This window comes from Chiloscyllium punctatum, chromosome 2 (assembly GCF_047496795.1).
Source record: "Chiloscyllium punctatum isolate Juve2018m chromosome 2, sChiPun1.3, whole genome shotgun sequence".
Classification (NCBI taxonomy): domain Eukaryota; kingdom Metazoa; phylum Chordata; class Chondrichthyes; order Orectolobiformes; family Hemiscylliidae; genus Chiloscyllium; species Chiloscyllium punctatum.
Genome location: NC_092740.1, coordinates 4,416,227 through 4,488,315, shown reverse-complemented (window position 1 = coordinate 4,488,315; position 72,089 = coordinate 4,416,227). Strand labels below are relative to the sequence as shown.

Genomic DNA, 72,089 nt, shown 5'->3' with positions numbered 1-72,089 from the left:
CTCTTCCTTTTCAAAGCTACAACATAGTAAATCAAACAGATGCCCAGAATTTGGGCTAAGACCAATATAGGGCACAAACCACCTCACAAAAACCAACGAGCAATATTTGTTCTGCCTCAACAGCAGAATTGCATCCAGTTTTGAACACTGCATGTTAGGAAAAAAATTGAATCATAGAATCATAGACTCTTGTCAGTGCAGAAAGAGGCCATTTGGCCCATTGAGTCTGCACCAACTGTCTGAATGTCAGGTAAAATGATGGTGGAATAGGGCTTCTGAGTCTGGGGAGGTCCACTTTCTTTTGTGTTGTTTCTCGTCTAATTTATTTTTTACTTACCTCTTAGTAAAGAACTCAGTCACAGCGTTAGCATCGGCGGGTGATGGATGAGCCCAGCCTCGCAGACTCATGGTGACAGCAAAGGAAGTGAATTTGGGAATCCATCCGAGTGTGTATCCAGTACAGCTTCATGGAGGCAGCAGCGGAGGGTGTTCTGGGCCCAGTATGAGACCCAGAGGCATCGACAGAAGCCATATTGGCAAGGGTAAGCCTGAAGCAGACTCATGGTGGTGGTGAAGTTGAGTTTGTGCTGGTGCGGTACCCGGCAGCATAGGCAGTGCCTGCATTGTTGTGATCCAGCGAGGCCTCACAATGGGGAGGACCTCAGTGAAGGCGAGATGGTTCTGAAGGATGGGAGACTTTTATTCCAGCAGTGGCCATGGCGGAGCACTTAACCAGAAGGAATGGAATGTTTGTTTTCTTTATTTTTCTGACTTTACATTCTATATTTTGTTTTCTTTTTCGCGTGTTTTAAGATGATACCAGAGAGTGATGCCACTATACAACACTTTTCACAATATTTTAGAACAAAGAACAGTACAGGCCCTTCGGCCCTCGATGTTGTGCCAGCCTTTTATCCCACTCTAAGATCAAATTAACCTACATATCCTTCATTTTACTATTAGTCATTTCCACCCTGGGAAAAAAGTCTCTGGCTATCCACTCTATCTATGCCGCTCATCATCTTGTACACCTCTATCAAGTCACTTCTCATCCTTCTTCACTCCAATAGAAAAGCCCTATCTCCCTTAACCTTTCTTCATAAGACACACCCTCCAGTCCAGGCAGCATCCTGGGAAATCTCCTCTGCAGCCTCTCTAAAGCTTCCACATCTTTCCTACAATGAGGCAACCAGAACTGAACACAATATTCCAAATGTGCTATAACCAGGGCTCTATAGAACTACAGCATAACCTCTCAGATCTTATCAACATATACATGAAAATAAATAAATCAAATCAAACCCAAACTGAAGAACATTCCATCCAGCCCCAGCAACCCCACCCTCATTGCTAAGCCATTTAATCAACAATTGTCTGGATATTATAGAAAATTTTATTTTACCATGGCCAGTCTACCTGACCTGGAAATCTTTAGACTGTGGGAGGAAACCGGAGCACCCAGAGGAAACCGACGCAGACAATGGGGGAATTTCAAAACTCAAGATAGATGGTTGCCCAAGTCTGGCATTGAACCCAAGTCCCTGGTGCTATGAGGCAACAGTGCTAAGAAAGGCATTAAAAAGTGTCAAAAAGATTTATAAGAATGATTCCAATGATCCACTTCAATTATGAAAATATTTTGGACAGGTTAGGGGTGTTTACCTTGGAGAAGTGAAGTTTGAGAGGAGATTTGATTGAGATGCTCAAAGTCATGAAGAGGCCTATGCAGAGTAGATGAGAAGGAACTGTTTCCATCGAAGAAGGATTCAGAACCTTGTGGCACAGATTTGAAGCAGTTGATGAAAAAAAAATCACAAACCAAATGGTTAAGATCTGGAATGTACCATATGAGAGTGTTGGAGGGGGGCAGGTTCACTTGAAGAGTAAGGGTCTGGAATGTACTGTCTGAGAGTGTGGGGAGAGGGGGAGGTTCGCTCAAGGGGTTAGGGTCTGGAATGTACTGTCTGAGATTGTGGGGGGAGGCAAATTCACTCGAGGGGTTAGGGTCTGGGATGTACTGTCTGAGAGTGTGGGGGAGGCAGGTTCACTCGAGGGGTTTGGATCTGGGATATACTGTCTGAGAGTGTGGGGGAAACTTGAGAACCTAAAGATTTTAAAGTGAATTGGATCTTTATCTAAAAGGAAAACATTTGCAGGACAATAGAAAAATGATGAAAGGAGCAGTAATATTTCCATCAGGGACCAGCTCAGACATGGTGGTTTGAATGGCCTCAGTCTGTGCTATAACCATTCTATTGGTGTGTTAAGGATGCGTGCCCATGTCCCAAGGGAAAGCTGCAATCATGTCAAAGAGTGGCCATGGGTCAGGGTATTTAGGGATGGAGAACTGCATTGACAGTGGGTCATAGAGTCATCGAGATGTACAGCACAGAAATACGCCGTTCAGTCCAACCCATTCATGCTGAGAGATATTCTAACCTAATCTAGTCCCATTTGCCAGCATTGGCCCATATTCAAATGCCCATTAATTCCTATTCATATACCCATTCAGATGCCTTTTAAATGCCTTTTAAATGTACCAGCCTCCACCACTTCCTCTGGCAGCTCATTCCATATACACATCACCCTCTGAGTGAAAGAAATTGCCCCTTAGGTCCCTTTTAAATCTTTCCCCTCTCACCTTAAAGCTCTGCCCTCTAGTTCTGGACTCCCCCACTCTGGGGCAAAAACCTTGTCTATTTGCCAATTTGTCCTATCCATGCCCCTCATGATTTTGTAAACTTCCTTAAGGTCACCCCAGCCCAGCCTCCGACGCTCCAGGGAAAACAGCCCCAGCCTATTCAGCCTCTTCCGATAGTTCAAACCCTCCAAACCTGGCAACATCCTTGTAAATCTTTTATGAAGTCTTTCAAGTTTCACAACATCTTTCCTGGAGGAGGAAGACCAGAATTGAACCAGTATTCCATAAGTGGCCTAACCAATGTTCTGTACAGCTGCAACATGACTTCACAACTCAATGCACTGACTAATAAAGACAAGCATACCAGATTACAATGTTAAATACCCCTACTTCTGTGGCCCCACAAGAAAAGCATTTTTATATTCCCTTTTGCTTGCAGCGTCCATTGGAGAAATAGATATTGAAGAAATGTATGTCATTAGTGTATGGTGAAGTATGTTGGTATATAGGGAATGTAGGATGAAGCAATAAAGATGAGCAATTGTCCTCACTGTCGATTGTCTATTGTATATTATTGTGGATGATCAGCCATGATCATAGTGAATGGTGATGATGGCTCGAAGGGCTGACTGGCCTACTCCTGCACCTATTGTCTGTTGTCTATTGCTGCTGTGCCCTATCAAACGCACTCTCTTGCTCACAAGAAACTGCTTTGAATTCAAACCTAAACTGAACCAGGCAAAAATAAACAGAAAATCGTGCATTTCAGATGGAGCAAGGTCACGTTGTGGGGGAGACTTAATGCATCACATATGGACCCTTCTTGAACTTGCCATATGTTTCCAACACATTCTGATTCTTAAATGCAAATTTCCAACATCTGAAATATTTTGCTTTTTTTAATCCTATACAAAGATTCATTTAAATGTTGCATTTTTGTGCACATTCAGAAAATGTTGCTGCGTGGTTTTAATTATGCTAATTTCCAGTACAAATTATCCATTGATTGTAGCAGTGTGTGAAACTGATGTGTTGAAATGTGTGGTGCTGGAAAAGCGCAGCAGGCCAGGCAGCATCCGAGGAGCAGGAGAATCGACGGTTCGGGCACTGTGAAACTGATAATCCAAGATGCTTACACACTGACCTTAAAAGGAGGCAAGTGACAGTTACTAACAATAGGGCACTGGAACATACTAGCCATCATTGTTAGTGCTGGACATTGTGTTTGGAAGGGTGGCAATTAGTATTGATAACAAAAGATACCACAAAGTTATTCTGAATATTTACTTGCAGTGGTGCAACATGGTAAAATGGCAAAAATATATTGAGGAGGTAAAGCAAAGGGTTTTGAGAAAGTGTTAATTCAGTGTGGAGGGAGAAAGAAATAGAAGTCCCTGGAACTGAGCTTTTATGTTCTTGGTAAATGTTGATTCATATTGGCCTGTTTCATCGTCACCAACTTACTCATGAATGTATGTTCCCTCCTTTATTATCGTGGTCATCCTGGAGTGTGAGTGACATCCTGGTGCCCTAGAATGCAAACCAGATGTGATTGATCATATGTACCCATGTATCCATATGATCCATATTGATCATATGTACCCATTTTAATGTATCTTGATTATGACTGTTTTGTTATTGTTCTGAATTCAGATCAAAAATTCGTAAATGTGTTCCTTTTTTTCTGGATCCTGACTAAGATTCTGATATTTAATTGCCTTCACTAATTCAGTTTGAGACTTTCAATTAAATGCTTTGTTTTGGGGAAGGAAGAGCTGTTCTCTATTTTCTGTATCATTTTCCAAAGTGTGTCTTGTTGGAGTGAAGTGAATAAGTCTGCTGGGAGACTGTTGGAAATGAGGGAGTTTAAGTCAGGTTTTGTGTAGATTGCTCACATAAAATTGAGACAAGCCAGAATTTAAACAAACTCTCAAACCAATTCCACTCATCAGATTCCCATTTCATTTTTGATAAATTCAAAGTAGACAATTCATTCATTTATTTTTAAAATAATATCTGTACTTTGTGTTGGTTTATAATCCTTGGTTTTAGAACCACAAACAAGCATCAAGAAACTGTTTTTATGACAAAACTACCCCATGTTTATTCTATTTTTAAGAATCCTTTTTTTGTAAAATGTTTAGAGTTGTTTCTGTTTGCTTTCTGCAATTGGCATTAATAGCCATTTTTATATCTGAGCTGAGCAATTGTGTCCAACAATGTGTCAAAATTTCAAGTTTTTTTTTGTTTAGCTTGGTTCTTCTATTTCCACAATGGAATGTTTGAATGATTAGAAAGGCCATTTGATAGGGTCCGATGTAGCTCAGAGACTAACTTCTTGGACAACTGTGGCATTTCGCTGAGCAAAGGCTGAAACGGTTTCAGATTCGACCCATGATGGGGGATGATTGATCTGAGAGTTCTCGGCCTTTTCTCGTTGGAACGGCGAAGGATGAGGGGTGACTTGATAGAGGTTTATAAGATGATCAGAGGAATAGATAGAGTAGACAGTCAGAAACTTTTTCCCCGGGTACAACAGAGTGTTACAAGGGGACATAAATTTAAGGTGAAGGGTGGAAGGTATAGGGGAGATGTCAGGGGTGGGTTCTTCACCCAGAGAGTGGTGGGGGCATGGAATGCGCTGCCCGTGGGAGTGGTAGAGTCAGATTCATTGGCGACCTTTAAGCGGCATTTAGATAGGTACATGGATGGGTGCTTAATCTAGGATAGAAGTTCGGCACAACATCGTGGGCCGAAGGGCCTGTTCTGTGCTGTATTGTTCTATGTTCTATGTTCTATGATCTGAAACAGCATTATGTTGGAAGCACGACAATGAGGGAGTTGGCAAATGATTAAAAGAAGGATGAGCTGCAGCCCCCGGCTGTGACAGTGCGTGGGGCAGGGATTCCCGGCTGCGACAGTGCCCGGAGTAGGGACTCCCGGCTGTGGTAGTGCGTTGAGCAGGGACTCCCGGCTGTGACAGTGCCCCGAGTAGGGACTCCCGGCTGTGCCAGTGTGTGGAGCAGGGACTCCTGGCTGAGACAGTGCCCCGAGTAGGGACTCCCGGCTGTGCCAGTGTGTGGAGCAGGGACTCCTGGCTGAGACAGTGCCCTGAGTAGGGACTCCCGGCTGTGCCAGTGTGTGGAGCAGGGACTCCTGGCTGAGACAGTGCCCCGAGTAGGGACTCCTGGCTGTGACAGTGCCTGGAGCTGGGACTCCCGGCTGAGACAGTGCCTGGAGCTGGGACTCCTGGCTGAGACAGTGCCTGGAGCTGGGACTCCCGGCTGAGACAGTGCCTGGAGCTGGGACTCCTGGCTGAGACAGTGCCTGGAGCTGGGACTCCTGGCTGAGACAGTGCCTGGAGCTGGGACTCCCGGCTGAGACAGTGCCTGGAGCTGGGACTCCTGGCTGAGACAGTGCCCCGAGTAGGGACTCCCGGCTGTGACAGTGCCTGGAGCTGGGACTCCCGGCTGTGGCAGTGCCTGGAGCTGGGACTCCCGGCTGAGACAGTGCCTGGAGCTGGGACTCCTGGCTGTGACATTGCCCAGAGCAGGGACTCCCGGCTGCGGCAGTGCCCGGAGAAGGGACTCCCGGCTGTGACAGTGCGTGGAGCAGGGACTCCTGGCTCTGGCAGTGCCTGGAACAGGGACTCCCGGCTGTGACAGTGCGTGGAGCAGGGACTCCTGGCTCTGGCAGTGCCTGGAACAGGGACTCCCGGCTGTGGCAGTGCCCAGAGTTGGGACACCCGGCTGTGACAGTGCGTGGAGCAGGGACTCCTGGCTCTGGCAGTGCCTGGAACAGGGACTCCCGGCTGTGGCAGTGCCCAGAGTTGGGACACCCGGCTGTGACAGTGCGTGGAGCAGGGACTCTCGGCTGTGACAGTGCCTGGAACAGGGACTCCCGGCTGTGACACTGCGGGGTGTGGGGACTCCCGTCTCTGACAATGCCCAAAGCTGGGACTCCCGGCTGTGGCAGTTCCCCGTGCAGGGTCTCCCGGCTGTAACAGTACGTGGATCAGGATCTCCCGGCTGTGACAGTGCGTGGATCAGGATCTCCCGGCTGTGACAGTGCGTGGTGCAGGGACTCCTGGCTGTGATAGTGCGTGGTGCAGGGACTCCTGGCTGTGATAGTGCGCAGAGTCGGGACACCTGGCTATGAAACTGCGTGGTGCTGGGATTCCCAGCTGTGACAGTGCCCGGTGCAGGGACTCCCGGCTGTGACAGTGCCCGGATCAGGGACTCCCGGCTGTGACAGTGCCCGGATCAGGGACTCCCGGCTGTGACAGTGCCCGGAGCAGGGACTCCCGGCTGTGACACTGCGTGGAGCAGGGACTCCCGGCTGTGACACTGCGTGGAGCAGGGACTCCCGGCTGTGACAGTGCGTGGAGCAGGGACTCCCGGCTGTGACAGTGCGTGGAGCAGGGACTCCCGGCTGTGACAGTGCCCGGATCAGGGACTCCCGGCTGTGACAGTGCGTGGAGCAGGGACTCTGGCTGTGACAGTGCCCGGAGCAGGGACTCCCGGCTGTGACAGTGTGTGGAGCAGGGACTCCCGGCTGTGACAGTGCGTGGAGCAGGGATTCCCGGCTGTGACAGTGCGTGGAGCAGGGATTCCCGGCTGTGACTGTGCGTGGAGCAGGGACTCCCGGCTGTGACACTGCGTGGAGCAGGGACTCCCGGCTGTGACAGTGCGTGGAGCAGGGACTCTGGCTGTGACAGTGCCCGGTGCAGGGACTCTGGCTGTGACAGTGCGTGGAGCAGGGACTCTGGCTGTGACAGTGCGTGGAGCAGGGACTCCCGGCTGTGACTGTGCCCGGTGCAGGGACTCTGGCTGTGACAGTGCGTGGAGCAGGGACTCCCGGCTGTGACTGTGCGTGGAGCAGGGACTCTGGCTGTGACAGTGCATGGAGCAGGGACTCTGGCTGTGACAGTGCCCGGATCAGGGACTGTGGCTGTGACAGTGCGTGGAGCAGGGACTCCCGGCTGTGACTGTGCGTGGAGCATGGACTCCCGGCTGTTACTGTGCGTGGAGCAGGGACTCCCGGCTGTGACTGTGCGTGGAGCAGGGACTCCCGGCTGTGACAGTGCATGGAGCAGGGACTCCCGGCTGTGACTGTGTGTGGAGCAGGGACTCTGGCTGTGACAGTGCCCGGTGCAGGGACTCTGGCTGTGACAGTGCCCGGTGCAGGGACTCTGGCTGTGACAGTGCCCGGTGCAGGGACTCTGGCTGTGACTGTGTGTGGAGCAGGGACTCCCAGCTTTGGTTGTGTCTGGTGGTCTAGCAATAATCCTGTGCTGGCTAGGACACATACTGTTGTAGGACACTCTCTTGAACACAGTCTCTGAACATTTGCCTCTTGCTGCCCTATCGACTACCTATATCCCAGTGCTGGGTAATTAAATTGCCGCATTATAACCACTCTATAACTTGTCATTTTTTCTCAAATTTCTCTACAGATATTATCGCCTACATTTGTTCCACTAGTTGGTTGTGGATAGACCACACCGAACAATGGAGTTGTGCCCTTTTTGTTCCTTAGTTTTACCCATGGTAAACTGTTCTTGAACCCTCTGAGACATTCTCCTTCTCCAGCATGATGCTACCATTAAATCAGGGGCATCACAGTGGCTCAGTGGAGTGTTGCACGGTGATCAGTGGTGAGCACTGCTGCCTTACAGCACCAGGGACCCTGGTTCGACTCCAGCCTTGGGCGAATGTCTGTGTGGAGTTTGCACATTCTCCCCGTGTCTGCGTGGGTTTTCTCTGGGTGCTCTGGTTTCCTCCCACAATCTAAAAATGTGCAGGCTAGTTGGATTGGCCAGGCTAAATTTCCCATTGTGTCCAGGGATGTGTAGGTTCGTCATGGGAAATGTAGGGGGTGGGTCTGTTTGGGATACTTTTCAGAGGGTTGGTGTGGACTCAATGGGCCAAATAGTCTGCTTCCACACTGTAGGGACAGTGGGATGGCTGGTCAGAAGAATGGACAAAATATAAAAGACTGTAACAAATGATCAAAAACATTAGGAGAGAAAATTGGAAGTAAGAAAGAAAGCTGGCCAGAAATACAAACACATGGTAATATCTTCAAACCAAAGAGTTTAAAAAGTGAACATATCCTATAGAAACTGAGACTGGAGAATTAATAATGCACAATAAAGAAACAGACAATGTATTTTGCTTTGGTCTTCATAATAGTCCTTTTTGAAAAGCACAAAGAAGGTATCTTAAATACACTCAGTGACTTGACCTCCACAACTTTCTGAGGCAATGGGTTCCACAGATTCATCACCCTCCAGCTGAAGACATTCCTCCCACCTCAGGTCTAATGAGTTGGCTCTTCACTCTGAGGCTATGCCCTTCGATCCTCATCTCTCCTACCAATGGAAACCTCTTCATCGTGTCCACTCAATACAGGCCTCTCAGTATTCTGTACATTTCAATCAGATTCCCCCTCCTCTTTCTAATCTCCATCTAGTACAGACCCAGAGTCCTCAAGCACACCTCACAAGACAAGCTTTTCATCCCCAGGATTAGTCTTGTAAACCTCCCCGGGCCCCCTGCAATGTCAGCACATCCTTCCTTAGATACAGGACTAAAAACTGCTCACAACATTCCAAATGTGGTCTGAACAGAGACTTATACAGCAGTACATCTCTGCTCTTGTATTCTAGTCCTCTTGAAATGAACGCTAACATTGCATTTAACTTCCTAACTGCCAATTAGTTAGTAAGCTTCGAGAGCTGGAAACACCACAAGTTAGGAGTAAGCAAGGAGATAGGGAATAGACAAGAGAAAAAGGCAATTAGTACAGGAACCCCCAGAGGTCCTGCTCACTAAGTGGTTTTCCATTTCTGGATCTCAGTGAGGAGGCTAGATCATTGAGGCAGTGCAGCATCAGCAAGCCTGTGGCACAGTAACTGGTCGTGCTGTACAGGAGGAGAGGATGGAGAGTGGAATGACAGCATTGATCAGCGATTTTTTATTAAGGGGGATAGGTAAGTGGTTGAGCGACTGTCCATGTGACTCCAGGTTGATTTGCTGGCTTCTTGGTGCTCAGTTACATTTCGGAGAGTTAGTGGTATAATGGTATTGTCACTGGGCTAATAATCCAGAAATGTGGTGCTGGAAAAGCACAGCAGGTCAGGCAGCATCCGAGGAGCAGGAGAGTCAATGTTTGGGGCATAAGCCCTTCATCACATTCCTGATGAAGAGCTTATGCTTGAAACATCGAATCTCCTGCTCCACAGATGCTGCCTGACCTGCTGTGCTTTTCCAGCACTATACTTTTCGACTCTGATCTCCAGCATCTACAGCCCTCACTTTCACCTAATAATCCAGAACCCAAGGCTAATATACTGGGGAAATGGGTTCAAATCTCATCGTAGCAAATGGTGCAATTTGAATCAATGAAAAACATTTGGCATTAAAAGCTTTTCAAATGGTAACCAGGTCAATTATTGTAAAAGTCCATCTGGCTCACTAATATCTTTTAAGGAAGGAAATCTGTCAAACTTGCCTGTTCTGGCCTACATGTAACTCCAAACCCACAGTCATGTGGGGGACACTTAACTGTCCCCTGGGAAATTAGCTGGCCAAACCAGTGACGCTGACATAGAGTCATAGAGATGGGCAGCACAGATCAGACTGTTTTGTCCAACTTATCTAACTTGACCAGATATCCAAAATTAATCTCGTCCCTTATCCTTCTAAACCCTTCCTATTCATATACCCAATCAGGTGCATTTTAAATGTTGCAATTGTACCAGCCTCCACCATGTCCTCTGGCAGCTCACTCCATATGCACCACCCTCTACATGAAAAGGTTGCCCCATATCCCTTTTAAATGTTTCCCTTCTCACCCATGAACAAATAAAAATAGTCATAGAATGACTGCAGGACATTCATCTGAGGGAAAGCTTACAGCCAGAAGTCATGGCCCTAATGATGTAGGTAAGGGTGCAGGATTCTTGTAAACAGAATTTAGGGAGCCCAGTAGAAAATTAGCCAGCTGTAGTAATCCACATCAATACCAAGTCCAGTTGAGTACAGAAATAGAAAAATAAGACAGTTCACAAGGAAAATAAATAAAATATGAGTGCATGACTGCAGTGGCAAGAAAAACATACAAATCAGAAGCAGAAATAAGCCATTCAGCTCATCAGGTCTGCTCCTCTATTCAATAAAACCATGGTCAATCTGATGGCAAACTCACTTCCCGTGCTAACATTTTATCCTCTTTCTTAACAAAAATCTGTCCGTCTTTAAAAGTATTTGAGTGCCTGAGTCCTAGAGTCAAGTGCCTGGAGGTCATGCTAGAGTGGTAAAAGAAATGCCTACGGAGTTAATTGATGCATTGGTTTTCATTTTCCAAAATTTCCTTTATTCGGGAATGGTTCCATTAAATTGGAAAGTAATGAATGTAACTTGTTTATTCAAAAAGGCAGGGTGACTGAAAATAGGAAACTGTTGGCCAGTCAGCTTTACATCTGTCATAGCAGAGATATTAGAAATAATTATTAAAGACATTGTAGCAGCACGTTTAGGTAAGTCCAAGGTAATCAGGCACAGTCACCATGGTTTTGTGAAAGGGAAACTGGACGATTGACTGGTGCTCTTTGAGTAAGTTTTGTACAACTGCTTTTGATAAGGTGCCACATCAAAGATGATTGCAGAAAATAAAAGCTTGTGGTGTTTGAGGTAACCTGTTGACATTGTTGGGATATTGAGGTAAAGGGCTTTTGCCTGAAACGTTGATTCCGAAGCTCCTTGGATGCTGCCTGAACTCCTGTGCTCTTCCAACACCACTAATCCAGAATCTATTGTTGGAATATTGCCTCACGAACAGGAAGCAGACAGTAGGAACAAGTGAGCATTTTTCAAGTTGGCAGGATGTCATGGCTGGCGTGCCACGGGGGACAGTGCTGAGGCCTCAACTCATTACAATTTGTACAAATGACTTGAATGAAGGGACAGATCATAAACTCGCCAAATTTACTGATGACATAAAGATACGTGTGCCAACTTATACAATGTTTCACTTTTTTTTTCATGTAAAAGTGCAGGTGACAATAAATTTCTGTTCTATTCTATAAGTAGAAAAGAGTTTTGAAAAGGACATAAGGAAGCTACCGAAGGATATATATGGGGAAGTGAGTGAGCAAAGATCTGGCAAATGGTGTATAATGAGGAAAAATGTGAAATCATCCATTTTGGCAAGAAGAATAAAGCAGATTATATAAATGGTGATAGATTGGAGAAATCTGAGTTTTGAGGGACTGAAATGAAGTACCTAATAAGATCTTATTGGTTGAGCTTAGAAACAAAAAAAGAAGCCACATTACTTGGTGTGTACTATCAACCCCTAAACAGTGGGAGAGAATCAGGCAGGAAATTATCCTTAGGAATGGAAGGAAGATGAAGCAAAAAAAAAGAGCTTATGACAATCTTAAAAAAAATTAATCATTTCAGAAACCTAGACAAGGAACATCCATCCCCTCTACCACTGACGCTCAGTAGCAGCAGTGTGTACTATCAACAAGATGCACTGCAGAAGTTCACCAAGGCTCCTCAGGCAGCACCTTCTAAACCCACGACCACTTCCATCTAGAAGGACAAGGGCAGCAGATACATGGGAACACCACCCCCTGCAAGTTCCTCTCCAAACCGCTCACCATCCTGACTTGGAAATATATCGCCATTTCTTCAGTGTTGCTGGGTCAGAATCCTGGAATTCGTCTCCTAATGGTATTGTAGATTTTCTACTCCCTAAGGACAGCAGCAATTCAAGAAGGCAGCTCACTACCAACTTTTCCAGTACAGTTAGGCGTGGGAAATAAGTATTAGCCCAGCCAGGAATCACTCGTTTCCCTTGAATGAATTTTTAAAGATATGACAGGACTACAGAGCATAGATCTAATCTGTGGTTATGGCATTAGTTTGTGACAGCATAGCACTAATTAAGTGATAGTGTTGTATCAGTCCAGTGATGGTGTTGTAATATCCAATGAAAGAAATGGATCCAGAGAGTGGTTTTCTGCTGGGGAATTTGATTGTTGGAAAAGTGTTGGGGAGCTACAGTTGGGATCTGGTGACCTTTCTGCTCCCCCAGGGTTTCCCCTGCTCAGATTAAGTTAGTGACAGTGAAGCCTGTGGGTAGCATCAGTGAGAGGATCCTTCATCCTGGAGAACAGCTCATTATTAGCCACTCTGAGGGGCACAAGATGTGATGAGCCTTCCCAGAAATAGGCTCCTCTCTAGCCAGCATCAGAGACCTCCATTTGACAGACTGCAGGCTTCTCTGACACTGTGACACAGATTGATGTGTGACCTATGTCAGTGAGGCACGTGAATTTATTCATCTTAACATCCTCATCTTAGCTCCACACATGGTTAAAAGTTGCATGGGGGGGGGGGGGGGGGGGGGAGATCTAAGATGGTGTCGATCTGAGATCACACTGCAGAGCTTCACATCGCAGCAGAAGCAGGACGGTCCTTGAACCCACCCAACCCAGGTCATCAGGATTTCTTGGGGTGTTGGAAAGATTGTGGAGCCCCAAGAAACATTTAAAAATTGACTTACCTGTATTTTCAGCTGTCCAGAAATGCCTAAAAAAGGGAGGAGGAGTATCTGAGGCCGGGCCTGCAGCTCAGCCTGCAGCAACCTCGGACCCAATTACTCTCCAGGACCTGGTGAACCAGCTCTCGAAATCTCGTGAGATGCTGCAGAAATTTGCAGGAGTTTGCACATTCTCCCCGTGTCTGCGTGGGTTTCCTCTGGGTGCTCCGGTTTCCTCCCACAGTCCAAAAATGTGCAGGTTAGGTGAATTGGCCATGCTAAATTGCCCGTAGTGTTAAGTGAAGGGGTAAATGTAGGAGTATGTGTTTGGGTGGTATACGCTTCGGTGGGTCGGTGTGGACTTGTTGGGCCGAAGGGCCTGTTTCCACACTGTAAGTAATCTAATCTAAATAGATTGAAGAGAAGCATGAGCAGCAGCTGGGAGACCTGGAGAAGAAAACAGATGGGGTGGAGCACAGGGTCACAGTGGTGGAAGCTGATGCCAGTTCATCCAAGGAAGAGATCCAAGCCCTGAAGATGCAGGTTGGTAATTTGCGTGACCAAGTGGATGGTCTTGAAAACAGGGGCAGGAGAAAAAACATTCGGATCATCGGTCTGCCTGAGGGTAAGGAAGGTGAGCGGCCTGCGGAATTTGTTGAAGATTGGCTTCCGAAATTCCTTGACTTGGAGATTGGCATGAGAGGATTGAAGATAGAGAGGGCTCACCGGGTCGCAGCACGGAGCTCGGGTCGAAGTCAATGCCCTCGTCCTTTCCTGGTGCGGTTCCATCATTCTCGGGATAAGGAGAGAGTAATGGAGGCTTCCAGACTCCAGGGGAAGGATCGAAAGGCCCTAATTTATGAGGGGTCTAAGATCATGTTTCTTTAGGACTTTTCAGCGGTGGTGATCCAGAAATGAAAATCGTATGATGGTGTCAAGAGAAGATTGAAGGAGCTTGGGATTCAGTACTCCCTGAGATTAGATTAGATTACTTACAGTGTGGAAACAGGCCCTTCGGCCCAACAAGTCCACACCGACCCGCCGAAGCGTAACCCACCCATTCCCGTACATTTACCCCTTTTACCTAACACTACGGGCAATTTAGCATGGCCAATTCACCTGATGTGCACGTCTTTGGACTGTGGGAGGAAACCGGAGCACCCGAAGGAAACCCAAGCAGACACAGGGAGAATGTGCAAACTCCACACAGTCAGTCGCCTGAGTCGGGAATTGAACCTGGGTCTCTAGCGCTGTGAGGCAGCAGTGCTAACCACTGTGCCACTGTGTCACCCCCGGGAGATATCCGGCAGTGCTTTGGATCACCTTAGATGGATCCATGCATCTCTTTGACACATCGCAGAAGGCAAGAGACTTTGTGGACAAACTAACCGAATTTAAATAATTGTAGTATGTATAAATATTGTTGCTTGGGTATGCGTTTATCATTCTGTAAAAGACATAGAGGAAAGCCGGTTGGAGCTTTGGTTTTTTTCCTTTTTTTTCCCTCTATTGATTATAATTTGGTTCACCTACGTGAGTGATTGGGTTTGTGGGGACCCTGTTTCAATATGGCTAGATATCGAAGCCTCCCAGGCAAGGTGCCCCCTTCCCAGTTTGCTTTTTATGGACAAAGTGAGGAGAGTTAGGGAATATTACCATAACCCAATAGTTATCAATACTGTTAAAGCATGGAGGGCAATTCGGCAGAGGGAAGGTAATATTGGCAAAACATCTTTGTTTACACCTTTAGTGGGTATGCCGGGTTTTCAACCGGGTATGATAGATTCAGGATTTAAACGTTGGGCAGCTAGGGGTGTATCTTGCATGGGTGAGTTATTTGAAGGAGATGTGATGATGTCCTTCGATCAGTTAGTATGGAACGACGAGTTACCTAACAGAGACCTCTTTCGTTTTTTTCAAGTTAGGGATTTTAATCAAAAAAAGACCGCACTTTTGACTGATCCCTACAAATCTGACATAGAGAGCGGAGTGCTAAGGGTGAAGAGTACATTCTTTGTCAGTACTTTATATCACCAATTAGGGAGGGGTGCCACATCAGATGAGTCTAATCGACTCTGCAAGATGTGGGAAAGAGCTGGGTGTTGAAGTCTTCTCAGAGGCATGGGAGGATATTTGGGAGAATGCAAGGAAGATATCAATTTGCAGTAGGACCCATGCTTTACAGTTGAAGATTCTCCACAGAGTCCACTTAGCCCCAGACTGTCAAAATTTAAACCAGGGGTATCTTCAGCATGTCCCAAATGCAAGGTCTGTACGGGTACTCTTACCCATTGTCTTTGGTCTTGTGACAGGCTTCAAACATATTGGAGTGCTGTGGCGAGCCCAATGGAGAGGATTTTAGGTGTAGGGGTGGAGAAGGACCCTATTTCGCTCCTTTTGGGCCTACCCATTGTATTTCCTGCAGACTCACATAAGAAAAATCTTTTCAATATTCTTACGTTCTGTGCAAGGAAGAATATCTTGCTAGGTTGGATATCTGAAAATCCCCAGGTCTGTCGGGTTTGTGGAAGATTGTTACAGAGCATATTTCCCTGGATTTTCTCACAAATATGGTACACCACAAAACTGAGAATTTTTACAAGACATGGCAACCTTTTTTGAAATACCTGGACACAGGTTTATCTGCCACACTAACAAGGGCTTTTATATATCTGTAACAATTGTGTTTCACGAGTCCAATATCCAGGGAGGAGGAACTGTGTATGTATGAGTATTTTGTTTGGCTGGGCTGAGTTATTACTATTTATTTGTTTGTTGTTAGGTATTTATTTATTTCGTTAAATAGCTAGTTTAGGTTTTTTTAAAATTTTATATTTCTCTATCTATGTTTATACATTTGTACAGGCGGGTGGGCTGGGGAATATTTTTTATTATTTGGGTTTAGTTTTGCACTGTTTTGAATTGCATTGTTTTGTATTTGTTGTAATATTTTAAAATCTATTTTTTCTTAATAAAAATATATTATTAAAAAAAAGTTGCATGGGTCATGATGAGTTTGAACCTGCCTCCCATTACTCTGTTGCTCAGCCTCACAATGAATAACTTGAATTAAATCACAGGATTTTTAAATCCATCTAAGCTACAATGAACATTGAGATTGTGTGAGGTATTTTTTTTCCCCTGTGCATTAACAGGTAGTACAGCTAAATCATCAAGTTCCTGTCTTCACTTGATTTTTCAGAATGATTTATCTGTTTACACTATAGACAGGCCAACACACCAGGATTGTTTATATCCAATCATGTCATTGCTCTTTAATGTGTTAGCCATTATCAATCACAGGACTTTAGACTCACTGGACTCCACCTGAACGCAGACAGGGAGAAAATGGTGGCCTCAGGCTGACTATTGTTACCAGCAGCTAAACAAGAAGGTTCAGAGATTCTCCAGCTGAGGCACAGTGATCCAGGCCATTGGCAGTTTCTCTGAGCTGACCTAATGCCCTTTAGGGAGGGATATCTGCTGGCCTACATGTGACTGCAGACCCACACCAATGTCACTGACTCTGAACTGCCCTCTGAAAAGCACAAGCAAACTGATCAGTTCAAGGGCAATTAGAGATTGGTAACTTGGATGAGCATTCTGAATGGATGCCTTGACAGTGATGCCCACATGCCATGAAGGATTAAAGTAAAGAAGATCACTGATAACTTTATCCTGACTGTTTTCTCATTCATTCATGGGACATGGGTGTCGCTGACTGCACCAGCATTCCTTACCCATCCCTTATTGCCCCTTGTGAAGGTGGGGGTGAGCTGCCTTCTTGACCCGCTGCAGTCCATGTGCTGTAGGTGCTGACCAACCTTGACCCTTAGGGAGGGAATTCCAGGATTCTGACCCAGCGACACTGAAAGAACAGCGATATATTTCCAAGTCAGGATGGTGAGTGGCTTGAAGGGGAACTTGCAAGGGGGTGGTGTTCCCATGTATCTACTTGTCTTTCTGGATGGAAGTGGTTGTGGGTTTGAAGTTTTGGTGAATTGACTATTGGCTGTTGCTTCAACCAGGAACACAGGAGGTCGGGACAGTTTGACTCCATATGAAGTTTCTTTCTACCTTCAAAGGAGAGGAGAATGGATCCACTCAGGTCCTAGGAGAAAGTGAGGACTACAGATGCTGGCAATCAGAGTCGAGAGTGTGATGCTGGAAAAGCACAGCAGGTCAGACAGCATCCGAGGAGCAGGAGAATCAACGTTTCAGGCAGGAGCCCTTCATCAGAAATGAGGCTTGTGAGCCGAGGCGATAAAGAGATAAACTGGAGGGGGATGGAGCCGGGGTGGGGGTGGAGGGCGATGTTAGCTGAGAGAGTGCAATAGGTAGATGGCGGGGGGATAATGGTGATAGGTCGGAGAGGAGGGTGGAGCAGATAGATGGAAAGGAAGATGGACAGGTAGGACAGGTCATGAGGGCAGTGCCGAGTTGGAAGATTGGAACTGGGATAAGGTAGGGGTAGGGGAAATGAGGAAACTGGTGATATCCACATTGATGCCCTGGGGTTGGAGGGTCATGAGGGGCATTCTTCCTCCAGGCGTCGGTTGGTAAGGGAGTGGTGATGGAGGAGGCCCAGGACCTGCATGTCCTTGGCAGAGTGAGAGGGGAACTTGAAGTGTTCTGTCACAGGATGGTGGGGTTGGTTGGTGCAGGTGTCCTAAAGATGTTCCCTGAAGTGCTCTGCAAGTAGGCGTCCTGTCTCCCGAATGTAGAGGAGACCACATCGAGAGCAGCAATTACAGTAAATGATATGTGTGGAAGTGCAGGTAAAACTCTGATGGATGTGGAAGGCTCCTTTGGGGTGTTGGACAGAAGTGAGGGAGGAGGTGTGGACGCAGGTTTTGCAATTCCAGCAGTGGCAGGGGAAGGTGCCAGGAGGAGAGAATGGGTTGCTGGAGGGAGTGGACTTGACAAGGGAGTTGTAGAGGGAATGGTTTTTACGGAAAGCAGATGGGGTGGGGAGGAAAAAATATCTCCGGTGGTGGGGTCCATTTGTAAGTGGCGGAAATGGCGGATGCAATCTATACAGAGGTTGGTGGGGTGGAAGGTGAGGACCATGGGGTTTCTGTCCTTGTTGCAGGTTGGAGGGGTGGAGTTCAAGGGTGGAGGTATGGGATGTAGAGAATATGTGCTGGACAGCATCATCGACCATGTGGAAGGGGAAATTGCCATCTTTGAAGAAGGGGGCCATCTGGTGTGGTCTTTGGTAGAACTGGTTTTCCTGGGAGCAGAGGCAGAGGAATTGAGAATAAGAGATAGCATTTTTATAGGAGGCAGCTGGAAGGAAGTTAGTCCAAGTAGCTGTGGGAGTCGGTGGGTTTGTAGAAGATGTCTGTATTGAGTAGATCACAGTGGATGGAGATGGAGAGGTCCAGGAAGGGGAGGGAGGTATTTGAGATGGTCCAGGTGAACTTAAGGTCAGGGTGGAATGTGTCGGTGAAGTTGATGAACTATTTAATGTCCTCATGGGAGCCTTCCACGTGCATCAGAGTTTTACCTGCACTTCCACATATATCATTTATTGTATCCGTTGTTCCCGATGTGGTCTCCTCTACTTTGGAGAGACAGGACACCTACTCACAGAGTGCTTCAGAGAACATCTCCGGGACACCCACACCAACCAACCCCACCACCGCGTGGCTGGACATTTCAAATCCCCCTCCCACTCCACCAAGGACATACAGGTCCTGGGCCTTCTCCATCGCCACACCCTAACCACCTGACGCTTGGAGGAAGAATGCCTCATCTTCTGCCTTGGGACCCCCCATCTACATGGCATCAATGTGGATTTCACTAGTATCCTCATTTCCCCTCCCCTCACCTTATCCCAGATCCAACCATCCAATTTGACACCGCCCTCATGACCTGTCTTATCTGTCCATCTTCCTTCCCACGTATCCACTCCACCCTCCTCTCCGACCTATCACCATTACCCCCACCTCCATCTACATATCGCACTCTTAGCTACATTCTCCCCAGCCCATCGCCTTCCATTTATCTCTCCACCCCCTCGGCTCATACGCCTCAGTCCTGTTAAAGGGCTCTTGCCTGAAACGATTCTCCTGCCCTTGGATGCTGCCTAACCTGCTGTGCCACTCAGGCTTGCAGCAGCATAGGATTAGCATTTAAACTCCTGAGACATAGGTAATCAGAAAGAACAGATTAGATAGAAATCAGAATTATCTTTAGTTTTTCCTACATTTTGCAGATTTACAAATTGCAGACTTTTTTTGAAATTCCAGTTATTTTCACTCTGTCTTGTTGACATTTGAAAAGCTGACACATGAACATTTTCTTGGAAGGGAGGAAGGTTCAGTGTGTGCTTTTCCTGTTTAAGCAACAGTTGAGCCAACTTGAAATTTGGTCACAGGGCTTGGGGGCCAGCTCAGGCTGGAACTGCAACTGGAGTGGTGCCAAAGTGCTGTGTGAAATTGTCTCCATCAGCACTTCTGCTGTCAGCTGACATCGTCTCTTCAAACTGTTTTGTTCTTTTAAATGTTTGCCCTTGATTAAACGCCAGAAATGAAACGTGTTTAGCTCAATGTTAACTCTAAGATGCCCAGAAAATGTGTTATGCAAAGACTAGTTTTACAATAATTAAAAATACGAAACATGAAATGTTACCACCACAAAAACAAGGTTCTTGCCTAATTTTGTGCTGTTGGAGGGAGACCTGCTAAGATCGAGCTGGCTTGGAAGAAAGCTTGCTTTCAATAAGTGTCCATCTGATCTCTACCATTTCTTAAAAGAAAACTCTCTACATCTGTTCAGGGTGAAACTTATTTGTCCTTTTGAAAAAGTGATTGAAAAGAAAATCTCAAGGTTGTATTTCCTGAGCAAGTTGTGTTCTCCCTCAGCTAATGAATCACTACTCCTCCATGGTGAATCACTACTCCTCCATGGTGAATCACTACTCCTCCATGGTGAACCACTACTCCTCCATGGTGAATCACTACTCCTCCATGGTGAATCACTACTCCTCCATGGTGAACCACTACTCCTCCATGGTGAATCACTACTCCTCCATGGTGAATCACTACTCCTCCATGGTGAATCACTACTCCTCCATGGTGAATCACTACTCCTCCATGGTGAACCACTACTCCTCCATGGTGAATCACTACTCCTCCATGGTGAATCACTACTCCTCCATGGTGAACCACTACTCCTCCATGGTGAATCACTACTCCTCCATGGTGAATCACTACTCCTCCATGGTGAATCACTACTCCTCCATGGTGAACCACTACTCCTCCATGGTGAATCACTACTCCTCCATGGTGAATCACTACTCCTCCATGGTGAATCACTACTCCTCCATGGTGAACCACTACTCCTCCATGGTGAATCACTACTCCTCCATGGTGAACCACTACTCCTCCATGGTGAATCACTACTCCTCCATGGTGAATCACTACTCCTCCATGGTGAACCACTACTCCTCCATGGTGAACCACTACTCCTCCATGGTGAATCACTACTCCTCCATGGTGAACCACTACTCCTCCATGGTGAATCACTACTCCTCCATGGTGAATCACTACTCCTCCATGGTGAACCACTACTCCTCCATGGTGAACCACTACTCCTCCATGGTGAATCACTACTCCTCCATGGTGAACCACTACTCCTCCATGGTGAACCACTACTCCTCCATGGTGAATCACTACTCCTCCATGGTGAATCACTACTCCTCCATGGTGAACCACTACTCCTCCATGGTGAATCACTACTCCTCCATGGTGAACCACTACTCCTCCATGGTGAACCACTACTCCTCCATGGTGAATCACTACTCCTCCATGGTGAATCACTACTCCTCCATGGTGAACCACTACTCCTCCATGGTGAATCACTACTCCTCCATGGTGAATCACTACTCCTCCATGGTGAACCACTACTCCTCCATGCCATATAAATGCCCGTCAATGACCAATTGTAAGAAATGATTATCTAACCATTACCTGTTAATATTCAGTTTGTTACCGTAACTATCATCATCTTGGAGATTATAATTTCCTACAAACTGAACAGGACTAGCCATATAAATACAATGGCTACAAGAACAGGTCAGAGGTTCGGAATGCAGCGGCAAGTAATTCACCTCTTGACTGCTTAAAATTAGTAAGTAGATTAGTCCTTTGGAAGTGCTGCCTGCTAGCATTGTTGATAATACCTTGAGAAGGGAATTGAACACAAAAATAAGGAGGTAATGTTTCACTTAGACCAGGCACTGGTGGGATCACATCTGGAGTACAGAATTGGTCTCCTTATTTAAAGAAGGTTGTGAATGCAATGGAAGCAGTTCAGAGAAGGGTTGCCAAACCAAACCTGGATATGATTAGGTTGTCTTATGAGGAACGATTGAGCAGGCTGAGCTTGTATCTGCTGGAGTTTGGAAGAGCAAGAGGTGATTTGATTGTTGCATGAGATCCTAAGGGATCTTGAGAGGGCACATGTGGAAATGATGTTTCCTGTTGTTGAAAAATCTAGAACTAAGGGTTATACTGTCAAAAATAAGGTGTTGTCCATTTAAGATAGAGATGAGAAATAATTTTTTCTCACTAGTATCTGTACAAGGCACTAATCAGACCATAACTATAATACTGTGAACAGCTTTGGGCCTGTTATCTAAGGAGAGATATGGTGGCTTTGGAGACAGTCCAGAAAAATTTCACTCAGCTGATACCAGATATGGAGGGACCATCTTATGAAGAGAGGTTGAGTAGATTCAGCCTGCACTTACTGGAGTCTAAAAGAATGAGAGGTAACCCATTGAAACAACAAGGATTTGACAGGGTCGATGCAGGCAGGTTTTTTCTTTTTGTGGGAAAGTCTGGGACCAGAGGATGTGGTCTCAGAATTGGGGGTTGGACTTTTAAGACAGAGATGAGGAGGAATTTCTTCCCTCAGTAGCTAGTGAACCTGTGTAATTTTTTACTGCAGAGAGCTATTGAGGCTGGGTCAATCAGTATATTCAAGGCTCGGATAGACTGATTTTAATCTGTAATGGAATCAAGGGTATGAGGAAAAGACAGGAAAGTGGAGTTGAGGATTATCAGATCAGCCATGATCTCATTGAATGGTGAAGCAGACTCGATGGGCTTAATGGCTGATTTCTGCTTCTACATTTTATGGTCTTATTGAGTATTTGGAACTCCCTTCCTGTAAAGGCAGCAGAAGCAGAGTCATAGAGATGTACAGCACAGAAACAGACCCTTTGGTCCAACTCATCCATGCCCACTAGATATCCCAACCCAATCTAGTCCCATGTTCCAGCACTTGGCCCATATTCCTCCAAACCCTTCCTATTCACATACCCGTCTGGATACATTTTAAATATTGTTATTGTATCAGCCTCCACCACTTGCTCATTCCATACATATACTGCCCTTTGCGTGAAAAAATTGCCTCTTAGGTGCCTTTTATATCTTTCCCCTCTCACCCTAAACCTATGCCCTCTCATTCTGGACTGCCGACCCTGGGGAAAAGACCTTGTCTATTTACACTATCCATGCCCCTCATGGTTTTATAAACCTCTATAAGGTTAACCCTTAGCCTCCGACATGCCTGGGAAAACAGCCCCAGCCTAGTCAGCTTCTCCCTAAAGCTCAAATCCTCCAACCATGGCAACATCCTTGCAAAGCTTTTCTAAGCCCTTTCAAGAGGGAGACCAGAATTGCACGCAATATTCCAACAGTGGCCTAATCAATGTCCTGTACAGCCACAACTTGACCTCCCAACTCCTATAAACAATGCTCTGTCCAATACAGGAAAACATACCAAACGTCTTCTTCACTATGAACTATGAACCTGCACTCCAACGTCTCTTTGTTTAGCAACAATCCTCAGGACTTTGCCATTAAGTGTTGTGCCTTTCCAAAATGCAGCACCTCACATTTATCTAAACTCAACTCCATCTGCCACTCCTTGGACCACTGGTCTATCTGATCAAGATCCCATTGTACTCTGAGGTAACCTTCTACTACATCTCCAATTTTGGTGTCATTTGCAAACTTACTAACTATACCTCCTATGTTGACATTCAAGTTATTTACATAAATGACAAAAATCATGGACCCAGCACAGGTACACCACTGGTCACAGGCCTCGAGTCTGAAAAGCAACCCTCCACCACCACCTTCTGTCTTCTACCTTTGAGCCAGTTCTGTATCCAAATGGCTAGTTTAGATTAGATTACTTACAGTGTGGAAACAGGCCCTTTGGCCCAACAAGTCCACACCGACCCGCCGAAGCACAACCCACCCAGAACCATTCCCCTACTTTTACCCCTGTCCCTAACACTATGGCCAATTTAGCATGGCCAATTCACCTAACCTGCACATTTTTGGACTGTGGGAGGAAACTGGAGCAAACCCACGCAGACACAGGGAGAATGAGCAAACTCCACACAGTCGCCTGAGGCGGGAATTGAACTCGGGTCTCTGGCGCTGTGAGGCAGCAGTGCTAACCACTGTGCCACTGTGCCGCCCATTCTCCCTGTACTTCATGTGATCTAACCTTGCTAACCAGTCCACAATGAGGAACCTTGTCAAATGCCTACTTGAAGTCCATATAGACCATATCCACTGCTCTGCCCTCAGCAATCCTCTTTTTACTTCTTCAAAAAAGCTCAATCGAATTTGTGAGACATGATTTCCCACTCACAAAGCCATATTGATTATCCCTAATCAGCACTTGCCTTTCCAAATGCTTGTAAATCCTGTCCCTCAGGATGTCACCATCTATTTCCCTACATTCTATATCTTCCATGTCCTTCTCCACAGTAAATACGGATGCAAAATACTCGTTTAGTATCTCCCCCATCTCCTGCAGTTTCACATATAGACTTCCTTGCTGATCTTTGAGGGGCCCTATTCTATCCCTGGTTACCCTTTTGTCCTCAATATATTTATAATATTGGCTTCATTCGGAGGGTCACTGAAAATCTTATCCAGTATGGTGACGAAACATTTGAAAATGAACCTTCCAGCTCAATGAGCAAACCTACATCCAGAACTTCAACCTGAGCTACAAATCTTCTCAAAACTTGCTAATATTTATAAAATCCCTTTGGATTCTCGTTAACCCAATTTGCCATGGATATTTTAAAGGCAGAGATCAATGCTTCATGAGCAAAGGGAGGGTGAAAGGTTATTGAGTGTTGGCAGGAATTTTAAATAGTTAGGTTAACCTTGATCTAACTGATTGGGGGTGGTAGGGCAGTGGGGTTGGGGGGAATACTGGCTGATTAGCTTCGTTTTGTCTGTAATTTCGGGGTTCAAAAGTTTGTAACATGTTTGAGGCAGGGAGTGAAGGGATATGAGGAGTGAGTGGGTAAGTGGAGATGAAGCTGAAGATGAGCAATGAGCTTAATCATATTGATTGGTAAAGCAGGTTCGATGGGCTGAATGGTCTACTCCTGCTCCCATTTCCTATGTTTATATGAAGGTTTAATTCCTGGGAATGTCACTTTATGAGGAATGATTTAGCAGATTGGGTCTATATTCATTGAAGGTTAGACAAATGAGAGGTGATCTTAGTCAAACAGTCAAAATTATGAGGAGTTTAACAGAATAGATGCTGAGAAGATGTTTCCCCATGAACGGAGTCAAACTAGAAATAGTGAACACCATTTTAAAATAACGTGTTGGCAATTTAAGGCAGAGGTGAGGAGGAAATTCTTCTTTCAGTGGTTCATAAATCTTAGGAAATCGAGATTCTGGATTAGTGGTGCTGGAAGAGCACAGCAGTTCAGGCAGCATCCAAGTAGCTTCAAAATCGACGTTTCGGGCAAAAGCCCGACGTTTGCCCGAAACGTCGATTTCAAAGCTACTTGGATGCTGCCTGAACTGCTGTCCTCTTCTAGCACCACTAATCCAGAATCTGGTTTCCAGCATCTGCAGTCATTGTTTTTAACTTAGGAAATCGAGACCCCAGGGAGCAGTGAAGGCTAGGTCATTCAATTTAATCAAGATTTAAGGTCAGTAGATTTTTGAACTGTAGGGAAGTGAAGCATTATTAAAGCCCTGCTAGTCTGTGGAGTTGAGCCAAGATCAAATTATCCATAAGGTTAAAAAGCACACAACAGCAGGTTATAGTCCAACAGGTTTATTTGTTGTGGTTCTGTTCGCCGAGCTGGGAATTTGTCTTGCAAACGTTTCATCCCCTGTCTAGGTGACATACTCAGTGCTTGGGAGCCTCCTGTGAAGCGCTTCTGTGATGTTTCCTCTGGCATTTATAGTGGCCTGTCTCTGCCGCTTCCGGTTGTCAGTTCCAGCTCTCCGCTGCAGTGGCCGGTATATTGGTCGGTATATGAGTCTCATCCACAGACTCTATCAACAAACACATCGACTTGGACCCAATATACCGGCCACGGCAGCGGACAGCTGGAACTGACAACCGGAAGCGGCAGAGACAGGCCACTATAAATGCTGGAGGAAACATCACAGAAACGCTTCACAGGAGGCTCCCAAGCACTGAGGATGTCACCTAGACAGGGGACGAAACGTTTGCAAGACAAATTCCCAGCTCGGCGAACAGAACCACAACAACGAGCACCCGAGCTACAAATCTTCTCCCAAACTTTGAACACGTTTATTTAGAAGCACTAGCTTTTGGAGTGATGCTCCTTCATCAGGTAGCTGTGGGACAGGACCAAAAGACACAGAATTTGTCCATGATCATAATGAGCAGCCAGGCTCGAGGGGCTGGATTGTCACTCTTACAACAGCAAGCTAGGAGCTTAAAGAACATTATTTAAATTTGTTGACCTGGCTGGTTGGGTGAATGCACAAATAAAACACACAGTTTATGGTGCAATATTCTTGATTTTCTATCAGTACTTGGCAGACAAATGCATATGTGATCAGGCGACAGATCAGCAAATGACCAAGTAATCTCCTCAAGGTTACAAAGATTGAGAAATCTCTGTATGAGATTGTGCTCATTCAGTATAATAGGAACAGTCACTATTACTCCCTGATGATGCGAAAATCACCTGCGAGCATTTCTCCCTGTCCAAAGTCACTGATAGCGACCTGAATGATTTCATTGACTCAAATATAATCTCCTCACCCTGAGCTTTGACACGTGGAAGGCATCTGAAAGCACTGGAGCAATCCCATCAACACTGCCTGCCCAAGACCCTGTGAATCCACTGGGAAGAAAGACACACCAACACCTACATCCTCCACCAGGTATTCTACACCCAGTGAGACCGCCAATGATGATGATGAGTCTCTGCCCAGCTCATTATGAAATCACGCATTATCTGAAGGAGAAAAAATTAACATCATCTACTGAATGGAGTCAAACTGATCCAGTGAGTGAGTGGGGACTGAAAAATAATTCTTATCAAGGTCCCTCACACATGGGTAGATTAGAACGTAGAACATACAACATAGAACATTACAGCGCAGTACAGGCCCTTCAGCCCTCGATGTTGCGCCGACCCGCCATACCAATCTGAACCCCATCTAACCTAAACTATTCCATTTTCATCCATATGTTTATCCAATGATCATTCAAATGCCCATAAAATTGGTGCGTGTACTACTGTCGCAGGCAGGGCATTCCACGTCCCTACTACTCTCTGAGTAAAGAAATGACCTCTGAAATCTGTCCTATATCTATCACCCCTCAATTTAAAGCTATGACACCTCGTGCTACCCATCACCATCAGAGGAAAAAGGATCTCACTGTCCACCCTATCTAACTCTCTTACATGTCTCAATTAAGTCACCTCTGAACCTTTTTCTGTCTAATGAAAACAGTCTCAGGTCATTCAACCTTTCCTTGTAAGACTTTCCCTCCATTCCAAGGCAACATCCTAGTAAATCTCATCTGAACCCATTCCAAAGCTTCCACATCCTTCTTATAATGTGGTAACGAGGACCCAAAGGCACAGCCTTAGAGTAAGGGGAAGACCTTTTAGAATGGAGATGAGGAGAAACGTCTTCAGCCAGAGAGTAGAGAATCTATGGAATTCCTTGCCACATAAGGCTGTGGAGGCCGGGTCATTGAGTATATTTAAGACTGAGATCGATAGGTTCCTGAGAATCAAGGGGATCAAGGGTTACTGGGGGAAAGGGCGAGAATGGGATTGAGAAACTTATCAGCCAGGATTGAACGGCAGAGCAGACTCAGTGGGCTGAATGGCCTAATTTCTGCTCCTATGTCTTATGGCCTTATTCACCACCGTCTGAAGAAATTCTTCTGCATTTCAGTTCTAAAGGGTCACCTCTTCACTCTGAGGCTATGCCCTTGGATCCTAGTCTCTCTTACCAGTGAAAACATTTTGTCTATGTCCACTCCCACCAAGTCTCTCAGTTTTCTGTAAGTTTCTTTCAGATTCACCCCCATCCTTCTAATCTCCATCGAGTACAGATCCAGAGTTCTCAACGGCTCCTCATATGACAAGCCCTTCCTGGAATCATAGAATCCCTACAATGCGGAAGCAAGCCATTCGGCCCATTGGGTCTACACCGACCCTCCAAAGAGCATCCACCCAGATCGACCCTCCTCACCAAATCCCTATAACCTTGTATTTTCCACAGCTAATACAAACTAAAAAATAGTAATAACTCAGCTCGGCTGAACAAAATGCTCATACGTTCACAGTTCCTCCTCCCTGGATATTGGACTTATAAAACACAATCATTACGGCTATATAAAAGTCCTTGTTAGTGTGGCAGATAAACCTGTGTCAAGGTATTCCAAAAAGGGCTGCCATGTTTTATAAAAATTCTCAGTTTTGTGGTGTACCATATTTGTGAGAAAATCCAGGGGAATATGCTCCATAACAGTCTTCCACCAACCTGACAGGCCTGGGGATTTTCAGGAATCCAACCTAGCAAGATATTCTTTCTTGCACAGAACGTGAGAATATTGATAAGCTTTTTTCGTATGCGTGTCTGCAGGAAATACAGTGGGTAGACCCAAAAGGAGAGAGATAGGGTCCTTCTCCACCCTTACACCTAAAATCCTCTCCATTGCACCCACCACAGCGCTCCAATATGTTTGAAGCCTGTCACAAGACCAGAGACAATGGGTAAGAGTACCCGTACAGACCTTGCACTTCGGACATGCTGAAGATACCCCTGGTTTAAATTTTGACAAATGGTCCAGAGCCAAGCGGACCCTGTGGAGAATATTCAGCTGTAAAGCATGGGTCCTATTGCAAATTGATATCTTTCTTGCATTCTCCCAAATATCCTCCCATGCTTCTGAGAAGACTTCAACACCCAGCTCTCTCTCCAAGACCCTGCAGAGTCAATCAAACTCATCTGAGGGGGCACCCCACAATTGATGATATAAAGTACTGACAGAAAGTGTACTCTTAGCACTTAGCAAAATTAATCTTGTACCCGAAAAAGTGCCAAACGTGCAAATGCATCGCATAAGGCGAGGCACTGAAACTGCTGGATTTGTCAAAGAAATTAGGACATCGTCTGCATACAACAAAATCTGATGTAATTTTGACCCCACTTCTAGAGCTGGTATATTGGGATCCCCACTTATGGCCTTCACCAACAGTTCAATCACCAACGTAAAAGCGATGGTGAAAGGGATCAGCCCTGCCAGCTGCCCCTAAAAATATTAAAATTGCTTGATCGTGCCCCATTGGTAATGACCGCTGTGAGAGGGTCACCGTAGAGAACCTTTACCCATCTTATGAAGAGATCGCCCAAACCAAATCGCTCTAGAGTATAGAAAAGGTACGATCACTCAACTTGGTCAAATGTCTTCCCTGTATCTAGAGAAATCACCAATCCCTGTATTGACTGCTGTTGGCATGCTTGAATTACGTTAAGCAGCCTCCTAACATTATTGGAGGATCTGCGCCCCTTTATGAAGCCCGTCTGATCCTCTTTAATAATAGAGGGTAACACAGTCCCCAGCCTTAATGCGAGAGCCTTAGATAGGATTTTAAAGTCCATATTTAAGAGCGAGATGGGCCTGTATGAAGCACAGTCTTCCGGATCCTCCTCTCTTTTTTAAGGATAAGTGAAATATTGGCCTCTCTCAGAGATGATGGGAGACAATCATGACTGTATGAATCATTAAACATATTCAGCATTGGGCATGACAGTATTTTATAAATTCCTTATTGAATTCATTGGGAAGTCCATCAGGACTAGGAGCCTTTCCACTCTGAAGCTGCCCCACAGCTTCCTGCATTTTTTGCTCTGATAATGGGGCATTGAGAAAGGACTGTTGTTCGGGAGTCAATCCTAGAAAAGGATTCCATTTTGGCCTGCCCGTCCTCACAATCCTCGGATTGGTATAACTTAGAGTAAAATCTCTGGAACGCCATATTAATCTTTTTAGAATCACATGTTAGGTTCCCAGACCGTTCCCTAATCACGTAATGGCTTGTGGGGCACTCCTCTTTCTGGCAAGATACACTAAGTATTTGCCTGGCCTGTCACCATGCTCATATAACCTTTGCTTTGCAAAAGCCTGTTCCTTCTTTGCCGTCTGCATGAGCACGGAATTTAATGCAGACTGCAGCACCGTAATCCCCTGCAGTTTGACCAATGAGGGTCTGTCAAAGTAGGCCTTCTTGGCTGCCTTCAACCGTGCTTCAAGGAGACGTTACTGTTCACCCTTCTGCCACTTTTTACTGGCGGAATATGAAATAACTAACCCCCGGCATAGGCTTTGGCAATTTCCCAGAGAACGGATGAGCTATTAACCGAGTCTCTGTTGATGTCTAGGAACACCCAAAATTCCCTAAAGAAATACTCCACAAACTTATTATCCTTGAGGATAAAGGGATCCATTCACCAGTACCTCGAACCCACTGTAACGTCCTTAATCTTAACCAACAGGTACACTGGGGCGTGATCAGAGATGGTAATATTACCAATCGTACAAGATGCCACCTAATCCAAGGTTACTGCAGGGTTCAGAAAAATATCAATCCTAGTGTGACATCTGTGTGGATTGGAGAAAAAATGTAAAATCCCTACCTGTAGGGTGATGACACCTCCAGACGTCCACCAACCCTAACTCCTCACACAGACCCACTAACTGTTTAATTTGTACAGAGGGTATTGAGGAACCTTTGGACAACCTGTCTACTGTGGGATCCATGAGACAGTTAAAATCTCCCCCGATAATGATGTGTCGGTTCCTGAGACTTATCAGTTTAGAAAAAGCATCCGCCAAAACTTTAAGGGGATGAGCTGGAGGGCAATAAACATTTAAAACATTCTTCCCCAATTATCAAGGCTTTAAGATTTACAAACCTCCCCTGTGTGTCTTTAACACTCTCCAACAACTTAAATGGGAGATTCTTCCTAACCAATATAGACACAACCCATACTTCTGGTATTAAATGAAAAATAAACTCTGTCAAAGCCATTCTGCTGTAATTTCAGATGCTACTTGTCATCCAAATGTGTCTCCTGTAACAAAGCAATATCCACCTTCTCCTTTCTAAGACTCAAGAGTACCTTCTTCCTCTTAATTGGTAACTGACTTCCCTTGATTAATCAAATCATTAGCCATAATTTTCTGCATTAACATTTAAATTCCATAGCGGAGGAACCCGAACCACAAACTGCTGAGCCTTAGTGTCACATGATCCACCAAATATAAAAACTACATAAACTAAAAACACTACATTTAACAAACCTATAAAACTATTGAAAATTAAAAACAACTAAAAACCAAAAAACAAACCAACGTATAAAGCTCCAACAGTGCTGAGTAGGGGAACTCACCCCTTGCCCAGAGGGGGAAACTACCCATCCCAAAACTGCCCATAAGTAGGCATCTAGCCATTCCAACCACCTTCACTTCTCCCAGTTAGAGCCGCAGCACAAATACAAGCAGAAAAGAATAAACATCCCATAGGATACCAACATGAATAAAAAAATTTTTTTATAAAAAGGGAATAAATACCCCACCCATCCTTTGGTATATCCTAACTTAGAAATTGAAAATGTACATCTCTACTACCGCCAAACATAGTTTAAACCAAATTATTATCAATAGAGGAATAAAAAGATAAAGCTACAACCGGACTTCCTCCGTTTCTTTTACAGAATGATAAACACATACCCAAACACACTATTTGTACATACTAAAATTGTACAAATTAGGTTAGTTTGTACACAAAGTCTCTTGCCTTCTCTAACGTGTCAAAGAGATGTATGGATCCATCTAAAGTGTACTGAAGCACCGATGGATACCTCAGTGAGTACTGGATCCCAAGCTCCCTCAGTCTTCTCTTGACACCGTTGTAAGATTTTCGTTTCTGGATCACCATTGCTGAGAAGTCCTGAAAGAACATGATCTTAGAGCCCTCGTAAATTAGGGCCTTTGGATCCTTCCCCTGGATTCTGGAAGCCTCCATGACTCTCTCTTTATCTCGGTAATGATGGAACCACACCAGGAGAGGACGAGGACGTTGATGCAGACCCGATCTCCACGCTGCGACCCGGTGAGCCCTCTCTATCTTTAAGCCTCACATGCTAGCCTCCAAGTCAAGGAATTTCAGCAGTCAGTCCTCAACAAATTCCTTCCTTACCTTCCTTACCCTCAGACAGACCAATGATCCAAATGTTTTTTTGTCCTGCCCCTGTTCTCAAGACCATCCACTTGGTCATGCAAATTACGGATCTGCATCTTCAGGGCTTGGGTCCTATCCTTGGATGAACTGGCATCAGCTTCCACCACTGTGACCCTGTGCTCCACCTCATCCGTCCTCTTCTCCAGGTCTCCCAACTGCTGCTCATGCTTGTGCAGCATGAGAGAGATTGGAACCAGCTTCTCTTCAATCTGTTTCTCCAGCATCTCATGAGACTTCACGAGCTTGTTCACCAGGGCCTGGAAAGTAATTGACTCTGAGGCTGCTGCAGGCTGAACTGCAGACCTGGCCTCAGGTGCTCCTCCTCCCTTTTTTGGCATCTCTGGATGGCTAGAAAAACAGATAAGTTAATTTTTAGAAGTTTCTTGGGACTCCACGATATTTCCGCGATGGCCTGGGGTGGGCGGGTTAAAGGTTCGTCCCCCTTGTGCTGTGATGCGGAACTCTGCAGTGCGATCTCAGATCGTCGCCATCTTGGATCCCCTCGAATGTAGTAATTTTGATAGATGAGTGCGGGCCTTAAAAATAGATAAGACATATGAGGCTGTAAGAGAGATTATTCTGCTGGAGATGTTTAAAAATTCTCTTGCAGAGATGATAAGAATTCATGTGGATGAACAGAAAGTTAAAGAAATGAGAAGAGCAGCAGAGATGGCAGATGAATATACATTGGTGTGTAAGGTGAAGTTTAGCTTCTGACAGGATTTTCATCCTGTGAGGGATAGAAATCGGGAGTAGGGGAGATCCTACAGTACAAAACAAAGAGTAGAGCACATTGGGAACAGTTTACCACAGGTGAAAACAGAAACCCAAGGGAGTGGAAAAGAGATGAAAGGCCTCAGGTGTTTTCACTGTAATGGAGTGGGACACAGAAACTCACTGTGCCGATGGTTTAAGAAGGGCACCGGGAAAAGGTGTTTTCACTGCCAGAGGATGGGACACGTAAAGTCACAGTGCTGGGGTTAAAGAAAGGCATTGTGGGAAAATATGTGGTAAGAGATGCTAGGCCAATGGGATTACTGAAAGTAGTAAAGGAAACCCCAAGAAATGTAGTCATGATTTGGAGATGCCGGTGTTGGACCGGGGTGTACAAAGTTACAAATCACACAACACCAGGTTATAGTCCAACAGGTTATTTGGAAGTACTAGCTTTCAGAGTGCACCTCCTTCATCAGGTGGTTGTGGAGTGCACAACTGTAAGACACAGAATTTGTAGCAAAAGTTTACAGTGTGATGTAACTGAAATTATACATTGAAAAATACCTTGATTGTTTAAGTCTCTCATCTGTTAGAATGACCATGATAGTTTCACTTCTTTCATATGTAAATCACAAAACATTTTTAAAAGTTACATTCTCAGGATAACTGTAACAAATGGTGTCAGCACAGATAAGATGTTGAGATGTTGAAGGTGTTAGCCCCCTGTGTTCCCTGTTTGTGCCAGAATGTTTAGACTGATTCTAGTCTAAAATGTGAGTTAACAGAGTCTGACATGGATTCATACAGTTTTTGAGCAAAGTACAACGTAACTCTGCAAGTACAAATTCACCCCACAAACGTATGTGTGTGTGTGTGTGTGTGTGTGTCTGGGGTGGGGGTTTGTGAGTGTCTGTGGGAGAGAGCATATATGTGTGTGTGAGTGTAAAGTGGCCTAAGTCTGTGAGAGGGTGCAGGTGTGAGTGTGTGTGTCCATAAGAGTGTGCGTGTATGTGTCTGGGATGGGGGGGTTGGAGGTTTCTGTGTGAGAGAGTGTATATGTGTGTGAGTGTAAAGTGTCTAAGTCAGTGAGAGGATGCATGTGTGAGTGTGGAAGTGTGTGTGTGTATCTGGGGTGGGGGGGTTGTGAGTGTCTGTGAGAGAGTGTACATGTGTGTGTGAGTGTAAAGTGTCTAAGTCTGTGAGAGGGTGCATGTCTGAGTATAGGAGTGTGTGTGTCTGTAGAAGTGTGTGTGAGTGTCTGTGTGTGTGTCTGTTTATAGGAGTGCCTCTGTGTGTGTGTGTTTGTGTGTGTGTGTATAGTGCAATGTTGGTCACCTGTAGTGTGACATGAACCCAAGGTCCCGGTTGAGGCCCTCCCTATGGGTACCGAACTTAGCTAAGAAAAAAGGCGAGTGCACATACTCGGCAGGGGCTGGATATTGAGTTAAAGACTTCACCTCTGTTGGTAAATTTTACTCAGTAAGAACAAGGGGGACAAGGGACACAATTTTGAGAGATACGGGAGTCTTTAATAGTAAGAGGTGAAAGTATTTGCACTCTTTCTGACGTGTTACCCGAGAGAGTGGTAATTTGTGGAATAGACGGACAGAAATTTCCCTTGTGTAAGATCAGGTTGGAATGCCAACTCAAGACTGGGGAAGGAACAGTGGGAGTGAGTGACAGAGTGTCAGTTTCAGGAATTCAGTTTGTTCTTAGGAACAATTTAGCAGGATCCAAGATGGGAGTGACGCCCTTTGTTGTGGAGAAGCCAAAGTAATACCAGGGAACTGAGGAGTTAAAAGACAAATATCCTGGAGATTTTCCAGAATGTGTAGTAACAAGATCCCACTATCATAAATCACAGCAAGAAGCAAAACCTAAAGACAAAGACAAAGGAGTTGAGGTTTAGTTAGTCGACACCAGAGGCAGAGGGTCAGGCAGAAGTGTTTAGTCCTGAAAGGCTCATGGACTTACAACAGAAAGACAAGACAATAAATGGTATAGATATTGATGCATATTCAGAAAAGGAATCAGAATGTAGTGCCCAGGGTTATTGTTTTAAAGGTAGAATCCTAAGACGGAAATGGAGACCACGGCAGGTTAGTGGAGAGGAGAAATGGGCAGAAGTGCACCAGATTGTGTTGCTGGTAGCATTCAGACAGGAAATATTATAGCTAGTACTTGAATTACCAGTGGGAGGTCATCTAGGTGTGAGGAAGACTCAGACTGAGGTATAAAAGCATTTCTATTGGCTTGGACTGCACAAGCACGTGGTTAAATTTGCTGTACATGTCATACATGCTAGATGGTAGGTAAGCCACAGGCAGTAATAAAACCAGCCCCTTTGTTGCTAATTCCCACATTTGAAGAACCTTTCACACGGATTCTGATTGATTGTATAGGTCCCCTCACAAAAACTAAAAGTGGGAACCGGTGCTTGCTCACCATAATGAATGTGTCCAACAGATTTCCAGAGCGTCGGAGGAGTTAGTAGCTTTTTTTACCCAGTTTGGGCTATCCAGAGAGATTCAGTCAGACCAAGGGTCTAATTGTACTGGCAGGTTGTTTAAGGAAGTCATGGATAACTCAGGCATAGAGGTCTTTAAATCAGGGTAGTACTGTCCTGATTCCCAAGGAGCTCTGGTAAGGTGGCATCAGACCCTGAAGACCATGTTAAGAGCGTAGTGTCAGGATTATTCGAATGACTGGGGTAAAGGTATCACTTCCCATTGGAGATGCCTGAAATTAATCTACTCAGTTTACTCCTTTAAGTTAATTTTCGGACATGAAACGTGATGGCCTTTGCAATCAATTAAAGAAAAAGTGATAGGTCTTAAGTTGGAGATCTCACCTTTGGATTATGTATCTGATGTGAGGGAGAGACTAAATTGTGTATTAGCATTGTTACCAGTAGTAGGAGATTTGTTTCAAGAGAGGTTCAGTGGTCACGATCAAATTGAGAAAAAAGTTGAGGAAGGTCAACTGTCTGGTAAAGATGCCGGATGGAAAGAAACCACATCAGGTACGTCATGTGGATATGTTGAAACCTTACTATAATAGAGACAGGGAACTGTAGAAACGGGTGTTAGTTACTGCCCCACAGAGTGACGAATCAAATCCAGATGTCATGGAGTTTGATGTGCCTCAAAATACATTAAATAATGAGGAGGTTCTTTAGGAGTGGGATAGGTTAGTGATCGTTTGGATGTAGGTTTCCTCACTGAGCTGAAAGGTTCATTTCCAGACGTTTCGTTATCTTACTAGGTAACATCTTCAGTGGGCCTCATGCGAAGCAATGCTGAAAATTCCTGCTTTCTATTTATATGGTGCAGTTTCTTTGGGTTGGTGATGTCATTTCCTGTAGTGATGTTATTTCCTGTGGTGATGTTATTTCCTGTGGTGAAGCCACTTCCGGCTCCTTTTCTCAGGGAGTGGTAGATGGGGTCTAACTCGATGTGTTAGAGTTTCGCATGAGGCCCACTGAAGATGTTACCTATTAAGGTAATGAAACCTCTGGAAATGAACCTTCCAGCTCAGCGAGCAAACCTACATACATGACCTCAACCTCAGCTACAAATCTTCTCAAAAAGGTTAGTGAACTATCTGTCTCAGGAGCAAAGAACCTAGTTGCAGCAGTACAAGGACATATGCAGGCATAAGATGGGGAGGACTAATACTATTGTGCATGAGGTGGAAGTAGGGAATGCTGTTCTGATAAAATAATAATTTTATAGGCTTAATCCTCTCAAAGCCACACAGATCCAGAAGGAAGGGGATGCGATGCTCAGCAAAGGTATCATCAAACCGAGTCAGAGTAAGTGGAGTTTGCCAAAAGTGTTACCAAAATTGATGGGGATCAATGATTTTGTGTGGAATATCAGAAGGTCAACGCCGTAACAAAATCAGACTCCTATCCAATACCAAGATTAGAAGACTGTATAGAGAAGGTTGGTCAAGATACCTATATCACGAAGTTGGACTGACTGCATGGTTACTGGCAGGTTCCTTTATTGGAGAAAGCGAAAGAAGCTTCTGCGTTTGTAACCCCAATGGGCTGTATCATAGAACAGTACAGCACAGAACAGGCCCTTCAGCCCACGTTGTTGTGCCGACCATTGATCCTCATGTATGCACCCTCAAATTTCTGTGACCATATGCATGTCCAGCAGTCTCTTAAATGTCCCCAATGACCTTGCTTCCACAACTGCTGCTGGCAACACATTCCATGCTCTCACAACTCTCTGTGTAAAGAACCGCCTCTGACATCCCCTCTATACTTTCCTCCAACCAGCTTAAAACTATGACCCCTCGTGTTAGCCATTTCTGCCCTGGGAAATAGTCTCTGGCTATCGACTCTATCTATGCCTCTCATTATCTTGTATACCTCAATTAGGTCCCCTCTCCTCCTCCTTTTCTCCAATGACAAAAGTCCGAGCTCAGTCAATCTCTCTTCATGAGATAAGCCCTCCAGTCCAGGCAGCATCCTGGTAAACCTCCTCTGAACCCTCTCCAAAGCATCCACATCTTTCCTATAATAGGGTGACCAGAACTGGACACAGTATTCCAAGTGCGTTCTAACCAAAGTTTTATAGAGCTGCAACAAGATCTCACGACTCTTAAACTCAATCCCCCTGTTAATGAAAGCCAAAACACCATATGCTTTACTATTAACCCTGTCCACTTGGGTGGCCTTTTTAAAAGAGATCTATGTACCTGCACCCCAAGGTCTCTCTGTTCCTCCCCACTGCCAAGAATCCTATCCTTAATCCTGGACTCAGCTTTCAAATTCGATCTTCCAAAATGCATCACCTCGCATTTATCCAAGTTTAACTCCATCTGTCACCTCTCAGCCTATCTCTGCATCTTGTCAATGTCCTGCTGCAGCCTACAACAGCCCTCTATACTGTCAATGACACCTCCAATCTTTGTTTCGTCTGCAAACTTGTTGACCCATCCTTCAATCCCCTCATCCAAGTCATTAATACAAATTACAAACAGTAGAGGCCCAAGGACAGAGCCTGTGGAACACCACTCACCACTGACTTCCAGGAAGAATATTTTCCTTCTACTACCACTCGCTGTCTTCTGTTGGCCAGCCAATTCTGTATCCAGACAGCTATGTTCCCCTGTATCCCATTCCTCCTGACCTTCTGAATGAGCCTACCATGGGGAACCTTATCAAATGCCTTGCTGAAGTCCATATACACCACATCTACTTGACCCTCATCAACTTTTCTAGTCACATCCTCAAAGAACTCAATAGGGTTTGTGAGGCATGACCTGCCCCTCACAAAACCGTGTTGACTGCATTTAATCAAGCCATGCTCTTCCAGATGGTCATAAATCCTATCCCTCAGAATCCTTTGACAGACGTGAGACTTACTGGTCTGTAATTGCCGGGGATTTCCCTATTTCCTTTCTTGAAGAGAGGAATTACATTTGCCTCTCTCCAGTCCTCAGGTACGACTCCAGTGGAGAGCGAGGATGAAAAGGTCTTCTCAAGTGGCGAAGCAATCGCATTTCTCGTTTCCCAAAGCAGCCAAGGACAAATCTGGTCCGGGCCTGGCGACTTGTCAATCTTAATGTTTGACAAAATTTTCATCACATCAGCTTCCTCTAACTCTATCCATTCCATCATGCACACCTGCTCTTCAAAGGTTTCATTCACTACAAAGTTCGTTTCTTTCGTAAAGACAGAAGCAAAAAAACTCATTTAGGGTTTCCCTACCTCCTCAGACTCCACATACAAGTTCCCTATGCTATTCATGATCGGCCCTATCTTTCTTTGACCATTCTCTTATTCCTCACATAAGTGTAAAATGCCTTTGTGTTCTCCCTAATCCATTCTGCCATGCCTTTCTCGTGCCCCCGCCTGGCTCTCCTCAGACTATTTTTGAGCTCCTTCCTCGCCTCCTGAAGGGCTTTTGCCCGAAACGTTGATTTCGCTGCTCGTTGGATGCTGCCTGAACTGCTGTGCTCTTCCAGCACCACTAATCCAGTATTTGATTTTCAGCATCTGCAGTCATTGTTTTTACCTTGTAATCCTGTAGAGCTGAGCTTGACCCTAGCTTCCTCCACCTTATGTAGGCTACCTTCTTCCTTTTGACAAGAAGCTCCACCACTCTCGTCATCCAAGGTTCCTTTATCTTACCCCTTCTTGCCTGTCTCAGAGGGACTTGTTCATTCATCATTCACAACAACTATTCCTTAAACAGTCTCCACATGTCTATAGTGCCTTTACCATGGAACAATTGCTCCCAGTCCATGCTTCCTAACTCATGTCTAATCGCATCATAGTTTCCTCTTCCACAATTAAATATCCTCCCATTTTGCCTAATCCTCTCCTTCTCCATAGCTATGTAGAATGTGAGGCAGTTGTGGTCACTATCACCAAAATGCTCTCCCACCACAAGATCTGAGACCTGTCCCAGCCCGTTTCCAAGCACTAAGTCTAGAATGGCCTCTCCCCTCGTCGGCCTGTCAACGTAACCCTCCTGAACACACATTACAAAAACAGCTCCATTCAAATCTTCTGCTCGAAGGAGGTTCCAACCAATATTGGGAAAGTTAAAGTCACCCATTACAACAACCCTACTACGTCCACACTTTTCCAAAATCTGCTGACCTATGCTTTCTTCCATCTCCCTGCTGCTATTGGGGGGCCTGTAGTAAACCCCTAACGAGGTGACTGCTCCCTTGCTGTTCCTAATTTCCACCCATACTGACTCAGTAGGCAGATCTTCCTCGACAATGGAAGCTTCTGTAGCTGAGATACCCTCTCTGATTAGTAGTGCTACACCCCCTCCTCTTTTTTCCCCCCTCCCTATTCTTTTTAAATGCTTTAAACCCTGGAACATTCAGCAACCATTCCTGCCCCGAGAAACCCATGTCTCTGATATAGCCACAACATCATAGCACCAGGTACTGATCCATGCTCTAAGTTCATCACTTTTATTCCTGATACTCCTTGCATTAAAGCAAACACACTTTAACTGATCCCTTGGTTCCTTGCCAGGGAAATCCTTCCCACTAGCTGGTCTACCTCTTGCTATTGCCTCATCTGCATCAACTCTCACCTCCAGTATACAGCTCAGGTTCACACCCTCCTCCCTATTATAAACCCTCCTGAACCATTCGAGCAAAACTTCCACCCAGGACATTGGTCCCCTTCTAGTTCAGATGCAACCCATCCTTCATGTACAGGTCCCACCTTCCCCAGAAGGCATCCCAATTATCTACATCTCTGAAGCCCTCCCTCCTACACCAGCTGCGCAGCCACGTGTTAAGCTGCGCCCTCTCCCTGTTCCTCGCCTCGCTATCTCGTGGCACCGGTAGTAAACTAGAGAACACTACTCTGTTCGTCCTGCTTTGCAGCTTCCATCCTAACTCCCTGAAATCACTTTTTATGTCCTCGATCCTTTTCCTGGCTATATCATTAGTGCCAAAATGTAACAAGATTTCTGGCTGTTAGCCCTCCCCTTTTAGAACCTTATACACCCGATCGGAGACATCCTGGACCCTGGCACCAGGGAGGCAACATACCTTCCGGGAATCCCGATCCTGACCACAAAATCTCCTGTCGATTCCCCTAAATATCGAGTCCCCTACCACGAGTGCTTTTCTATTCTGCCCCCTCCCCTTTGCCACAGTGTCAGGCTCAGTGCCAGAGAACTGACTGCTATGGCTTTCCTCTGGTAGGTCATCCCCCCAGCAGTATCCAAAACGGTATACTTGTTGCTGAGAGGAATGTCCACAGGGGATCTCTGCACTGTCTGACTGTCCCCTTTCCTCCCCCTAACTGTAACCCATTTATCCTTATCCTGAGCCTCAGGAGTGACCAACTCCCAGTAACTCCTCTCAATTACCCCCTCAGCCTCCCGAATGATCCATAGTTCATCCAGCTCCAGCTCCAATTCCCTAAAACAGTTTTCAAGGAGCTGGAGTTGGGTGCACTTCCCGCAGATGTAGCCGCAGATATCAATTCAAAGAGATGTCCTTTGGAATGAAGAATGCACCAGCCACATTCCAAATACTCATGAATAGAGTTGTGGCCAGATTAACAAATTGTACAGTTTATCTGGATGACGTAGTGACCTTTAGCGAGTCATGGAAAGATCACGGGTACAGTTGGCAGAGCTCTTTGAACAATTACGACAAGAAAAACTGGTAATAAACTTAAAGAAAACAGAATTCGTGAAGGCAGAGGAGATGTTCTTTGGACATAACATTGGTCATGGAAGGTTGACCCCAAGGAATGTGAAGACGAAGGCCTTTGAGGAATTTTATGACCATCCTTGAAGAAAGAGGTGCTTCAACTTTTGGGATGAAGCAGATTCTACTGGAAGTTTGTTCCAAATTTCAGTAGCACGTAGCACCACTGATGGATTTACTAAAGAAGAACACAACATTTCATTGGACAGAATAATGCCAAGAGGCATTTGAGAATTTAAAAGCCATACAAACCATTGCACTAGTTTCAGCTTCACCAAATGTTTTGAAACCCTTCAAAATTGCAATTGATGCTCGCAATACTGGGTTTGAAACTGTTCTACTACAGGAAGATGATGATGGAATTGAATGGCCAATTGGCTACTTTTCAAAGAAACTCTATACCCACCAGAGAAAATTGCTACCAGCAAAAAAGAATAATTGAGTTTGGCACTGGCCTTACAACATTTTAATGTTTATGTGACGAACAACATGTTGGAGACGGTTGTGTACACGGACCACTACCTTCTCACATTCTTGGAAAGATTTATAAACAAAAATATGGAAATATTTCATTGGAGTCTTATGTTACAGACTTTTAACTTACAAATTGTACATGTTGCAGGTCGAAAAAATATGATAGCAGATGCATTATTGCAGATTTAAAGGGAAAAGAGTAGATAACATTTGACTGATTCCAATGTTATATGTGTGTGCAGAAATCAATATGAAAAGTATAACTTAGATTAATGACAAATGTATTTCATCGTAATGGGATTAAGAAATAATAAAAAAGGAAGCCATCTTTTCATTATGATGGTTCATTCTTTTTCTTAAGAAGTTGAAGGTGTGTACTGCACCTTTAAGAGAGAGAGAATGTTGTTCTGAGCTGAGAGATTACAAACACCCGTGTATATGACTAGATGGCAATCCTAGAGTGCACTGGAAAATTGAAAATATGTAACATTTGGTTGTGAAATAGATACCTGAGTTGTTTGCTGTTTTGACAACAATTCAAATTTAATCAATCAGTTTAAATAATGTCCCAGGATATAAAACTCAATTGAGTTTCAATTTATTTTTTACCAACATCGAACCAATGAGATGATCTGATGTTGGGGGGGTATAAAATGAGGAGCTTTTGAAAATTGATCAGAGAGCAACTATCATTGAGAGAAATATGCCTGGAGATCTAACATCTTGGTCTCCGAGAAATTAGGGAACAGTCTCTATCAAAGGGTACCTTTTCATATGAAACATACTCGCTGTAAAAATAAAGAAGACGAGCCAGGGAGATTTTCAGCTGGAGGAAGGAAGACACAGAAGGGGACAGCGGCTGTGTGGCTTTGAAATTAAGTTGGTGCAATTTTAGTAAGTGTCTAATTGGAACAGCATGTTGTTATAGAGTTGGAGGCAGATAATAAGCAGTTAAGAGAAAGGAGGGCTGAGAGTTATGGATAGTTGTTTAATGTTCACTTTTAGAGTTAGAAAAATAACTTGATGTTATTTTCTTTAAATAATTTGGGAGTTTGGGAGTTCCTTATCACTCATACTTTAACAGATTATGAGTTGAGGTGAACTTTTCTGGGTGTTTGCTTTAAGTGACAGACCGGTTCACCTCTGTGTTGTAATAAGAGACCTCTCCTCATTCTTTGCCATGTGACAGGGAGGATTCAACCTCTGAATAACAAAGTTCATTGGCAGGAACGTCTTTGTCTCTGTCCGCATCTCAGGCGTGTGCTCCTTCAGTCTTTCTGGCCCTTGCCCTCTTTCCTGCCAATTACACCTGGTTTGCTCAAAAGGCCTTAGGCCTGATATTTCTCACTATCTCCCTCCCAGCGTTGATTCTAAGATGAGAACAACGCCACACATACACTGTCCTGGTTGAAAGCAAACACTGTCAGTGCTGAAAATGTGAAAGGAAATAAACAGAAGCGTTCAGCCACTGTTGCAGGTTGTCACTGTATAATGTGAATAGTTGTGGTCCCAACACTGACTCCAGCAGAACTCCACCAATTAATGGCTGTCGTCCCGAAATACACGTGTAAAGTGTGTTCTTTACAGTGATAAAGTGTTGTCAGGGCTGGAGAATTGTAACTACGAGGAGAGACAGAGGTTGGGTTTATTTTCCTTGGAACAGAGAAAGTTGCGGGTGACATGATTGAGGTATTCAAAACAGAACTCCCTGTTTCCCTTGTGGAGTGCCCCTAACTGAGTCACACAAAATGGCTGACAGCTAGCTGTCCCTCTAGCCCTGCAGAAAATGGATGACATAAGTTAAACAGAATTAAAAGCCTGCTCCAGCATTTAAGTGAGGTCATTCATTAGCACAACAGTAACTTTGAGAAGGAGTTATCTCAAGGTAACAGGGAGTTCTGAACAAACAGCAGCTGCAAAGGTCTGGAGGAGACAGTTTGATAAGAAATGTCTAAGAACAGGCAGCTTGAAATTTGTAAACATTGAAGAGAAAAGTAGAAAGACCAATTTTGATGATATTAGGCAAGAACTTTCGATCGCTGATTGGGAGCAGATGTTTTCAGGTAAAGGGATGGCTGGAAAATGGGAAACTTCAGAAATGAGATAAAGAGAATCCAGAGAAAGTATATTCCTGTTAAAGTGAAAGGAAAGGCTAGTAGGTATAGGGAATGCTGGATGATGATAGATATTGAGGGTTTGGTTAAGAAAAAGAAGGAAGCATATGTCAGGTATAGACAGGATAGATCGAGTGAATCCTTACAAGAGTATAAAGACAGTAGGGGTACGCTTAAGAGGGAAATCAGGAGGGCAAAAAGGGGTCATGAGATAGCCTTGGCAAATAGAATTAAGGAAAATCCAAAGAGTTTTTACAAATACATTAAGGACAAAAGGTAACTAGGGAGAGAATAGGACCCTCAAAGATCAGCAAGGAGCCGCAGGAGATGGGGGAGATACCAAACGAGTATTTTGCATCAGGATGTACTGATGAAAAAGGATATGGAAGATACAGAATGTAGGGAAATAGATGGTGACATTTTGAAAAATGTCCATATTACAGAGGAGGAAGTGCTGGATGTGTTGAAACACATTAAGGTAGATAAGTCCCCAGACCTGATTAGGTGTTCCCTAGAACTCTGTGGGAAGCTAGTGAAGTGATTGCTGGGCCTCTTGCTGAGATATTTATATCATCGATAGTCGCAGGTGAGGTGCCAGAAGACTGGAGGTTGGCAAACATGGTGCTACTGTTTAAGAAGGGTGGTAAGGACAAGCCAGGGAACTATAGGCCAGTGAGCCTGCCATCAGTGGTAGGCAAGTTGTTGGAGGGAACCCTGAGGGACAGGATGTGCATGTATTTGGAAAGGCAAGGACTGATTCAGGATAGTCAACATGGCTTTGTGTGTGGGAAATCATGTCTCACAAATTTGATTGAGTTTTTTGAAGAAGGAACAAAGAAGATTGATGAGGGCAGAGCAGTAGATGTGATCTATGTGGACTTCAGTAAGGCGTTCGACAAGGTTCCCCATGGGAGACTGATGAGCAAGGTCAGATCTCATGGAATACAGGGAGAACTAGCCATTTGTATACAGAAGTGGCTCAAAGGTAGAAGACAGAGGGTGGTGGTGGAGGGTTGTTTTTCAGACTGGAGGCTTGTGACCAGTGGAGTACCACAAGGATCGGTGCTGGATCCTCTACTTTTTGTCATTTATATAAATGACTTGGATGTGAGCATAAGAGGTACAGTTAGTAAGTTTGCAGATGACACCAAAATTGAAGGTGTAATGGACAGCGAAGAGGGTTACCTCAGGTTACAATAGGATCTTGATCAGATGGGCCAATGGGCTGAGAAGTGGCAGATGGAGTTTAATTCAGATAAATGCGAGATGCTGCATTTTGGGAAAGCAAATCTTAGCAGGACTTATACACTTGATGGTAAGGTCCTGAAAAGTGTTGCTGAACAAAGAGACTTTGGAGTGCAGGTTCATAGCTCCTTGAAAGTGGAGTCGCAGGTAGAGAGGAAAGTGAAGAAGGCGTTTGATATGCTTTCCTTTATTGGTCAGAGTATTGAGTACAGGAGTTGGGAGGTCATGTTGCGGCTGTACAGGACATTGGTTTGGCCATTGTTGGAATATTGTATGCAATTCTGGTCTCCTTCCTATCAGAAAGATGTTGTGAAACTTGAAAGGGTTCAGAAAGGATTTACAAGCATGTTGCCAGGGTTGGAGGATCTGAGCTATCGGGAGAGGTTGAATAGGTTGGGGCTGTTTTCCCCGGAGCATTGGAGACTGAGGGGGTGACTTTATAGAGGTTTATAAAACCATGAGGGGCATGGATAGGGTAAATAGACAAAGTCTTTTCCCCGGGGTGGGGGAGTCCCAAAGTGGAGGGCATAGGTTTAGGATGAGAGGGGAAAGATATAAAAGAGACCTAAGGGGCAACGTTTTCACACAGAGGGTGGTATGTGTATGGAATGAGCTGCCAGAGGAAGTGGTGGAGGCTGGTACAATTCCAACATTTAAAAGGCATCTGGACGGGTTTATGAATAGGAAGGGTTTAGAGGGATATGGGCCGCGTACTGGCAAGTGGGACTAGATTGGGTTGGTCAGCATGGTCGGGTTGGACCAAAGGGTCTGTTTCTGTGCTGTACATCTCTATGACTCGAGAACAGGCACAGATGATAAAAGTGGGATTATAAAAAATCTAGGAGATCAAATAAGTTCATTGAGCCGTGAAAGTGACTGAGTTTCAGTCTTACCAATGAGAGATGTTGTTCCATTAGTTGAAAAGAGTTAGTCAGAGTAAGGGCAGTAAATCTCATCCCAGAAGATAGTCTGTGACTCACATGAGTTATAGTGCAGCTACAAAACAACAAATAAGAACATTTCACAGTAATTAGTTTTTTTTGAAATATTCATGATATTAAGAGTAGGTTCTCATTAAAGATTCTTCTGATTATCACAGACATAGATTGTGTAATTTTTGTAGATACATATACATACAAAAATCACTAAAAGCATTAGAGGAAAAGATTCAAATAGAAATATCAAAACTAATGTCAGAGAAATATGAATCTCTAATAGTAAAGTGCACCCCACCCCCATCATTAAAGGAATGTGAGAAGCAAATTGCTGACAACTCATTAACTGAAAAATGTTAACAGGAGGTTGACATAAAACTTAATATATCACAGACGTTATTGTAGAACTAATACTTATAGCAGTTAGTAAGAACTAACTTCCTTTGTACTTGTGATACAGACAGTGGAAAATATCAATAACAGATTCTGATGGCAATAGCAATAAATCCAATGAATAACACAGTTCAAACAGTCCTTAGAGATAAGCAGGTTTATAGCCATTAACTTTGGAATGTGAATTCATGGGATGTACTATAAGATCCCAATGCTTGATCAGTACAATGTTTGGTAAACATCATGAGATCATGGAGAATCTAAGGCTGTCCAGAGGAATATCCATCATTGAGTAGGTGTTTCCCAGAATTGGATGTATAGAATAAGGGGGAAGGCACAGTGACCACTTTGTATGTCATTATTGTAACACGAAATATATAAAAACCATATCATAGAACATAGAACATAGAACGTTACAGCACAGTACTAGCCCTTCGGCCCTCGATGTTGCGCTGACCTGCCATACCAATCTGAAGCCCATCTAACCTACACTATTCCATGTACGTCTATATGCTTGTCCAATGACTACTTAAATTTGGCAAATCTACTACCGTTGCAGGCAAAGCATTCCATATCCTTACTTTTCTCTGAGTAAAGAAACTACCTCTGACATCTGTCCTATATCTATCACTCCTCAATTTAAAGCTATGCCCCCTTGTGCTCACCGTCACCAAACTTGGAAAAAGGCTCTCCATGTCCACCCTATCTAACCCTCTGAAGATCTTATATGTCTCTATTAAGTCACCTCTCAACCTTCTTCTCTCTAACGAAAACAGCCTCAAGTCCCTCAGCCTTTCCTCATAAGACCTTCCCTCCATACCAGGCAACATCCGAGTAAATCTCCTCTGCACCCTTTCCAAAGCTTCCACATCCTTCTTATTCACTTGGAGGTCGCCACTGATGATGTTACCTAGCCAGATAATGAAACATCTGGATATCAAACCTACAGCTCAGCGAGCAAACCTACACCCTAAACGTCAACCTGAGCTACAAACCTTCACAAACCATGCAAAAATCCTTCTTATAATGCGGTGACCAGAAGTGTACACAATACTCCAAGTGCGGCCGCACCAGAGTTTTGTACAGCTGTAACATAACCTCATGGTTCCGGAACTCTAGCCCTCAATTAATAACAGCTAAAACACTGTATGCCTTCTTAACAACCCTGTAAACTTGGGTGGCAACTTTCAAAAATCTGTGTATCTGGACACCGAGATCTCTCTGCTCATTTACACTACCAAGAATCTTACCATTAGCCCAGTACTTTGCATTCTGGTTACTCCAACCAAAGTGAATCACCTCACACTTATCCGCATTAAACTCCATTTGTCACCTCTCAGCCCAGCTCTACAGCTTATCTATGTCTCTCTGTAACCTAAAACATCCTTCATCAGTATCCACAACTCCACCGACCTTAGTGTCGTCTGCAAATTTACTAACCCACTCTTCTATGCCCTCATCCAGGTCGTTTATAAAAATGATGAACAGCAGTGGACCCAACACCGACCCTTGTGGTACACCACTAGTAACTGGACTCCAGGATGAACATTTTCCATCAACCACCACCCTCTGTCTTGTTTCAGCAAGCCAATTACTGATCCAAACTGCTATATCTCCCACAATCCCATTCCTCCGAATTTTGAACAATAGCCTACTGTGGGGAACCTTATCGGACGCCTTGCTGAAATCCATATACACCACATCAACCGGTTTACTCTCATCTACCTACTTGGTCACCTTCTCAAAGAACTCAATAAGGTTTGTGAGGCATGACCTACCCTTCATAAAACCGTGCTGACTATCCCTAATCAAATTATTATTTTCTAGATGATTATAAATCCTATCTCTTATAACCTTTTCCAACACTTTACCAACAACTGAAGTAAGGCTCACTGGTCTATAATTACCAGGGTTGTCTCTACTCCCCTTCTTGAACAGGGGAACCACATTTGCTATCCTCCAGTCTTCTGGCACTATTCCTGTAGACAATGACAATTTAAAGATCAATGCCAAAGGTTCGGCAATCTCTTCCCTGGTTTCCCAGAGGATCCTAGGATAAATCCCATCTGGCCCAGGGGACTTAACTATGTTTACACTCTGCAGGATTTCTAATACCTCCTCCTTGTGAACCTCAATCCCACCTAGTCTAGTAGCCTGTATCTCAGTATTCTTCTCGACAACATTGTCATTTTCTAGAGTGAATACTGTTGAAAAATATTCATTTAGTGCTTCCCCTATCTCCTCCAACTCCACACACAACTTCCCACTACTTTCCTTGATTGGCCCTAATCTTACTCTCGTCATTCTTTTATTCCTTAAATACCTATAGAAAGCCTTAAGGTTTACCCTGATCTTATCCGCCAACAACTCCTTATGTCTCCTCCTGGCTCTTCTGAGCTCTCTCTTTAGGTCTTTCCTGGCTACCTTATAACCCTCAAGTGCCCTAACTGAGCTTTCACATCTCATCCTAACATAAGCTGCCTTCTTCCTCTTGACCAGAGATTCCACTTCCTTCATAAACCCACACTTGACAGCTTCCTCCCTGCCTGATAGGTACATACTTATGTAGGACACTCAGGAGCTTTTCCTTGAATAAGCTCCACATTTCTAATGTGCCTATCTGCAGCTTCCTTCCCCATCCTATGCTTCCTAAATCTTGCCTAATTGCTTCGTAATTGCCTTTCCCCCACCTGTAACTCTTGCCCAGTGGTACACACCTGTCCCTTTCTATCACTAAAGTAAACATAACAGAATTGTGATCGCTATCTCCAAAGTGCTCACCTACTTCCAAGTCTAACACCTGGCCGGGCTCATTACCCAGTACCAAATCTAATGTGGCTTCGCCCCTTGTTGGCCTGTCTACATACTGTGTCAGGAAGCCCTCCTGCACACACTGGACAAAAACTGACCCATCTATAGTACTGGTACTATAGTGTTCCCAGTCAATATTTGGAAAGTTGAAGTCCCCCATGACAACTACCCTGTCTCTCTCACTCCTATCGAGAATCATCTTTGCTATCCTTTCCTCTACATCTCTGGAATTATTCGGAGGCCTATAGAAAACTCCCAACAGGGTGACCTCTCCTTTCCTGTTTCTAACCTCAGCCCATACTACCTCAGTTGATGAGTCCCCAAACATCCTTTCTGCAACTGTCCTTGTAATACTGTAATACTGTCCTTGACCAACAACGCCACACCTCCCCCTCTTTTGCCACCTTTTCTGTTCTTAGTGAAACATCTACATCCTGGAACTGCAACAACCATTCCTGTCCTTGCTCTATCCATGTCTCCAAAAATGGACACAACATCGAAGTCTCAGGTACCAACCCATGCTGCAAGTTCACCCACCTTAATCCGGATGCTCCTGGCGTTGAAGTAGACACACTTCAAACCAACTTCTTGCTTGCCGGTGCCATCTTACGTCCCTGAAACTTGATTTTGGACGTCCCTACTCTCAACACTTTCTATACTCGAACTACAATTTTGGTTCCCATCCCCCTGCTGGATTAGTTTAAACCCAATAGCCTTAGCTAATTTCTCCCCAAGGATATTGGTATCCCTCTGGTTCAGATGAAGACCATCCTGCTTGTAGAGGTCCCAACTAACCCAGAAAGAGCCCCAATTATCCAAGAAATCCACTGGGAAAATCAGAGTGTCATTAACCTCCATTCTGATGTGTCGAAGAGTTAGAGGGTAACTGAGCCCTCATATTGAGACCAGCTTCGTGGTCTCTGGCCTCTCCCTGCATGATCCGTTGAATGCTTGAGTAAACTGCCATGTGCCTGAAGCCTGCTGCCTCCTGAGTCTTTGTGCCCACTTGGGGGTTTGCTACACCTTGGCAGAGAGTTCAAAAGCCAGGGGTCATAGATTCAAGCTAAATGGCAGAAAGATTAGAGGGGAAATGAGGAAAAACATTTTTGGCAGTGGGTGGGGACTGTCTGTGTAGAATTTGCTGCCTGTGTTGTTGGTGGAGGGAGGAACCCTAAACTATTTTAAAAAGAATGTAAGAACTTAAGAAATAGTAACAGGTCATCTGGCCCTTTGTGCCTGCTCTGCCATTCAATAAGACCTCAGCTCCACTTACTTGCTCTCTCTCCATAAGCCTTAATTACTTTACTGTTCAAAAAATTATCTATCTTAGCTTTAAAAGAATTTACTGAGGAAGCCTCAACTACTTCACTGGGCAGGGAATTCTATAGATTTACAACCCTCTGGATGAAGATGTTCCTTCTCAATTCAGTCCTAAATCTGTTCCCCCTAATTTTGAGGCGAAGCCCTCTTGTCCTAGTTTCACCTGCCAGTGGAAGCATCCTCTCTACCTCTATCTTATCTATTCCCTTCATAATTTTATATGTTTGTATAATATCTCCCCTCATTCTTCTAAATTCCATTGAATATTTTCCCAGTGTACTCAGTCTCTCCTCATAAGCCAATGTTCTCAACTCTAGAATCAACCTAGTGAACCTCTTCTGCATCCTGTCGAGTGCCAGTACATTCTTTCTCAAGTTATCTGGATCTGCTCCGTAAATGCTGTAAGCTGCAGAAATATGGGTGAGTGCAAATAGGATTAGAAAGGGCATCTGGGTGTCTTTGGGTTGGCATGGTTAAGATGGACCGAATGCTGTATAATTTCTATGGTTTTATGGATCTATTACAAGGGCTGTTGTGATTTCTGAACTGTGGAGACAGCAACAATAAATTTCGACATTGGAGCTACTAAATAGGTAGGCGATAAAACAAGTTACAAAGGTCAAGATGTACCTTCTGTAAACATTGATGCTCTCGACAAAGAACACTTGGTATTACTGGGGTCTGCCTCTGCAACAGAACGAGAAAACAGCTGAGATAGTGAAAAGAAGTTCTTCTGTAACAAGTGGAGAAAGATTCTTTTTGTCACAGTAAACAGATAGGGATAGAATTTCCTATCAGGAAATATTTCAAAATGTCTTGGCAAGTTGTCGATACATTTTGTAAGACTCAATGTTTATTGAGCCAGCCAAAGTTAATAAGCCATCTATGATTTAAAAAATAAGAAATTAACAACAAATGAATTGATATTAATCAGTTGGAGATTTAAGAATATCTCACACATTGAACAACAATTTAAACTTATTTTTTTCTGAAGATAGTAGCCTGGAAATGAGAGATGCTACATTTCTATTTATTCATTTCTGGGGAGTGGGCATTGCTGGCTGGCCAGCATTTTTATTTTCTGCTTAAAACTAAGAAGGTCTGCAATGTGTACCTTTTAACCTTATTTTGTATGCTTTATGCGAAATTGTAATTACTGCAATATTTAACTTTTAACTTTGTTTTTTCTTTCTACCTTGTTGTTAAGATTCTGTCCTTAAGTACCTGTACCTCAGATGTTGCCTTGTGTGGCGACCTTATAACACTTCTCACTGTACAGCTGTACTTTTGTATTTGAGTACACGTGACAATAAAATCAAAATTCAGAAAAACAAATAATTTATTGCCTATCCTTGGTTGCTCTTGAGAAGGTGGGGGTGAGCTGCCTTCTTAAACTGCTGCAGTCCATGTGCTGTAGGTTGACCCACCATGCCCTTAGGGAGGAAATTCCAGGGTTTTGACCCAATGACAGTGAAGGAATAGTGACATGTTTCCAACTCAAGATGGTGAGTGGCTTGGAGGGGAACTTGAAGGTAGTGGTGTTCCCATGTGCCTGCTGCCCTTGTCCTTCTAGATGGAAGTGATTGTGGGTTTGGAAGGTGCTGTCTGAGGATCTTTGCTGAATTTCTGCAGTGCATCTTGTGGATAGTACACACTTCTTTGGTGGTGGAGGTAGACATATATCAGCAGGCAAAATCATAATGTTCCTTAATCCACTCTTTTTCTTACTGATTTGTGGGACATGGACACCACTGACTGGACCAGCATTTATTGTCCAGCCCTTGAGAAGGTGGTGGTGAAATGCCTTCTTGAACTACTACTGCATCTTGTGGAGAAATAGCATCTGGGAAGGTGTTGAGCATATTGAGTTATCGTGAAAATGCTGAAGCCAGGCAAAAACAGCGAAAGTGCTCAAACTTCTAAACCTGTGTCAAATCCCAAACTCCAGTGTCAAACCTCAAACCCCAGTATCAAACACAAAACCCCAGGGTGTCGAACTCCAAACCCCACTGTTGAACACAAAACCCCCCAAGTCTCGAATACCAAGCGCCAGTTTAGAACTCCAAACTCCATTGTAAACTCCATATCCCTGTGCTCAAACCCCAATTTTCCTGTTTTAGTTGTTTAATTATCTGTAAGTTCGTTAAACATTTACCCATAGACATAGGAACCTCCTTGCAGATTCGTGATGCAATTTTACTGTTGTGCAACATTGATTAACTCACAGAAAGTAACTGTTCCTCTCATCTCTTCACTTCTTGTCTAATTTGTTTTACTGCTTCACTTTCAAGATGCAGGGGAAAGGGATTCAAACATGAAGGGCAATGCGGTTCGAGCTGGGGAGTGGGATTAATTGCATCATAGAGTCATACTGCACTGAAAAACAAACCGTTTGGCTCAACTTGTCCATGCTGCCCACTCTATCAAATACCCAGAACAGACACTGTTATATATTTTAGGGAAACACAAGGACTGCAGATGCTAGAAATCAGAGTCTAGATCAGAGTGGTGTTGGAAAAGCACAGCAGGTCAGGCAGCATCCGAGGAGCAGGAAAATTGATGTTTTGGACAAAAGCCCTTCATCAGGAATAGGGGCAGGGTGCTTGCAGAGTGGTGAGATAAATGATAGGGGGGGTGGGGAGAAAGTAGCATAGATTACAATAGGTGAATGGGGGTGGGGATGGAGGTGATAGGTCAGAGAGGAGGGTGGAGGGGATAGGTGGAAAGGAAGATAGGCAGGTAGGACAGGTTATGAGGGCGGTGCTGAGCTGGAAGGTTGGAGCTGGGGTGAGGTGGGGGAAGGAGAAATGAGGAAACTGGTGAAATCCACATTGATGCCATGGGGTTGAAGTGTTCCGAGGTGGAAGATGAGACGTTCTTCCGACAGGCGTCGGGTGGTGAGGGAGCGGCGGTGAAGGAAGCCCAGGACCTGCACGTCCTCAGCAGAGTGGGAGGGGGAGTTGAAATGTTGGGTCACAGGGCAGTGGGATTGATTGGTGCGGGTATCCCAGAGATGTTCCCTAAAGCGCTCTGCTAGGAGGCGTCCAGTCTCCCCAATGTAGAGGAGACCACACCGGGAGCAACGTTACAGTAAATGATATTGGTGGATGTACAGGTAAATCTTTGATGGATGTGGAAGGCTCCTTTGGAACGTTGGATGGAGGTGAGGGAGGAGGTGTGGGCGCAGGTTTTGCAATTCCTGCGGTGGCAGGGGAGGGTGCCAGGAAGGGAGGGTGGGTTGTTGGGGGGGTGTGGACCTGACCAGGTGGTCACGGAGGGAACGGTCTTTGCGGAGAGCGGAAATGGGTGGGGAGGGAAATATATCCCTGGTGGTGGGGTCCGTTTGGAGGTGGTGGCAACGTCGTCGGATGATGTTGTTTATGTGAAGGTTGGTAGAGTGGAAGGTGAGCACCAGGGAGGTTCTGTCCTTGTTACGGTTGGAGGGGTGGGGTTTGAGGGTGGAGGGGTGGGATGTTGGAGGGCATCTTTAACCACGTGGGAAGGGGAATTGCGGTCTCTAAAGAAGGAGGCAATCTGGTGTGTTCTGTGGTGCAACTGGTCCTCCTGGGAGCAGATACGGCAGAGGCAGAGGAATTGGGAATACGGGATGGGATTTTTGCAGGAGGTAGGGTGGGAAGAGGTGTAATCCAGGTAGCTATGGGAGTCAGTGGGCTTGTAAAAAATGTCAATGTCAAGTTGGTCATCATTTATGGAGATGGAGAGGTCCAGGAAGGGGAGGGAGGTGTCAGAAATGGGTCCTGGTGTACTTAAGGTCGGAGTGGAATGTGTTGGTGAAGTTGATGAATTGCTCAACCTCCTCGCGGGAGCACGAGGTGGCGCCAATGCAGTCATCAATGTAGCGGAGGAAGAGATGGGGAGTGGTGCCGGTGTAACTATGGAAGATGGACTGTTCTACGTAGCCAACAAAGATTCAGGCATAGCTGGGGCCCATACGGGTGCCCATGGCTACCCCTTTGGTCTGGAGGAAGTGGGAGGATTTGAAGGAGAAATTGTTAAGGGTGAGGACCAGTTCAGCCAAACGAATGAGAGTGTTGGTCGAAGGGTACTGTTGGGAACGTCAGGAGTGGAAGAAACGGAGGGCTTGGAGGCCCTGGTCATGGCGGATGCAGGTGTAGAGGGATTGGATATCCATGGTAAAGATGAGGCGTTAGGGGCCGGGGAAACGGAAGTCTTGGAGGAGGTGGAGGGCATGTGTGGTGCACATGCACCAATATATACACTAAATCACAAGCTAAAGCTATATATAAGTGAAGGGTTTTAGTATTGAACATCTTCACAGCTGCACCTTGATAAGTATGTTGGGGGAAAACCGATCTGAATGGGTCTGATGCAATCTGCTCCTGCAAAAGGTCTGTTGAATAAACAAGGCAGACTTCTGATTGATTGAATCTTAGATTATGATTATGCACACAATGCAGAACTCATATTTGCATATCATGGCGCCAGTGCATGTCTGTGAATAAAGCAAAGGCATTTTAAATATACTTTACTGGTGATTTAAAAACATGAACCACTTGAGTGTTAGAAGGAAGACTGAGTACTGCAATGTTTATTGGCTCAATATCGAACGTTCAGCTACAGCCCAGAAAGGACTGAAGCCGATCTTCAGCCAAAGCGAATAATCAGATCAACAATCTCTCAACCTCTATTTAGATCTAGAAGAAAATACAGGGACTTGCCACTATTGCACGTTTGAAAACCTTGACATGTTTTTTTCCGGATTTACGAGCTGAAATTCTTTTCATCGCGCTCGGACCCACTGCACATGCGCAGTCTCCCACCTCACGGCCTCCCACCCAGAGCAGGATCACGCATGTGCCAATTCGGCCAAGGTCGTTCAGCGGAGACCGACCCCATGACTGCGCATGCGTACGTCGTTTCGTCGTCACACCATGTTGCGCATGGGCAGTCCTGTTGGCGCCTTTACTTTCGGAAAAAAAACCAACGACCGCGTGGCACGTGGCGGGAGAGACCGACAAAGTTTTCGAAAACCAAAAACAGAGCTGAGCAAGATTCTCTCAGAAACTACTTCCCTCAACAGAGTGCCTCCGGTATTGCTCCGTGTGGAAGTCTTATAATCACATTGCATTGTTTTGGAAAGTTCTGGAACGATGGCCATTATGGTTTCCAAGCTGCACCTTAATAGCCTAATTCTGAGCATCATAAGTAATGAATTCTTCTGATAATGAGGCAGGCCATGTACCGATGCTGTGAGACCTGGGCAGTGTTCATGCTGTCAGCTGTCCATCCATTTCAGGATGATTTTATTCCAGGGAGGCTGCTTTTTGCCCAGGGTCCTCCTGTGACTGATTCCTTACCCACTCACCCTTGGGCACACAGGCCCGGTGGGCAAGTTGTCGCTATTTTGAATGACTGACAGCAACCTTTTCCCAATTACCAAAACCGAAGCTCCTGCTGTGTCGAGTGCCTTTTCAGTGTGTTCGGTGAACCTAAAGAGCCAGGTAATAACCATCACCAACAACACGTAGTTTGGTTTTCCTCCTGATATCTGTGGCATTCCCATTGGAAGGATGTGTGTAAAATACCGTTTCATGTTTGGAATTTGGATTGGTTAAAAAGTGAAGCATATTGTTAATCTGGCTGGATTTTTAAAAAAGGTCAGAAAGTTATTCTGGAGCAGAGACCTAAATGTCCCATTTCTAATTTGGTACCAAGGGCATGGCAGAACCCCTGGAATGAGTTATGTTAATGGTTTAAGATGATTGTACTTTTACGTGACAGACAATATAAACACATTAAGATATTAGTTTTGTTTTCAGTTCAGTTCTGAAAATACAAGAGTTTTAGTTGAGTCAAATTCAGAGCTTAATTCAGAAGTGACCCTATGGTTTCTTTATAGCAGAGTTGTGAAGAGAACAGTTTCTGTCCTGACGGGGTTGTTCAGTTCTGTTCAGAGAATCATAGAGTCACGATCTTAAAACAGCATTGAAGTAGATGCTGCAGTCCAACTTGTCTGTGCTGACCAGATGTCCAAAACTGAACTAGTCTCATTTACTAGCAATTGGCCCGTATCTCTCTAAACCCTTACTATTTATGTACCCATCCTTTTAAGTGTGGTAATTGTACCCATCCCCACCACTTCCTCTGGCAGATATCCCTGCAACTTAATAAAGGTCCTCCTGTGACTGACTCCTTACCCACTCACCCTTGGGCACACAGGCCGGTGGGCAAGTTGTCGCTATTTTGAATGACTGTTCCAATTTCCTGCAACATCCCTCTAACCACACCTCTTGGCAAAAAAGGTAAGTTCAAATACAGTTTCTTACAGGACAGATGTTAGACAGAGAGAGAGACAACTGGAAACATCTGTTGAATCAGGGAACCTTTTTATCCTAGCAGCTTTCTTCGACCAGCAGCTTCGAAAAGACTGCTAAACTTAAACCAAAAATTCCTAATGAACTGGGAAAACTGGCTGCTCACTTTTCATTGTGCAAGTGTTTTACAAAAAGTCTAAAAGCCTTTTTCCTGATGGTTGCCTTAGGCAGTATCTGTTAGCCATTAGTGAGGGCCCTAACCCCACACAAATTGGAACCTCTGCCTTTACAACCCCTCTTGAAAAAACCTAAGGACAACATAACGTTAGGAACAGCATTGTCACACATTCAACTCCTATATTCAATACACTGACCAATGAAGGCAAGTGTGCCAAATGTCTTCTTCACTACCATGCCTACCAGTGACTCCACTTTCAGGAACTATGCACCTGCATCCTAAGCCTTTCTGTTTGACAAGGAGTCAATTAAGTAGATACTTAAAGAGTTGTGGCAGGAGCAGAATTTCTCTAGATTTGAGATTCTTTCATGGGCAAATTGGGAAATTGTTTGAAACTTCATTTTAATGTTTGTGTTAAGATCTTTTGAAATATTATTTATTTTTGTTCTTTTCTGTAATAAACTATTTTAGTTCTGTCTTAACAGAAGAAGACACAAATAGCATCCCAGCAATGCTATTAAGAAGGGGGTATCAAAGGAAATGAATAAACCTAAGTAGTTCTGGAGAAATCAATGGGACTGAAGGATGATAAATTCTTAGGACTTGATAATTTACATGACTGGTACCAAAGGAGATGGTCAGGAATGTGTTGGTTGACATGTTTCGAAATTCTGTATATTCTAAAATAGTCATAATTAAATGCAGGATAACAAAAAGGAGAGAGAGAAAAAAGAGACTTAAAAAACTGGTTAGAGTGTATTCTGTACTAGGTAAGATGCTAGGGTTTCTTATAAACACCAGGATAACAGGATGCTTAACAGGATGAGATAAAATTAACATGGATTTATGAACGGCAAATTATCTTTTATCTTTACTGGAACTTGTTGTGGCTGTAGCTAGCAGAATAGATAAGGAGAACCAGAGGTGTTATGTATTTGGATTTTCAGAAAGCCTTTCATGCATGTGTGAAAGGTTTATGAAATTTTAAAGCACATGGGATTGGTGGTAAAATTCTGGAATGTATTAAGAGCTAATGCTCTTCAGTAAAAGGATATGGAAAAGGATATGGAAGATATAGACTGTAGGGAAATAGATGGTGACATCTCGCAAAATGTCCAAATTACAGAGGTGAAAGTGCTGGATGTCTTGAAACAGTTAAAGGTGGATAAATCCCCAGGACCTGATCAGGTGTACCCGAGAACTCTGTGGGAAGCTAGAGTCGTGATTGCTGGGCCTCTTGCTGAGATATTTGTATCATCGATAGTCACAGGTGAGGTGCCGGAAGACTGGAGGTTGGCAAACGCGGTGCCACTGTTTAAGGAGAGCGGTAAAGACAAGCCAGGGAACTACAGACCGATGAGCCTGACCTCAGTGATGGGCAAGTTGTTGGAGAGAATCCTGAGGGACAGGATGTATTTGGAAAGGTAAGACTGATTCGGGATAGTCAACATGGCTTTGTGCGTGGGAAATCATGTCTCACAAACTTGATTGAGTTTTTTGAAGAAGTAACAAAGAGGATTGATGAGGGCAGAGCAGTAGATGTGATCTATATGGACTTCAGTAAGGCGTTCGACAAGGTTCCCCATGGGAGACTGATTAGCAAGGTTAGATATCATGGAATACAGGGAGAACTAGCCATTTGGAACAGAACTGGGTCAAAGGTAGAAGACAGAGGGTGGTGGTGGAGGGTTGCTTTTCAGACTGGAGGCCTGTGACCAGTGGAGTGCCACAAGGATCGGTGCTGGGTGCTCTACTTTTTGTCATTTACATAAATGATTTGGATGTGAGCATAAGAGGTACAGTTAGTAAGTTTGCGGATGACACCAAAATTGGAGGTGTAGTGGACAGCGAAGAGGGTTACCTCAGATTACAACAGGATCTGGACCAGATAGGCCAATGGGTTGAGAAGTGGCAGATGGAGTTTAAATGCGAGGTGCTGCATTTTGGGAAAGCAAATCATAGCAGGACTTATACACTTAATGGTAAGGTCCGAGGGAGTGTTGCTGAACAAAGAGACCTTGGAGTGCAGGTTCATAGCTCCTTGAAAGTGGAGTCGCAAGTAGATAGGATAGTGAAGAAGGTGTTTGGTATGCTTTCCTTTATTGGTCAGAGTATTGAGTACAGGAGTTGGGAGGTCATGTTGCGGCTATACAGGACATTGGTTAGGCCATTGTTGGAATATTGTGTGCAGTTCTGTTCTCCTTCCTATCGGAAAGATGTTGTGAAACTTGAAAGGGTTCAGAAAACATTTACAAGGATGTTGCCAAGGTTGGAGAATCTGAGCTACAGGGAGAGTCTGAACAGGCTGGGGCTGTTTTCCCTGTAGCGTCGGAGGCTGAGAGGTGACCTTATAGAGGTTTACAAAATTATGAGGGGCATGGATAGGATAAATAGACAAATGCTGTTCCCTCGTGTTGGGGAGTCCAGAACTAGAGGGCAAAGGTTTAGGGTGAGAGGGGAAAGATATAAAAGAGACCTAAGGGGCAACTTTTTCACGCAGAGGGTGGTACGTTTATGGAATGAGCTGCCAGAGGATGTGGTGGAGGCTGGTACAATTGCAACATTTAAGAGGCATTTGGATGGGTATATGAATAGGAAGGGTTTGGAGGGATATGGGCCGGGTGCTGACAGGTGGGACTAGATTGGGTTGGGATATCTGGTCGACATGGATGGGTTTGACTGAAGGGTCTGTTTCAGTGCTCGGTATGTCAGGGACAGTGGTCTGCTATAGGGAGAGGTTGAAGATGTCCAAGAAGATCTCTACCAGTTGAGCTGAGTGCTCTTGAGTACAGGGCCTGGTACTCCATCTGCTCCCATTGCTTTCCTTGGATTCACACGAAGGAAAACTGATCTGGCCTCTGATGCAGTGACTGTTGGGATAGGTTTGTCAGGACTTGTTGGAATAGGTGTTACCTCTCCACTGAAATTAGTCATAGAGTCATAGAGATATACATCACGGAAACAGATCTTTCGGCCCAACCAGATATCCCAACCCAGTGTAATCCCAAATGCCAGCACCTGGCCCATATCCCTCCAAACCCTTCCTATTCATATATCCATTCAGATGTCTTTTAAATGTTGCAATTGTACTAGCCTCCACCACTTCCTCTGGCAGATCATTCCATGCGCGCACAACCCGCTGCGTGAAAAAGTTGCCCAGTAGCTTTCTTTTATATCTTTCCCCTCTCACCATAAACCAATGCCTTTTAGATCTGGACTCCCCCACCCAAGGGAAGAGACTTTGTCTATTTATCCTGTCCATGTCCCTCATGACTTTATAAACATCTATACGGTCACCCCTCAGCCTGCACGCTCTAGGGAAAACAGCCCCAGCCTATTCAACCTCTCCCTATAGTTCAAATCCTCCCATCCTTGGCAACATCCTTGTAAATCTTTTCTGAACCCTTTCAAGTTTCACAACATCCTTCTGGCAGGAAGGAGAGCAGATTTGCACGCAATTGAGACGATGTGGGAGGGATGTGTCATTGTCTGCTATCTTGCACTATCTCCTTTTAGAACCTGTGATGTTATTCAGTCCTTGCCAAAGTCGCCGGGTGTCTGTCTGGGTCTCTGGATTGGTATTTGTCTTTGGCTGTCGTAATGGCTCTGCAAAGGTCATACTTGGATTCCTTATATTTGAGTGGATCTCCTGATCTGAAGGCTTCATTCCTGGCTTTTAGCAGGTTCTGTATGTCCTGATTCATCCAGTTTTTCTTCTTGGGGGACACCCAAATTGATTTCCTTGGTATGTCGTCCTCCACATACTTGCTGTTAAAGTATGGCACAGTGGCGGAGTACTCGTCCAACGTAAGGAGGAGGTGTTAGCAATTCTGGCAAGTGTGAAAATAGACAAGGCCCCTAGGCCGGATGGGATTTATCTTCAGATTCTCTGGGAAGCTAGTGAGGAGATTGCAGAACCTTTAGTTTGACCTTTATGTCATCATTGTCTCCAGGAATAGCCCAGAAGACTGGAGGATAGCAAATGTCCCCTTGTTCAAGAAGGGGAGTCGGGACAAACCTGGTAATTATGGACGAGTGAGCCTTACTTCGGTTGTGGGTAAAGTGTTGGAAAGGATTATAAGAGGTAAGATTTATAATCATCTGGAAAGGAATAAGGTAATTAGGGATAGTCAACATGGTTTTGTGAAGGGTAAGTCATGCCTCACAAACTTTATTGAGTTTTCTGAGAAGTTCACCAAACAGGTGGATGAGGGTAAGTAGTTAATGTGGTGTATATGGATTTCAGTAAAGTGTTTGATAAGGTTTCCCACGATAGGCTAATGCACAAAATATGGAGGCACGGGATTCAGGGCGATTTAGTGGTTTGGATCAGAAATTGGTTGGTGATAGGTGGAAAACGTTCATCCTGGAGTTCAGTTACTAGTGGTGTACCGCAAGGATCTGTTTTTGGGCCACTGCTGTTTGCCATTTTTATAAATGACCTGGATGAGGGCGTAGAAGGGTTAGTAAATTTGCGGAAGACACTAAGGTTGTGGAGTTGTGGACAGTGCTGAAGGATTTTGCAGTTTACAGAGGGACATAGATAAGCTGCAGTACTTGGCTGAGAGGTGACAAATGGAGCTTAATGTGGAATAGTGTGAGGTGATTCACTTTGGAAGGAGTAACAGGAATGCTTGTTACGGTATAATTCTTGGTTGCGTGGAGGAGCAGAGAGGTCTCGGGTGTGCATAGATCCCTGAAAGTTGCCACTTAGGTTGATTGGGTTGTTAAGAAGGCATACCATGTGTTAGCTTTTATTGTTAGAGGGATTTGAGTTTCAGAGCTATGTGGTCATACTGCAGCTGTACAAAACTCTGGTGCGGCTGTACTTGGAGTATTGCGTACAGTTCTGGTCGCCGCGTTACAGAAAGGATGTGGAAGCATTGGAAAGGGTGCAGAGGGGATTTACCAGGATGTTGACTGGTATGGAGGGAAGGTCTTATAAGGAAAGGCTGAGGTACTTGAGGCAGTTTTCGTTTGAGAGAAGAAGGTTAAGAGATGACGTGCAGTCCACAAGGATCAGTGCTGGGTCCACTACTTTTCATCATGGGCGGCACTGTGGCACAGTGGTTAGCGCCAGAGACCCGGGTTCAATTCCAGCCTCAGGCAACTGTCTGTGTGGAGTTTGCACATTCTCCCCGTGTCTGCATGGGTTTCTCCGGGTGCTCTGATTTCCTCCCATAGTCCAAAAATGTGCAGGTTAGGTGAATTGGCCATGCTAAATTGCCCGTAGTGTTTGGTGAAGGGATAAATGTAGGGGAATGGGTCTGGGTGAGTTGCTCTTCAGAGGGACTTGTTGGGCCGAAGGGCCTGTTTTCACACTGTAAGTAATCTAATCTAATCATATAAATGATTTGGGCTTGAGCTTAAGAGGTATAGTTAGCAAGTTTGCAGATGACACCAAAATTGGACAAGTCCAGAACTATGAGTAAGAATAAGGGGTATTCATTCAGGACTGAGATGAGGAAGAATTTCTTCACTCAGAGTTGTCAACCTGTGAAATTCTCTACCACAGAAAGCTGTTGGGGCCAGTTCGTAGATATATTCAAGACGGAGCTGGACTTGGCTAATGGGATCAAGGAGTATGGAGAGAAAGCTGGGTGAAGGAATTGAAAGCAGTGAAATACTGAAACTGCATGATCAGCAATGAGCATATTGAAGAATGGTGCAGGCTCGAAAGGCCTGATGGCCTACTCTATTTTCTATGTTTCTATCTCCCTTCACAATGGAGCCAACAAACACCCTTTGCTGGATCCAAAACTTCCCTACTTGTGACTGTAACACTTGTTATTTCCCCAACCTTTCATCCTCAACGTCCTTTCCCTCCCCAGCCCTAGCTGTGACCCCCCCCCCCCCCCCCCCCACAGCTAGCCTTAACAATCTCCTCATCCTCCCAGCTGGTCTCAACAACTACTGTAGCTGGACTGGTATATATCCCTCCTATAGACCAGTCTAACACACCCTGGATGATACCTTCTCTATGGAAGAGAATTTCATCTTTATATAAATTCTAAGTTCTATGACTTACCCTAAGCTTTAAGATATTGAAAGTAGTTCACTGGCAAAAAACCACATTGACTGCAGTAGTTCAAGAAGGCAGCTCACCGCCACCTTCTGAAAGGCAACTAGGAATGGGCAATAAATTCTGGCCAGCTAGAAACACCTATATCTCACAAGAGAATTTTAAAAAAATTAGTGTATGACAGACGTAAAAATGAAACCTGTGATTATATTTACCTTCTGAACTATTGTTACATTGTGTGCATAAGTACCACTTTTCTGTATCAGGTTATCAGTAGATTTCTGAACTCCTAAAATATTGCATTATTGAAGGGTGATGGCTCCACCTTCTGGTGTCTCATTCAATATGCATGAACTGTAACATTTTAAAAAATAAATAGACCACATTTAGTAGGCATGTTTTGATAAACCTCTATGGCAGATGGGGCTTGAATCCACACCTACCGGCCCAGATGTAGGGATACCACTGTTGCAACACATTAATCCCTAATGATAAATCAACAAAAACATTGACAATATAGTTTTATATGTTGGCAAACCAGTTTTTCGAGCAGTGCATTGCCTCTGAACTCAATCACAGTTCAGTTTTTTTTAAAAACTGTGTTCAACATCTTGAACAGGCATGGGGAGATTTTAAATAAAAACGAATTGCTGGAAAAACTCAACAGATCTGGCAGCATTTGTGGGGAGAGAAGAGAGTTAATGTTTTGAATGCAGTGACTCTTCATCAGAACTGGTGATATTTAAACTCATTTAAACTGAGTCCTATATTCTGAAGGAAGTTCAACTGAACTTAAAAAGAGATGAAAAGTAAAGAGTAATAGACAAGACATGATTTCATAAAATTCTTATTGGTTACAATGCACTTTTTCACAGAATTGTCATTGTGCAAGAGGCCATTAAGCCCATCTTGTCTACACTGGATCTCTATGTGTTTTGACTTAGTGAATTGTTTCCATCATCCAATACCCTCTTGAAAGCTTCAATTAAACTTCTAACACACTTTTAGGTCATCCATTCCAATGGTGGAGTGAGGTCATTCTTCATTTAGGCACTTTACAATCTCTAGGTCTCAATATTGAGTTCCATAATTTCAGAGCATGACCTTTGTCTTCCATTTTTCTTACATGCCCAATCATGCAGAGTATAATGAACCTACTTTTACCTTTCACGCCTTCATTTACACTTATTTTGCATCTCTATCTAACCTTTACCACCATCAGTTTTCCCTTTGACTTTTGCTCTGTGCATAATGCTCCTCCTCCCCCACTGTCAACAGGATAAAAAATCATTTTCCAGCTTCTTTCAGGTCCAAAGTGGTGTCATATTGGGCTTGAAATGTGAACTCTGTTCCTCCACAGATACTGCCAGACCTGCTGAGTTTCTCCAGCATTCTCTGTGTTTGTTTATAAGACCATAAGAAGATCATAAGAAGGATGAGTGGATCGTTGTCCTATTTCTTATGATCTTCTTATGGTCTTATAAACAAACACAGTCTCTCTCCAGTCTGCTCCACCATTCAATAGGATCATGGCTAATCTGACATTCCTCACATTCACTTTCCTGCCCTTTCTGTATATCCCTTGATTCCCCTACTGATCAAGAAACTATCTATTCAGTCTTAAATATACACAAAGATTCTGCTCCCACAGCTGTTTATGCCAAAGAGTCCCAAAGACTCTCAATCCTCTGAGAGAACAAAGTCCACCTCAGTCTTAAGTTGGAACCTCTTTATTCTGAGACTATGTCCTCTGGTCCTAGACTCTCCCATGAGGGGAATGTCTTCTCAGCATTTATCCTGCTAGGTCCCTTAAGAACCCTGTATGTTTATGTTTTGATACTTTCAATTGAGATCACACAGAGATATAGAATGTATAATCACATGGATTATGACACATTTATTCAGCAACATAAAAGGACTGAAAAAATAACAAGGTCCACAAAAATAACAAGATCCACGTCCTTTGCTCTAAGCAGGATTGCTTGCTAGAGTAACATCAGAATCGCAAACAATTAAACAAAGTCCATACCCGGCTTGTTTATATTCAAAGTGGGTGGCAAGAAGGTTGTCTGTGACTTCTTGGCCTCCATCATGCTATCTTAAACAGTGATTCTGATAAATGTCCTGATCCTCAGCTTCATAATCATTGAAATATTGCTGCCAATCCTCCATTTTCCTCTGGATTTAGGATTTCCCCATCGACTCCAGTTTGAAAGGCAGAGCGTGCAATAATGCTGTGGGATACCCTTTCTGGACTAGTTTGCAAGGTTCTATTGGAACAGTTAGGTCTTTGGGAGGCCTATGGCCTTTGCCACAATGGTCCTGGTTCAAGCATGAACAATGTTGTATCTTTGTTCTGTATCAGTTGAAGAGTTTCTTAAAGATGTCATAATCCAAGTTTGGTTGGCATACCTTTTGTCTCCTAGCGCCTCTCTATGAGATGAGGACGTTGGAAAGAGTTTGAAACCTTTGAGCTCTCTAGCATAAGAGTAATGGCTGCTGCTAGGATTTCTGACACAGATCTTCAGATTTGGCTTTTATGATCACATAATTTGAACATTCATGGAGCAGAACCTTTTACTGTAGGGCACTCTCAAATCTGGGTGGTGTCAATGTCACAATGTACCTGGGGGAAACTGCAATGGTGGGGAATCTTTTACCCCAGATACTTTATTCTTATTATCATGAGTGAATGATTTGAAGAGGTATGCACTGGAACAAATGGAATCTGTAAAAGGCTAGATGCATTTATGGCTTGAGGGTTGGGAGATTCCTAACAGGTTCGAAATTACTCCCTGAATTGAACTGCTGACATAAAGTTTCAAGGCTGCTGTGAACTTGAAAGCTGTTAACTAGACAGCTACTGGGATGGATTGCCACCCAACCCTTCTTTGACCAAATCCTTATCCACCAGAGGACACAATTCAGCAAAGATGGGTAGATATCATGAAATCCTTGCACAAATGCTTGAAGAAAATGATAACGAGACCTGGAGACGCAGATCTCATTCTCCTCCACCTCTTTGGTCAGTCTTCACCTGCTGCTTTTCCCTCTGAAGGCTCTGTTGCTGGAGGTTGATTTTCCTGCTGAGCTTGCTGACAATAGTCTGCTATCATTTCCTTCTGTGTTGTCTTTGGACTAATCCCAAAGCCGTGATGTCAGACAGTTTGTGGAGAATGCAAAAGAAAAGTGCAATTTTGTCGAAGGAGGTTTTTTGAGCCCTCATGTCTATAAGTGTGTAGCATCATGAAGCCCTCAGACCGTATGGCGTGGTGAATTCTCAAGGGGATAATAGTCATACCTAAATAAGGAGAGCTCTGAACTCTTTGAGTGCAATGTTCATGAAGACCTTTTCAATCATTCGCTATTTTGCGCCATTTCTGGATCAGCATCCTATCAATTTGTGGAGCAAAATTGTATTATCAGAGGTCAGCATAAACCTTCAAATAATGATCACTACAAAACACATTATGCAATTTCTGGCCTGTGATGAGGTTGCTAACACGATTATTTAACTGATCGTTGACATACATTTTCAAATTTTATTTTAGGTTTTCAGCATTTGCAACTTTTTCGTTTTAGCTTTTTGAAAGGTGCTAGTGGCTGCAGTCAAAATTTTTAAAATGTAACAAATTAAACATTAAAATGCCCCTTTTGGTGATCACAAGATCTTAAACAAATTAGTGTACAAAGTAGGCTGGTGTCCTGGTTAATTTTTAAAATCCTTGAAAGAGGACAGCAAGTATTCTCTACAGTTCAGGTACAGATTGTACAGAACATGTTCCTCATTTGTACTGTTGCTTTGTTTCAGTTTTCCTTTGTTGTGCTATATTCAGCTCTGGTGAGGTAAAAGTGAAATTTACATTGTGACTACTCCCTTTCTCCTTAAATACTCCACATTTTATTAATATATTTCTTATGGTGTTGTCCTGCACTGGAAAACATGATGGGATATTTAAGACTCAAAACTTGTTTATGTAATTTATACTGCTCCGAGTTTAATAATTCTTACTGGGGAACCCAAGATGGGGTTTACTGTAGTAAATCTGATTTGAAAGTGTTGAATGCTGACAATCTTTGCATCCTCTTACAAGCTATGCTACAATTTATCTTGCATGTAAGCTTTCTCTCACTGTATTTCACCTAACCAAATACTGTATACTTTCATAATGACACAAGAAATAGGAGCAGAAGTAGACCAAATGGTCCGTCAAGCCTGCCCCACCATTTAGTTATTCTTATAGCTAATCCCTTCAGCTATAACTCTGCTTAAAGTAACAACCAATTTAAGGTTATCAGTTTGGCTCACAATGTGGCTCAGTTACGCTTGCTAGAAACTATGCAGTTATACAAATACAGAAACTTTTCCTCTGAGAGGGAAAAAAAAGTCCAAGCATTGTGCCATTTATAAATTAAAACAAGTCTGGAGTCAATAAATTCCTGGTGCATTCTCCATGGCAATGCCTTTAGCATTCAGTTTCAATTTGCTAACCATTGAGCGCAGTTTTCTCGTGCAGTAGGAAGAAAGATTGGCTAAGTTTGAGTTGTTTTCTTTGGGAGCAGAGAAGATTCAGAGGGGACATGATTGAGGTGTTTATGATTATGAGAGAATGGATAGAGTGTATAAAAAGCAGCTGTTCCCCTTATTTAAAGTGTCATCTGGAGGATGTCAATTCCTATGGGCTGTTAGTGCACCTCAGATGCCTGTCTATTTTTTTCATTGGCTTTAACCTGCAGTGTTTTAGATGTTCTAGAAGCATCATCTGTCATTGGATTTTCTTGAGGTGACGGAATGTTTGGAAGTTTGCACAATACTATGCATTCTCCGCTAAGGTGCTGTTTCCTTCAGATGCTCCAGTTACTATTCTGTTCTCAGGTATATCCAGGTTTTTTTTGGCACAAGTATTTGTAATTCTTCAATTAATGTTGTCTCTGGCACATTTGTTCTGTTGCCAAGAGTTTATCTCCCTCACAGGAAAAAGTGAGGACTGCAGATGCTGGAGATGAGAGTCGAAATGTGTGGCACTGTCGATTTTCCTGCTCCTTGGATGCTGTCTGACTTGCTATGCTTTTCTAGCATCGCACACTTTATCTTCCTCACACTACATTGTTTGTTATCTGTTCAATGTAGGAGACCGGTCCAGTCTAATGTCCAGTGGTGTTATTGTTCACCAACCTTTTGACCATTTCAGAAAATGTGGTGTTTGACCTTGTTCTCTCAATGGACAACAATGTGATTTCATGGGATTTCACGTCACGGGTGATTTCAGCAAATCAAATGTCGTGCTCAACTGACATTTTACCATGAGCATTAACAGAAAAATTTGAGTTGTTGAGTGGTTAGTATTCTGGTACGTTAGTGGAAATTGACTCAGTCTTTTGGACAGTGATCCTTGTTCTCAAGTTACGTTTAAGGGATATTTCATTGCTGATTCCAAGACATAAGTATTTAAATGTGAAATTTACCTTCCCAGCAGCCCCCTGGTCCTCGTTCTCACTGCTCCCACTACTGCTGCAAATAGTTTGGCAGAACAGTTTGTTTAAAGGGATGTTTCATCATTTGGACAAACTTTTCTGCCAAACCATTTGCAGCAGTAGTGGGAGTGGTGAGACCAAGGACGGGGGCTCCTGGGAAGGTAAATTTCCCATTTAAATACTTACCTCATGGAATCAGTGGCCTCCATTTTGCGGCAGCAGGAAAGCTCAACAAGAGTGGACGTGGACACGGGGATTACTGGGCATGTGAACTGATATATTTCAGCTATGGCTAAACCCGAGGTACTACAGGTGGGTCTCCCACCCGTCTTCCTCCTATAAGCAAAAAAAAAAACCCTATGTGGAGGGATGATAGGGTAAGGTTTTTTGTTTTTTCCTTTATTTATTCAATCTCTCTTGGTAGTTTAGAGCAGAGGAGATGGAGGCTAGGGCAGTTGCATGCTCTTCTTGCAGGATGTGGGAGGTAAGGTTCACTAGTAGTGTCCCCACTCACTTCGCCTGCGAGAAGTGCACTCAAATCCGACTCCTCACAGACAGTGTTCGGGAACTGGAGCTGGACGAACTTCGGATCATTTGGGAGGCTGAGGGGGTGATGGAGAGGAGTTATGAGGGGTAATCACACCAAAGTTACAGGACGAAGGTAGCTGGGTGACCATCAGGAGAGGGAAAGCGAATAGGCAGACAGTGCAGTGACCCCCTGTGGCCATTCTCCTCAATAATAAGTATACCACTTTGGATACTGTTGTGGGGGGGGGTGGGGGAGGGGAGAGAGGGTGAGATGACCTACCATAGGAAAGCCACAGCAACCAGGTTCTGTGGCTCAGAAGGGAAGTGAAGAGGGGAAAATAGGAGAGCAATAATGATAGGACATTCAATTGTGAGAGGAACATTCAGGAGATTCTGTGGTCGTGAACGGGACTCTCTGATGGTCTATGGCCTCCCAGGTCAGGGATATCTCTGATCACATCTACAGGATTCTTAAAGGGGAGGGAGAGCAGCCAGAAGCCGTGTTATGCATCATACCAATGACATCGGTAGGGAAAGGGAGGCGGACCTGAAAAGAGAAAATAAGGAGTTAGGTTGGAAGCTAGAAGGTAAGACGAGCAGACTAGTAATCTCAGGATTGCTACTGGTGCTCCTTGTGAAGTGAGGAATAGAGAACGAGTGCAGCTGAACACATGGCTATGGGGCTGATGAAGGAGGGAGGCCTTCAGATATGTGGATCATTGAGATACCTTTTGGGGAAGGTGGGACCTGTACAAGGAGCATGGTTTGTACCTGAACTGGAGGGGCACCAATATTCTGGGTGGGAGGTTTGCTAGAGTTCTTCAGGAGGGTTTAAATTAGATTGGCAGGGTAGTGGGAATCTGAGCTGTGGATCAGATGGAGTAGGTAGTGAACAGCCAGATACAGCGAGCAGAGAGTCTGTGAGGAGAGATTGGCACTTGATAAGGAAAAGGTGCAGTCAGAGTGATGGTTGAAGTGCAAGAAATATCAGGAATAAGGGTGATGAACTCCAAGTGTGGATCCATACTTGGAACTGTGATGTTGTGGCCATTATGGAGACTTGGCTATAACAGGGGCAGGAATGGTTTTTGGATGTTCCAGAATTTAGATGTTTCAAAAGGAATGGGGGTGGTGGGGAGAAGGTAAAAGAGGTGGAGGAGTGGCATTGCTCATCAGGGATAGTATTGCAGCTAAAGAAAGGGAGATTGTTAAGGAGGGTTTGTCTACAGAGTCAGTATAGATGGAAGTCAGAAACAGGAAAGAAGCAGTCACTTTATTGGGAGTTTTCTACAGGCCCCTCACTAGCAACAGAGACATGGAGGAGAAGATTGGGAGGAAGATTTGGAAAAGTGTAGAAGTAACAAGGTTATTGTCATGGATGATTTTAACTTCCATAATATTGATTGGAACCAACTTAGTTCAAAACGTTTGGAGGGAGCAGTTTCGTCAGGTGTGTTTTGGAAAGGTTCCTGACATCATATGTAGATAGGCCGAATAGAGGGGAGGCAATATTGGATTTAGTGCTTGGCAATGAACCTTGCCAGGTGTCGGATCTCTCGGTGGGAGAGCATTTCGGTAATAGTGATCACAACTCCCTGACATTTACTATAGCCATGGAGAGGGTTAGGAGTAAACGGTATGGGAAAGTATTTAATTGGGGGAGGGAGAATTACAATGTTATTAGGCAGGAATGGAGGTGCCTAGATTGGGAACAGATGATCCCAGGGAAATGCACAACAGAAATGTTGAGGTTGTATAGGAAGCAATTGCTGATTGTGCTGGACAGGTTTGTCCCACTGAGGCAAGGAAGGTAGGTTAAAAGAACCTTGGGTGACAAGAAATGTGGAACATGTAGTCAAGAGGAAGAAGAAGGCTTAGTGAAGGTTGAGGAGGCAAGGATCAGACAGGGCTCTAGTGGGTCACAAGGTAGCCAAAGAGAAAGTGAAGAATGGACTTAGGAGAATGAGAAGGAGAAGGGGCACGCGAAAGCGTTCGCGGGTAGGATTAGGGAAAGCCCTAAGTGTTCTACACTTATGTGAGGAACAAGAGGATGACCAGTGTGAAGGTAGGGCCAATCAGGGATAGTGGAGGGAACTTGCGCCTAGAGTTGGAGGAGGTCCTTAATGAATACTTTTCTTCAATATTCACTAGTAAAAGGGACCTTGACATTTCTGAGGACAACATGAAACAGACTGATATGCTCGAACAGGTTGATGTTAGGGAGGTGGATGTGCTGAAAATTTTGAAAAGCATAAGGATGGATAAATCCCCAGGGCTAGATTGGATATACCCTAGGTTACTACAGGAAGCAAGGGAAAATATTACTGCACCTTTGGCTATGACCTTTTGTCTTCATTGTACACTGGAGCAGTGCCAAATGATTGGAGGGTGGCAAATATTATTCCCTTGTTCAGGAAAGGGAATAGAGGTATTCCTGGGAATTACAGACCAGTCAGTCTTATGTCGGTGGTGGTCAAATTATTGGAGAGAATTCTCAGGGACAGAATTTATGATTAGTTGGAAAATCATCGCTTGATTAGAGATAGTCAGCATGGCTTTTTGACAGGCAGGTCATGCCTCACAAACCTTTACTGAATTCTTTAAAGATGTGACAAAACACATTGATGAAGTTAGGTCAATGGATGCGGTGTAAATAGATTTCATTAAGGCATTTAATAAGGTTCCCCATGGTAGGCTCATTCAGAATGTAAGGAGGCATGGCATACAGAGAAACCTGTCTGTCTGGATACAGAATTGGCTGGCCCACAGAAGACAGAGGGCGGTGGTAGATGGAAAGTATTCAGCCTGGAGCTCGGTGACAAGTGGTGTTCGGCAGGGATTTGTTCTGGGACCTCTGCTCTTTGTGATTTTTATAAATGTCTTTGATGTGGAAGTGAATGGGTGGGTTAGTAAGTTTGCAATGACAGGAAGGTTGGTGAAGTTGTGGATAGTCTGGAGGGTTGATGTAGATTGCAATGGGACATTGGCAGGATGCAGAACTGGGCTAATAAGTGGCAGATGGAGTTCAACCTTGAGGAGCGTGAAGTGATTCATTTTGGAACGTCACATTTGAGTGCAGATTACAGGGATAAAGGCAGGATTCTTGGCAGTGTGGATGATCAGAGGGATCTTGGGGTCCATGTCCATAGATACCTCAAAATTGCCACCCTAGTTGATAGCGTTGTTAAGAAGGGGCATTGTGTGGGCTTTAGAACATTACAGCGCAGTACAGGCCCTTCGGCCCTTGATGTTATGTCGATCTGTCATACCAATCTGAAGTCCATCTAACCTTCCATGTACGTCCATATGCTTGTCCAATGACGACTTAAATGTACATAAAGTTGGCAAAAGTACTACTGTTGTAGACAAAGCATTGCATACCCTTACTACTCTCTGAGTAAAGAAACTACCTCTGACATCTGTCCTATCTCTATCACTCCTCAATTTAAAGCTATGCCCCCTCGTGCTCGCCGTCACCATACTTGGAAAAAGGCTCTCCCTGTCCACCCTGTCTAACCCCCTGATTATCTTATATGTCTCTATTAAGTCACCTCTCAACCTTCTCTCTAACGAAAACAGC

At 44.3% G+C, this 72,089-nt stretch overlaps 1 long non-coding RNA gene across 1 annotated transcript; it reads right to left on the bottom strand.

The window, feature by feature from the left end:
- Positions 1–31,133: 31,133 nt before the first annotated feature.
- On the bottom strand, positions 31,134–54,806 carry LOC140493990 (uncharacterized). The gene is made up of 4 exons (XR_011963823.1): positions 54,711–54,806; positions 50,641–50,697; positions 45,445–45,547; positions 31,134–32,326 (listed from the first exon to the last, which is right to left on the bottom strand). It is a non-coding gene; the product is annotated as an uncharacterized lncRNA (long non-coding RNA).
- Between the last annotated feature and the right edge of the window lie 17,283 nt (positions 54,807–72,089).